The 60,948-nt window shown below is 48.9% G+C and overlaps 3 protein-coding genes across 3 annotated transcripts; 2 read left to right on the plus strand and 1 right to left on the minus strand.

Moving 5' to 3' along the window:
• Positions 1-7,678: 7,678 nt before the first annotated feature.
• has3 (hyaluronan synthase 3) lies at positions 7,679-20,342 on the plus strand. The gene is made up of 3 exons (XM_070897056.1): positions 7,679-8,302; positions 14,457-14,558; positions 19,355-20,342. Exons 1-3 carry the CDS (start codon positions 7,679-7,681, stop codon positions 20,279-20,281), a joined length of 1,653 nt encoding a protein of 550 aa, XP_070753157.1. The 3' UTR covers positions 20,282-20,342.
• A 14,228-nt stretch (positions 20,343-34,570) lies between these two features.
• chtf8 (CTF8, chromosome transmission fidelity factor 8 homolog (S. cerevisiae)) lies at positions 34,571-37,369 on the minus strand. The gene is made up of 3 exons (XM_070898368.1): positions 37,303-37,369; positions 36,648-36,765; positions 34,571-35,135 (listed from the first exon to the last, which is right to left on the minus strand). The coding sequence occupies exons 1-3, from the start codon at positions 37,323-37,325 to the stop codon at positions 34,878-34,880; spliced, it is 399 nt and encodes a 132-aa protein (XP_070754469.1). The 5' UTR covers positions 37,326-37,369; the 3' UTR covers positions 34,571-34,877.
• A 32-nt stretch (positions 37,370-37,401) lies between these two features.
• utp4 (UTP4 small subunit processome component) lies at positions 37,402-60,007 on the plus strand. Its single transcript, XM_070898369.1, has 16 exons — positions 37,402-37,692; positions 38,149-38,340; positions 39,057-39,141; positions 40,021-40,110; positions 40,705-40,916; positions 41,098-41,269; positions 41,349-41,440; positions 42,351-42,447; positions 51,423-51,487; positions 54,109-54,231; positions 55,855-56,011; positions 57,204-57,310; positions 57,736-57,831; positions 58,451-58,636; positions 59,026-59,136; positions 59,738-60,007. The coding sequence occupies exons 1-16, from the start codon at positions 37,537-37,539 to the stop codon at positions 59,852-59,854; spliced, it is 2,058 nt and encodes a 685-aa protein (XP_070754470.1). The 5' UTR covers positions 37,402-37,536; the 3' UTR covers positions 59,855-60,007.
• The last annotated feature ends 941 nt before the right edge of the window (positions 60,008-60,948 follow it).

Below are 60,948 nucleotides of genomic sequence, written 5' to 3' on the forward strand. Positions count from 1 at the left end.
TTTCATCATCATAGGCAGTCCCTCGGAATCGAGGAAGATTTGCTTCCACTCCTAAAGTGAGTCCTTTGGTGTCTGAACAGTCCAATGCGAGAGCCACAGACCCTGTCACAGGTGGGACAGACATTCATCGGGGGAAGGGGGGGTGATGTGGGACTGATTTGCCGCACGCTCCTTCCGCTGCCTGAACCTGACCTCTTCATGCTCGCAGCGTTGAGATTCGAAGAGCTCAACGCCATCCCGGATGCACTTTCTCCACCTAGGGCGGTCTTCGGCCAGGGTCTCCCAGGTGTCAGTGGTGATGTCGCACTTTACCTTGTAACGTTTCCACTGCCTACCTTCGGCTCATTTACCATGAAGGAGCTCCACATAAAGCATTTGCTTAGGGAGCCTCGTGTCTGACATGCGAACTATGTGGCTTGCTCAACGAAGCGGATCGAATGTGGTCAGTATTTCAATCCTGGGGATGTTAGCCTGGGCGAGGACAATGATGTTGGTGCGCCTGTCCTCCCAGGGGATTTGCAGGATCTTGCGGAGACATCGTTGGTGATGTATCTCCAGCGACTTGAGGTGTCTTCTGTACATATTCCATGCCTCTGATCCAGGGCGGGTATTACTACAGCCCTGTAGACCATGAGTTGGTAGATTTGAGGGCCTGGTCTTCGAACACTCTTTTCCTCAGGTGGCCGAAGGCTGCACTGGAGGCGATGTTGAATCTCCGCATCAATGTCTGCCTTTGTTGATAAAAGGCTCCTGAGGTATGGGAAGTGGTCCATGTTGTCGAGGGCCACACCGTGAATCTTGATGACTGGGGGGCAATGCTGTGTGACGAGGACAGGCTGGTGGAGGACCTTTGTCTTAAGGATATTAAGCATAAAGCCCATGCTTTCATATGCCTCGGTGAATACATCAACTATATCCTGGAGTTCAGCCTCAGAATGTGCACAGACACAGGCGTCGTCTGCGTACTGCAGCCCAATGACAGAGGTTGAGGTGATCTTGGACCTGGCCTGGTGGCTGCATAGGTTAAATAGCTTCTCACTGGTTCTGTAGTTTAGTTCCACTCCAGCGGGGAGCTTGTTGACTGTAAGGTGGAGCATGGCAGTGAGGAAGATTGAGAAGAGGGTTGGAGCAATGACGCAGCCCTGTTTGACCCCGGTCCGGATGTGGATTGGGTCTGTAATGGAACCGCTAGTAAGGATCATGGCCTGCATGTCGTCGTGGAGCAGGCGAAGGATATTGACAAACTTTTGGGGGCAACCAAAGCAGAGGAGGATGCTCCATAAGCCCTCACAGTTGACAGTGTCAAAGGCCTTTGTAAGATCGAAAAAGGCCATGTATAAGGGCTGGAGCTGCTCCCTGAATTTTACCTGCAGTTGTCGCACTGAAAAGATCATGTCCGTTGTGCCCCGTAGGATACGAAATCCGCACTGTGATTCTGGGAGGAGCTCCTCGGCCACAGGGAGAAGATGGTTGAGGAGAACTCTAGCAACAACCTTCCCAGTGTGCCTTCTTAACCACCTTATCTACCTGGCCTGCTACCTTCAGGGATCTGTGGACATGCATTCCCAGGTCCATTTGTTACTCTACACTTGTGCCGTTTTTTGGATGAGACGTTAAACCGAGGCTCCATCTGCCCTCTCAGGTGGATGTTGTCATGTATTCAACCAGCATTGTTCTCACAGTGTAAGAAACTTGTGTTAACATGCGATGCGTCGTCCTATGGTGTCGGGTGTGCGTTGCAACATGTCAGTGCCAAGGGTCAGATTATACATGGGTTACAATTCTGGTTGAATACATGACAGACGTAAACGATCCCATGGTACTATTTCGAAGAAGAGCAGAGTTCTCCCGGGGATCCTGGCCAATATTTTTTCCTCAATCAACATAATTAAAACAGATCATCTGGTCATTATTATATTGCTGTTTGTGGGAGCTTGCTGTGCACAAATTGGCTGCTGTGTTTCCTACATTACAACAGTGACTACACTCCAAAAGTACTTCATTGGCTGTCAAGCGTTTTGGGACGTCCTGGGGTCGTGAAAGGCACTTTATAAATGCAAATCGTTCTTTCATTGTGTCTATGCTAGCTCTTTGGTTGAGCTATCCAATTTGTCCTACTCTCCTGCCCCTTTCCCATAGTCCTGCAAATTTTCCCTTTTCAAGTATTTATCCAATTCACTTTTGAAAGTTACTATTGAATCTGCTTCCACCGCCCTTTCAGGCAGCGTTCCAGATCACAACAACTCACTGCGTTAAAAAAAGCTTCCTCAATCACCAATTACTTTAAATGTGTGTCCTCTGGTTAGCAACTCTTCTGCTGCAGACCCTCTCCCCGTCCTCCCTCTCTCCTCTTTCTGGCTCAGCCCATTTCCCTCACTCTACCTCTGTCTCTCCCTTCTCAATCCATCCCTCTCCCCGTTCTTCTCTCTTGCTTTCTCCTCCTCCCATTCTATATCACTCTCCTTCATCTCTCTATCCCCTCATCTCTCATTCTTTCCCCCTCTCCCTCCACCTCCTTCTCTATCCCTCCCCTCTATCTCTCTCCCTCTCTATCGCTTCCCTCCCCCCCTCGCTCTCCTCTTTCCCTCTCTCCACCTCCTTCTCTATCCCTTCCCTCCCTCCCTTTCTATCCCTTCCCTCCCTCCTTCTCTATCCCTTCCCTCTCCTCCTTCCCTTTCTCCACCTCCTTCTGTATCCCTTCCCAACCTCCCTCTCTCCACCTCCTCCTATATCCCTCCCTCCCTAGCCCGTTCTTCCCTCCCTCCATATCACTTTCCTCCCTCTCTCCACCTCCTTCGCTATCCCTCCCCTCCCTCTCTCCGCCTCCTTCTCTATCCCTTCCCTCCCTCCCTCCCTCTCTATCCCTTCCCTCCCTCTCTCACTCTATCCCTTCCCTTCCTCTCTCCCTTCCCTCCTTCCCTCCCCCTCTCTCTCTATCCCTTCCCTCCCTCTCTCCACCTCCTTCCCTATCCCTCCCTCCCTCTCTATCTCTTCCCTCCCTCTTTCTATCCCTTCCCTCCCTCCACCTCCTCTCTCCATCCCTCCCTCCCTCTCCCCCTGCCGGTGACGTGCTCTGCTCTTTCTCGGATCTTTCTCTGATTCGAGCTTCGATCCTCCCCACTCGCCGCCGCGGGTTTAAGAGAAAAGTTGCTGCCGCTCCGCGCATTCGGAGGAGGATCGAGGCAGTGAGAGCGGAGCCCGGGGACCGCAGCCAGCCGCAAAGGTGAGACCGGGACCGGGACCTTGAGAGGGATTGGGACTGGGACCCAGCGCCCGACCCTGGGTTTGCGCTTCAGTTGCTGTGGATGGAGCAGGTCAGGTTCAGGTGCTGATCCAGGTTGGCTCCGGGTCCTCCGGTGAAAGGTTCCAGCCGCTTTTCTCCCAATTGACCGGGAGAATGAGCCCGATCTCCGGGAGAGGCGGCACCCGGGGGCGATCCTTTGTCCGGCTCCAGCCGCAGTCACACCGGCACTCATCGGGATCCCGTGTCCGCCGGGGAAATCCCAGCGCTTCCCGGGAAAAGAAATATAGTACACTGATAGAGAGGACAGTGATAGAGAGAGGGGGGGGGGGGGGGGGGTCAGTGATATATATATGAGAGACAAAGACACTGTACAATAGAGAGGACAATAATAGAGGACAGTGATATATATAGAGACAAAGACACTGTACAATACAGAGAGAGAGAAATACAGAGCAGTAATAGAGAGGGAGACAATATTCGAGAAAATAATCCGGGATAAAATTAATTGTCACTTCGAAAAATATGCGTTAATAAATGAAAGTCAGCACCGATTTGTTAAAGGCAGATCCTGTTTGACTAGCTTGATTTAATTGTTTGATGAAGTAACGGAGAGGGCTGATGAGGGTAGTGAGGTTGATGTTGTGTATATGGACTTTCAAAAAGCGTTTGACAAAGTGCCACATAATAGATTTGTTAGCAACATTAAAGACCATGGGATTAAAGGGACAGTGGCAGCATGGATACAGAATTGGGTAAGGGACAGAGAGCAAGGGTGAACGGTTGTTTTTCAGACTGGAGGGAAGTATACTGTGGTGCTCCTCAGAGGTAGGACCACTGCTCTTTTTGATATATATTAATGACCTGGACTTGTATATAATTTCAAAGTTTGGAGATGATATGAAACTTGGAAATGTAGTAAACAGTGAGGATACTAACAGACTTCAGGAGGACATAGACAGACTGGTGTACACAAATCTTTGAAGGTGTCTGGACAAGTTTGAGAAAGCCGTTCAGCATATAGGATCCTTGGCTTTATTAATAGAGACATAGAGTACAAAAACAAGTAAGTTATGCTAAATGTCAAGGTCTTGGCGAGCACACACAAGAGATTTATATCAAATATACAGCACAGGAACGCTCATGCATCCGTGGCCAGCAACTGCTGTCAGAAGTAAAGTGAGAGTAGTGTTCACAGTCTTGAGGTTGTTGAGTCCAGTAGGCTGTAAAGTGCTCAGTAGAAAGATGAGGTGCTGTTCCTTGAGCTTGCGTTGAGCTTCGTTGGAACAGTGTAGGGGACTAAGGAGTGAGATGGAGAATTAAAGTGGCATCAGAATCTTAAAGTCATGTTTGAGGACTGAATGGAGTTGTTCAGCCATCACCCAATGTGCTTTTAGTCTTGTTGATGTAGAGGAGACCATATTGTGAGGAGTGAACATATTGGGGTGGAGGACATACAAATAGATCACTGTCTCACCTAGAAGGAGTGTTTGAGACCCTGGATGGTGGGAAAGGACATATGTTGCATCACCTGCGCTTGCATGGGAAGATGCCGTGGGAAGGGGAGTGGGGTGATTGGACCAGGGTGTTATGGAGGGAATGGTCCCTTCTGAATGCTGAAAGTGGAAGATGTGTTTGGTGGCATCACGCAGGAGATGGTGGAAATGGCAGAGGATGATCTGTTGAACGTGGAAGGTAAGGACAAGGGGGACCCAATGTGATTCTGGGAGGGAGAAGGGGTGAGGGGAGACGTGCAGGAAATAGGATGAACTTGGCCAAAGGTTCTGCTAACCACAGCGTCTGGTGAGGGATGGAGGTGTAGAGGGACTGAATGTCCTGGTGTGGGATGGAGGTGTTTGGGGACTAAATGTCCTAGTGTGGGATGGAGGTGTAGAGGGACTGAATGTCCTGGTGTGGGATGGAGGTGCAGAGGGACTGAATGTCCTGGTGTGGGATGGAGGTGCAGAGGGACTGAATGTCCTGGTGTGGGATGGAGATGCAGAGGGACTGAATGTCCTGGTGAGGGATGGAGGTATTGAGGGACTGAATGTCCTGGTGAGGGATGGAGGTATTGAGGGACTGAATGTCCTGGTGAGGGATGGAGGTATTGAGGGACTGAATGTCCTGGTGAGGGATGGAGGTATTGAGGGACTGAATGTCCTGGTGAGGGATGGAGGTATTGAGGGACTGAATGTCCTGGTGAGGGATGGAGGTGCAGAGGGACTGAATGTCCTGGTGTGGGATGGAGGTGCAGAGGGACTGAATGTCCTGGTGTGGGATGGAGGTGTTGGGGGACTGAATGTCCTGGTGAGGAATGGAGATGCAGAGGGACTGAATGTCCTGGTGAGGGATGGAGGTATTGAGGGACTGAATGTCCTGGTGAGGGATGGAGGTATTGAGGGACTTAATGTCCTGGTGAGGGATGGAGATGCAGAGGGACTGAATGTCGTGGTGGGGAGATGATTTGGGTCAGGAAACTGGGAATAGGTAAAGTGGTGGAGGGTGTCAGATGCGTTGCAGATGTAGATGGGTAGGAACGGAACAACGGGAGGAAAAATGGGGGTGAGATGAGTAAATCGGTTTGGTGGGACAGGAGCTCGCAGCATTGAGCCCCGTGGACAGTCCTGTTTATGGATCTTGGGAGGAGATAGAAAATGTGAGACATTGTGGGTTTATTTTACAATCTCATCAGTCTTTGAAGACTGACTCGAGGTCTTTAAAACTGATCAGGAAGGCAAATGGTATCTTGGCCTTTATTGCAAAAGGGGTCGAGTATAAGAGCAGGGAAGTCTTGCTACAGCTATATAAGGTATTGGTGAGGCCATATCTGGAATACTGCATGCAGTTTTGGTTTCCATATTTACAAAAGGATACACTTGCTTTGGAGGCAGTTCAGAGAAGGTTCACAAGGTTGATTCTGGAGATGAGGGGTTGACTATACAGTATAAATGCACACGAGGCCCATACTTGAGAGAAGGTCACTCTGTGACCAATAACCTTTATTCACCAACACTGAAGTGATGAAGGTGGGTGGAGCTTCCCCTTTTATACCTGAAAGTCCAGGTTAGGAGTGTCTCCCACAAGTTCACCACCTAGTGGTCAATGTTCTCACAGTGTACAACTTAGGTCAGTGTATACATGGGTTACAATGACAGTTGAATACATGACAGTGGAGGTCAGTGATGAAGGTGTCTCTGCCCTTCTTGGGGACCACTACTCGATTCCCCCACAGAAAGCAGTCTGCCTGTATAGACATTTCATCTTTGCGCCGCTGGAACAACTTTATCTCTTCCTGCATTTCCACTGCATACTGGAAAGGTTGAGTCGGTTGGGCCTCTACTCATTGGAATTTAGAAGAATGAGAGGTGATCTTATCGAAATGTATAAGATTATGGGGGGTCTTGACAAGGTGGATGCAGAGAGGATGTTTCCACTGATAGGGGAGACTAGAACTAGAGGGCACGATCTTAGAATAAGGGGCTGCCCATTTAAAACTGAGATGAGGAGAAATTTCTTCTCTCAAGAGTTGTGGATCTGTGGAATTCGCTGCCTCAGAGCTGCGGAAGCTGGGACATTGAATAAATTTAAGACAGAAATAGAGTTTCTTAAATGATAAGGGGTTATGGAAAGTGGGCAGGGAAGTGGACCTGAGTCCATGATCAGATCAGCCATGATCATATTAAATGGCGGAGCAGGCTCGAGGGGCCGTATGGCCTACTCTTGCTCCTATTTCTTATGTTCTTATGATAGAGTGGATACAGAAAGAATGTTTCCACCTGTGGGGAAGAGCATAACTAAAGGCTATCAATATAAGAAAGTCACCAAGAAATGCAATAGCGAATTCAGAAACTTCTTTACCGAAAGAATGGTGAGAATGTGGAACTCGCTACCACAGGGAGTGGTTGAAGTGGATAGTATGGATGTATTTAAGAAGAAGCTAGATCAGCATATGAGGGAGGGGAATAGAGGGATATGCTGATAGTTAGATGAGGAAAGACAGGAGGAGGCTCGCGTGGAGCATAAATGCCAGCATGGACTGGTTGGGTCGAATGGCCTGTTTGTGTGCTGTATATCCGATGTAATCCCAAGTAAATCGGTTTGGTGAGGCAGGAACTGGCAGCATTGAGCCCCATGGATAGTCATGCTTGTGGATCTTGGGAGGAGATAGAAAGTGTGAGAGATTGTGGGTGTATTTTACAGTCTCGTCAGTTCCAAACTTCTACCGCTTTGTGTGTAGAGGTGATTCCTAATTCACTCCTGTAAGGACTGGCTCTAATTTTTAGACTCTGCCCCTTAGTCCTAGAATCCCCAACCAGCAGAAATAGTTTCTCTCTACCTTATCAGTCAGGAATGGTCTGCGCCTCCCTGACCATCGCACATTGATGCTGGATATTCCCTGGGTCCTGTCTGAGCTGATTTTCTTTGCCATTACAGAACATGTCCTGTGAGAGACTTTGCATCGCTCTGCGAATCGTAGCGAGCACCTTGTTTGCTGTGTCGGTGCTGGGGGCCATCACCTGCACCTATGTGAAGGGTTACCAGTTCGGTTACACGGAAAATTACCACCTGTCGTTCGGGCTGTACGGGGCCATCCTTGCCCTGCACCTCTTCACCCAGAGTATCTTCGCCTTCCTGGAGCACAGGAGGATGAGAAGGGAGAATCGGCCCCTGAAGTGTAACAAGTCGGTCGCTCTTTGCATTGCAGCTTTCCAGGAGGACCCCGATTACCTGAAGAAATGTCTGGTGTCGGTGAAGCGGATCGCCTATCCCAACCTCAAGGTGGTGATGGTCATTGATGGCAACAGCGAGGAGGACCTTTACATGATGGAGATCTTTAATGAGTTGATGGGCATGGAAAGCACCGGCTCCTACATCTGGAAGAACAACTTCCACGACCTGGGTCCTGGGGAGACGGACTGCAGCTTGGCCGAGGGCAGGAGCCGGGTGGAGGAGATGGTCACTCGCTCCAAGTTCTCCTGCATCATGCAGAAGTGGGGAGGGAAGCGGGAGGTGATGTTCACTGCGTTCGCCGCACTCGGGGATTCGGTGGATTATATCCAGGTAAAGCTGATGTGCCAGGACTCGGGCACTGTCCCCACAACCTCCCTGTAATACCCACAGGCAATGTTCAGGATTCTCTCCACCTCCTGTGGGAACAAGTGGGCATGAGGTGGGCAAAGTCTGACCCGGAAACCATGTGAAGCGGTGGATCGGATCCCGTGTTTATTACACTGGGAAATCTGCACCGAAATAACTCTGGCTCCAACATTAACCTCAAAACATTCTTGGTCAGGAGGCCATTCAATTCTCCCATGGCTGGTCTGTGATCTAACTCCATACATTCGCCTTTATACATATCCCTTAATACCTTTGCTAAACAAAAATCTATCAATCTCAGATTTTAAATTAACAATTGATCTACCACCCCTTGTGTGTAGAACTAGATTCCTAATTTCACTCCTGAAAGATCTGGCTCTAATTTTTAGACTCTTCTCTCTAATCCTAGAATCCCCAAGCAGCAGAAATAGTTTCTCTCTACCTTATCAGTTCCCCTTGAAAACTTTGATCAGATCACCCCTTAACCTTCTAAATTCTAGGGAATACCACCCTAGTTTGTGTAATCTCTCCTTGTAATTTAACCCTTGGAGTTCCCAGCCACTCAGCCTTCAACTTTAGCTAACAGTCTCTTATGAAGGACTTTATCAAATGCCTTCTGGAAGTCTATATACGTAACATCCATAGAGATTCCTCTGTCCACTACTTCAGTCACCTCTTACACAGGATTACATCACATATGACACAGAAACAGGACATTTGGCCCAACCAGTCCATACCGGCGTCAATGCTCCACTCGAGCTCCCCCCCCCCGCACTGTCTTCTCATCTAAATCTATCAGTGTAACCCTCTATTCCCTTCTCCCTCTGGGATACATCAGCAGTCCTGTAACACTGTGTGTTGTCAGAGCCCTGCTGCTGTTGCTGGGTTAGGAACATTTTATTACTGAGGCTGCATCTTTCACTACCCTTAGGGTCTGGGGGGGCAGCGTGCAACACAGAAACAGCCCATTTGGTCCAAACAGTCCATGCCGGCGTTTATGCTCCACTCAAGCCTCCTCCCATCTTTCCTCATCTAAATCTATTCACATAACCCTCTATTCCCTCATATGCTTGTCTAACCGCCCCTTAAATGCATTGATACTATTCACCTCAACCACTCCCTGTGGTAGCAAGTTCCTTATTGGATTTCTTGGTGACTATCTTATATTGATGGCCTCTAGTTATGCTCTTCCCAAGTGGAAACACACTCTGTCATCATCATCATACACAGTCCCTCGGAATCGAGGAAGACTTGCTTCCACTCCTAAAGTGAGTTCTTTGGTGGCTGAACAGTCCAATACGAGAGCCACAGACCCTATCGCAGATGGGACAGACATTCGTCGGGGGAAGTGGTGGGTGGGACTGATTTGCCACATGCTCCTTCCGTTGCCTGCGCCTGACCTCTTCACACTCTCGGCGTTGAGATTCGAAGAGCTCAACGCCCTCCCGAATGCACTTTCTCCACCTAGGGTGGTCTTCGGCCAGGGACTCCAGGTGTCAGTGGTGATGTCACACTTTACCAGGGAGGCTTTGAGGGTGTCCTTGTAATGTTTCCGCTGCCCACCTTTGGCTCGTTTGCCGTGAAGGAGCTCCACATAGAGCAATTGCTTAGGGAGCCTCGTGTCTGGCTTGCGAATTATGTGGCCTGCCCAGCGAAGCTGATCGAATGTGGTCAATGCTGGGAATGTTAGCCTGGACGAGGACACTAATGTTTGTGCATCTGTCCTCCCAGGGGATTTGCAGGATCTTGCGGAGACATTGTTGGTGATATATCTCGTGACTTGAGGTGTCTTCTGTACATTGTCCATGCCTCTGATCCATAAGGAGGGCGGGTATTACTACAGCCCTGTAAACCATGAGCTTAGTGGTATATTTGAGGGCCTGGTCTCCGAACACTCCTTTCCTCAGGCAGCACTGGAGGCGATGTTGAATCGCCGCATCAATGTCTGATTTGTTGATAAGAGGTTCCCGAGGTATGGGAAGTGGTCCACGTTGTCGATGGCCGCACCGTGAATCTTGATGACTGGGGGGCAATGCTGTGAGGATAGGCTGGTGGAGGACCTTTGTCTTACAGATGTTAAGCGTAAGGCCCATGCTTTCATATGCCTCGGTGAATACATCGACTATATCCTGGAGTTCAGCCTCAGAATGTGCGCAGTCACAGGCATCGTCCGCATACTGTAGTTCAACAACAGAGGTTGGGGTGATCTTGGATCTGGCCTGGAGGCGGCGTAGGTTAAACAGCTTCCCACTGGTTCTGTAGTTTAGTTCCACTCGTTATGCTCTTCCCCACAAGTGAAAACACTCTCCCTGTATCCACTCCATCAAAACCTTTCATAATTTTAAAGAGCTCTATTAGGCCATCCCTCAGTCTTATTTTTTTCAAGAGAAAAGAGACCCAACCTGTTCATTCTTTCCTGATATGTATACCCTCGCATTTCTAGTATCACCCTTGTAAATTTTCTCTGCACCCTCTCCAATGCCTCAATATCTTTTTTATAATATGGCGACCAGAACTGTTTGCAGTACTCTAAATGTGATCTAACCAAGGTTCGACAAAGGTTTATCATAACTTTCCTACTTTTCAATTCTATACCTCCTAGAAATAAACTTGTGCTTGATTTGTTTTATTACGGCCTTCCTAATCTGTCGGAACTTTTAGTGATGTGTATTTGTACTCCAAGATCCCTTTGTTCCTCTACCCCATCTAGACTCTCACCCTCCAAGAAATAAGTGACTTCCTTATTCTTTCGACCAAAATGTAATACCTCACATTTAACTGTGTTGAACTTCATTTGCCAATTACTTGCCCATTCTGCAAGTTTATTAATGACCTCCTGTAATTTGTTGCCGTCCTCCTCAGTATTGACTATCCCCCCAATTTGGTGTTGTCCACAAACTTAGAAATTGTGTTTCTGATTCCAAAGTCTGATATAAAAAATTAAATCATTTTCATCAGGCATGCTAGCTCTCTCTGATCAGCTGAAAATTTTCAAGGTGTTCAGTGATTCCATCCATTATTATAGACTCTAGTAATTTCCTGTCAACAGATGTTAGCCTAACTGGTCTATAATTCCCTAGTTTCACTCTCTCAACTTTCTTAGATAGCGGAGTGACATGCGCAATTTTCCAATCGAAGAGGATGGTTCCTGAATCTCGTGAACTTTGGAAGATTATAGTTCGGGCATCTGCAATATGCTCACCTACTTCTTTTAAAACCCTGGGATGGAAACCATCCGGCCCTGGGGACTTGTCACTCTTTGGTGCCATTATTTTATTCATTACTGTTATATTGCTTATGTTAATTTTGGTGAGTCCCCATCCCTGATTCAATATTAGTTTCCTTGGGATGTCCGGCATGCTATCCTCTTCCTCTGCTGTAAATACTGACATTATTCATTATTCAACATGTCTGCCACTTCTTTATTTTCATTGACAATATCTCTGTTATCAGTTTTTAAGGAGTCAATATTGCTCGTGACCAACTTTTTTCCTAATATAATCGTTAAAAAAAGGTGTTGTTTTTGATTCTCATACTCCCTTTTTGTAGCTCTAGCTGTTTTGTCACCTTTTGTTCTTTGTAGCTTTCACAGTTGCCAGGATCTGTGCTATTATTTGCATTTTTCGTTTAGTTTTTTTGAACACCTGCCACTGATCTTCTCTCAATTTACCATGAGCAGATTTGCCAGTTTACTCATCGCATGGAAGTCGGCCTTACCTAAATCTAGAATCTTAGTAGCTGTTTCGCGTTTCATTCTTTCAAACACAACATTGATCTCGGCCATAATATGATTGCTATTAAATAAATGTTCATGAACTGTTAGGCTGTTAACTAAATCTCATTCAAAGAATCTTAACTAGTGCCCCAAGTGTTGTACACCTGAAATGTGTATGTACAGCATGCAGCGTAAGAGTGTTTGTTTGATGGTGGGATTTATGCAGCAACAGCTGCCAATCCCTCCATATCTATGGGAATTTCTTTGGTGCTGAAAATCGAATCCACCCTGAAAATACTGGAATATCAATGTCCGGGCTCCGAACACTCAGCCATTCTCAATGCCAGTGTTATCCAACAGAAATCTCTCCTTCCTGCACTAACTCAGCAAGTAAAGCAGGGGTGTGGCAGAGCTTGGCTTTATTTGCACAGGAGGCCATTCAGGCCATGGCAGGAGCTGTGCGCAGTTATATGGGGACAGGCTGGTGGAAGTGGTGTTGCTGCACCATCTGCTGGTGGGATGTGGAATTACAGAACAACAGATACCAAATCCACTCCCTGGAACATAATGTGCCCATAATAAAACAGACAAAAATAAACAGCAGACAGGAGTCATTTAAATTTAAGGAAAGGTTATGAAAGTTCCGCATGTTTCCTTTGAAAGACTTGAGTTTATACTGTGTCCATCATTATAGGCAGTCCCTCGAATCGAGGATGACTTGCTTCCACGTCAAAAAGTTCACAGGTGTTTCAATGATGGACCTAAAATTCCAGGTCCGAACTAAATCTTGAAGGGTGGAAGATGCCTGTGGGTGGATTTTTTTAACGTGGGGTGACCGTTGCACACCAGCTACCAGAGCTAGGTCTTGGTCCATGGCAAGGATTAACCAAAACGATTGGAGACCAGCTCTGCTGCACGGACCTAGTGCGCACACATATGTGGACTGGTCCGTGCTGCCCCTGGGCCCTCGCCTCTCCTGGGCCCCAATCACGTCCCTCTACAATCTCTCGCCGCTCCTTCGCCCTGACCTTGCCGCTCCTGCTGTACCTGCCCGCGCTCCAATCATCGACCTGGACCTTGCTGACGTCCCTTTTCACTGCCGTTGCTCTCCTGCTCCAGCGCGTGCTGCTCCCTGGAGTGGTATGTTGCCACGCTGCTCCTTCTGCTCCCCGGCCTGCTCCGATGGTGCTCACAGGCCGAGGGCCGAGCATACCACCTCACCTCACTAGGTCCAGCACTTCACACAATCAGTTTAAGTGCAGCAAAGTGATCGAAGCACAAACGCTGCCGACACTGACCAACAGGTTAGACTGAGGAAGAAAAAGGGGAATAAAGAGATAAAGGAGCAGGACATGGGATCAGACACTACTCGTGTGGATGATAAACACCAGCACAGACCAGATGGGCCAAATGACCTGTTTCTGTTGTAATTTCTATGAAATTCTGTGTGAAAAACATCAGTTATCCTGTAGCTGTAAGGAGACCCGACGATCAGCAAAGACCCTCAACGGAAGACAGGTGGGGTTCAGGCTCGGGGGAACAGGTTATGGTACGGGTTTGGGGGGGGGGGGGAACTAACGGGACAAGCTTTGGGGCTCTGATCACCACCCATACCGCATCACCATCATGTGTGAACCCAGACTGAGAATGACGCCCGTCTATTCGGGGCATCAGCTGATCCCTGATCCTGTCCCCACACAACACACACACTTTGCACCAGGGCTCACTGGGCAGTGATCAGGAGCAGGAACTCTGGCTGATTCCCCCTCTCTGTCCAACCCAGGGGTCACTGGGCAGTGACCAGGAGCAGGAACCCTGGCTGATTTCTCCCCCCCCTCTCTAACCCAGGGATCACTGGGCAGTTATCAGGAGCAGGAACCCGGTCAGATTCCCCATCTCTCCAACCCAGGGGTCACTGGACAGTGATCAGGAGCAGGAACCCTGGCTGATTTCCCCTGTCTCTAACTTAGGGGTCACTGGACAGTGATTAGGAGCAGGAACCCGGACTGATTTCCCCTCTCTCTCTAACCCAGGGGTCACTGGACAGCGATCAGGAGCAGGAACCCTGGCTGATTTCCCCCTCTCCCTCTAACCCAGGGGTCACTGGACAGTGACCAGGAGCAGGAACCCTGGCTGATTTCCCCCTCTCCCTCTAACCCAGGGGTCACTGGGCAGTGATCAAGAGCACGAACCCAGACTGATTTCCCCCTCTCTCTAACCCAGGGGTCACTGAAGGCAGCCTGGGACTGGACGGTCAGTGTGGCTCAGGTACTGTATTTGTTCAGGTGCTCGGCACAATGGCCTGTTCAGGTAATGTCGCTCCGTTATAAATGGCCATCACTGTGCGAATCCTGTGCTTATAACCGAGCTGTAAATTACATTCCCTCTGGTGTTTCTCCGCAGGTGTGTGATTCAGACACAGTACTGGACCCGGCCTGCACGGCGGAGATGGTGAGAGTGTTGGACGGAGACCCCAGTGTAGGGGGAGTGGGCGGGGATGTACAGGTTGGTGGAGATTCCTGTTAATGTCTCATCTGCGACAGTCTGAGTCGATTACCTCTCTCCGACAGTGAGAAATATACAGAATCAAGCCAGAGACAAACTCCCTGAAAGTGGGGCCGTGCCGAGGGTCGGAGGGTGAAATATCCCGGGGGTGGCAGGGATTGGCTGACCCCGGGCCCCCACCCAGGCATTATTTAGACTGACCGACAGTAAGTGGCGTCGGGCTCTTTGGCTCCACCGTCCGCCTCCTGTAGTCGATCGGTTTGGTCGCACTTTCCAGCCAGGGTGGGAGAGGGCGGGGGGGGGGGGGGGGGGGGGGAATTTCCCGGTCACTGAGGAGTAGAACATGAATCAGTGGACAGACCCACCCTCGGATCTGGAGGGCTACTTCCCCTGGGCACCTGCAACCTCCTGCTCTGGACACTGATTTCAGCTACTTGACTTTCACTGTATCCTCATTTTCAAGCCTGACTCCAAGTTTTCTGTCTCTCAGTCCCCCCACCTCCTTCCCCCGGGCTCCCTCAGTTCCCGGGTTACCCTCGCTTCCCCCCCCCCCCACCCCTCTACTTCATTGAATATATTTAAGGCGGAGATAAGGGAGTAAAGGGTTATGGGGAGCAGGCAGGAAGTGGAGCTGAGTCCACGATCAGATCTGCCATGATCTTATTAAATGGCGGAGCAGGCTCCAGGGTCCAAATGGCCTGCTCCTGCTCCTATTTCTTATGTTCTTAGGTACTTCTCGGTTCCCCTCCTTCCCCGTGCTCTCTCGGTCTCCGGGTTCCCCTCAGTTCCTCGCCCCTCTCTGTCCCCCCGGCTTCCTCACCCCGCCTGTCCCCTTCCCCCCCTCAGGCTCCCTCGGTCCCCACTGCTTTGTCTCAGTATCTCTGTCCATGGCTTGTTAGGTGATTCATCTCTGGGTCAGTCTATTTAAAATACTTTCTCCTCCATTTCTCTGATTGTATTAGAAAGCCTGCTGGGAGACGGGTCTGAGCGAGATCTGGCTGCTCTCTCCAGAGCCCAGTGTCTTCAGTATTTTCTGTGCTTTGAAAAATATATTTAATCCCCGTTTCTCTCCCATTTCTCCCCAGTCCTCTCGCCACCTCACCCCATTGCTAACCTCCCGTTCTGAGATATCAGCTGGTCTCTAGCTCAGTGGGAATGCCATTGCCTGGGTCCACTCTTACCCATCCGATCATAGCCCGAGCATCTGCTGCAATGGTTTCTCTTCACGCTCCCAAACCGTTACCTATGGAGTCCCTCTAGTTCTATTCTTGGCCCCTCTTCGCAGATATATCACATGTATGCTGGCGGAACCCCCAGCACTACCTCTCCCCCAGCTCTCCCTCTCCCCCAGCTCTACCTCTCCACCACCTCTATTCACCAGCTCTACCTCTTTCCCAGCTCCCTCGACCCTCCGCTGTATCCATTTTGTTGGTCGGCTTGTCTGACATCCAATCCTGGATGAGCTACAATCTCCTCCAGCTAATCTCCTCAGTTTGGAAGACCAAAGTCACAAAGTGAAGACCACAAAGTGGAATTCCCTCCTTGTTTACAAATCACTCCATGACCTTGCCTCTCCCTATCTCTATAATCTTTTTCATGCTTAAAAACACCAAAAGATGTCTGCGCTCCTCAAATTCTGCCCGCTTGAACATCCCTCATTATAACTGCTCAACCATCGGTGCCGTGCCTTCAGCTGTTTGGGCCCTAAGCTCTGGAACTCCCTCCCTAAACCTCTCCACCTCGCTTTCCTCCTTTAAGACGCTCCTTAAAACCTACCTCATTAACTAAGCATTTGGTAATCTGCTTTAATTTCATCTTTTGTGGCTCGGTGTCAAATTTATCTGTTTTGTCTTGTAACACTGCTTGAAGCGTCTTGGGACGTTTTACTACGTTAAAGGCGCTATATAAATAAAAGTTAATATTTTTATTTTATTGGTAAACCTCTCCACCTCCCTCTCCTCTGTTAAGACCATTAAAAACTTTTTGACCTAGTTACCCTCCTAATATCTCCTCCATTGGCTCGATGTTTATTTTTTAAATGATTCAAGGTTAAAGGTGCTGAATCAAAGCAAAAATTGATGGAATGCTGGCCTTTATATCTAGAGGACTAGAATACAAGGGGGTAGAAGTTATTCTGCAGTTTACAAAACCCTGGTTAGACCACACCTGGAGCACTGAGAGCAGTTCTGCGCACCACACCGCAAGAAGGATATATTGGCCTTGGAGGAGTGCAGCGAAGGTTTACCAGAATTATACCCAGACTCCAAGGGTTAAATCACAAGCAGAGATTACATAAATTAGAGTTGTATTCCCTGCAATTTAGAAGGTTAAGGGGTGATTTGATCGAAGTTTTCAAGATATTAATTGGAATTGATAGGGTAGATAGAGAGAAATTATTCCCGCTGGTTGGGGATTCTAGGATTAGGAGGACATCGTCTAAAAGGATGGTAGAAGTTTGGAACACTCTCCCGCAAACAGCAGTTGATGCGAGATCAACTGTTAATTTTGAATCTCAGATTGACAGATTTTTGTTACCCAAAGGTATTATGGGATATGGGGCAATGACGGGTATATGGAGATAGGTCGCAGATGAGCCACGATCTCATTGAATGGTGTAACAGCCTCGAGGGGCTAAATGGCCTCCTCCTGTTCCTGTGTAACAGGCTCGAGGGGCTGAATGGCCTCCTCCTGTTCCTGTGTAACAGGCTCGAGGGGCTAAATGGCCTCCTCCTGTTCCTGTGTAACAGGCTCGAGGGGCTGAATGGCCTCCTCCTGTTCCTGTGTAACAGGCTCGAGGGGCTAAATGGCCTCCTCCTGTTCCTGTGTAACAGGCTCGAGGGGCTGAATGACCTACTCCTGTTCCTGTATAACAGGCTCGAGGGGCTGAATGGCCTCCTTCTGTTCCTGTATAACAGGCTCGAGGGGCTGAATGGCCTCCTTCTGTTCCTGTATAACAGGCTCGAGGGGCTGAATGGCCTACTCCTGTTCCGATATAACAGGCTTAAGGGGCTGAATGGACCTCTTCCTGTTCCTGTGTAACAGGCTCGAGGGGCTGAATGGCCTACTCCTGTATAACAGGCTCGAGGGGCTGAATGGCCTCCTCCTGTTCCTGTGTAACAGACTCGAGGGGCTGAATGGCCTCCTCCTATACCTCTGTTGTTGCGTCCTTGCTGTGCGTCTCTGGCCTTTTCTATCTTTGTTTCAGGTTTGCAGCAGCTGGAGGAAGTTGCTTCTACCCCATTGACCAGTCTCTCCCCTGCTGTCCCCATTGACCAGTCTCTCCCCTGCTGTCTCCATTAACCAGTCTCTCCCCTGCTGTTCCCATTACCCAGTCTCTCCCCTGTTGTCCCCATTAACCAGTCTCCCCCTGCAGTCCCCATTAGCCAGCCTGTCTCCATTAGCCAGTCGCTCCCCTGCTGTCCCCATTAACCAGTATCTCCCCTGGTTTTCCCATTAACCAGTCTCTCCCTGCTGTCTCCATTAACCAGTCTCCCCATTACCCAGTCTTGCCCCTGTTGTCCTGACAACAACAACTTGTATTTATATAGCGCCTTTAACATAATTAAAAGTCCCAAGGCGCTTCACAGGAGTATTATGAGACAAAAAATTTGACACCGAGCCACATAAGGAGAAGTTAGGGCAACGGACCAAAAGCTTGGTCAAAGAGGTAGATTTTAAGGAGCGTCTTAAAGGAGGAAAGAGAGGTAGAGAGGCGGAGGGGTTTAGGGAAGAAGTTCCAGAGCCAGGCTGCTGAAGGCACGGCCACCAATGGTTGAGCAGATTATAATCAGGGATTCTCAAGAGCGCAGACATCTCGGGGGGGGGGGGGGGGGGGAGGGAGGGGAGGAGGGGTTGGAGGAGATTACAGAGATAGGGAGGGGCGAGGCCATGGAGAGATTCGTAAACAAGGATGAGAATTTTGAAATCGAGGCCTTGCTTAACCAGAAGCCAATGTAAACATAGAAACAGAAAATAGGTGCAGGAGTAGGCCATTCGGCCCTTTGAGCCTGCACCACCATTCAGTAAGATCATGGCTGATCATTCCTTCATGACCCCTTTCCTGCTTTCTCTCCATACCCATTGATCCCTTTCACCGTAAGGGCCATATCTAACTCCCTCTTGAATATATCCAATGAACTGGCATCAACAATTCTCTGCGGTAGGGAATTCCACAGGTTAACAACTCTCTGAGTGAAAAAGTTTCTCCTCATCTCAGTCCTAAATGGCCTACCCCTTATCCTAAGACTGTGTCCCCTGGTTCTGGACTTCCCTAACATCGGGAACATTCTTCCCGCATCTAACCTGTCCAATCCCGTCAGAATCTTATATGTTTCTATGCGATCCCCTCGCATCCTTCTAAACTCCAGTGTGTAAAGGCCCAATTGATCCAGTCTCTCCTCATATGTCAGTCCGCCATCCCTGGAATCAGTCTGGTGAACCTTCGCTGTAGGTCAGCGAGCACAGGGTTGATGGGTGAGCGGGACTTGGTGTGAGTTAGGACACGGGCAGCCAAGTTTTGGCTTGATAGATGACTGTTAACCAGTCTCCCCCTTGTTGTCCCCATTCACCAGTCTGCCCCCTTCTGTCCCCATTAACCAGTCGCCCCCCTTCTGTCCCCATTAACCAGTCTCCCCCTTCTGTCCCCATTAACCAGTCGCCTCCCTTCTGTCCCCATTAACCAGTCTCCTGCTGTTGTCCCCATTAGCCAGTCTCCCTGCAATGTTGTGTGTTGTGCTCAGGGCCCTGCGAGCCTCAGCCGGTACAGTATAACTCTGCTCTCCTTTGCCTGTCCGCAGATCCTGAACCAGTATGACTCGTGGATCTCCTTCCTCAGCAGCGTGCGTTACTGGATGGCCTTTAACGTGGAGCGGGCCTGTCAGTCCTACTTCGGCTGTGTGCAGTGCATCAGTGGGCCGCTGGGCATGTACCGTAACCCGCTGCTGCGCATCTTCCTGCACGACTGGTACAGCCAGCAGTTCCTGGGCTCCAAGTGCAGCTTCGGAGACGACCGGCACCTCACCAACCGAGTGCTAGGCCTGGGCTTCAAGACCAAGTACACGGCCCGCTCCCGCTGCCTGACCGAAACCCCGAGCCGCTACGTCCGCTGGCTCAACCAGCAGACCCGCTGGAGCAAGTCCTACTTCCGCGAGTGGCTGTACGGCGCGCTCTGTTTCCACAAGCACCATCCCTGGATGACCTACGAGGCCGTGGTCAGCGGCTTCTTCCCCTTCTTCCTGACGGTCACCGTACTGCAGCTCTTCTACCGAGGCCGGCTGTGGAACATCCTGCTCTTCCTGCTGGCGGTGCAAGGAGTGGGGGTGCTGAAGGCTGGCTTCGCCTGCCTGCTCCGGGGCTCAGCACAAATGCTCTTCCTGTCCCTCTACTCGCTTCTCTACATGACCAGCCTGCTGCCAGCCAAACTCTTCGCCCTGCTCACCATAAACCGGCCTGGCTGGGGCACCTCGGGCCGCCGCAGGCTGGTGGTTAACCTGGTGGGCCTGTTGCCCGTCTCGGTCTGGTTCGCGGTGCTGGCCGGGGGTCTGGGCTACACCATCTACCGGGAGAGCCGGCAGCCGCTGCCCGACACCGAGCGGCCTTTCCTCATCATCGGCTCTGCCGTCTACGCCTGTTACTGGCTGCTGCTGCTCGCCCTCTACCTGGGCATCGTGGCCAAGCCCTGCAGCCGCAAGCAGCACTGTGACCTGGCCTTCCTGGAGGCCTGAGCCCCCGCCCACTTCCCCCCGCCCACTTCCCCTCGCCCACTCCCCACCCCGCCCACTTCCCCTCGCCTGCTCCCCCCGCCCACTCCCACCCAGCCTGCTGCCACCCACTCCCGCCCCAGGACTGCCAATTCCACCCTACCCCCCCCCCCCCCCCACTGTGGGACTGCCCACTCCCTCCACACCGCAATTGCCCGCTCATATTGCGACTGCCCACCCCGCCATCCAAACGCACAGCGGCCTAGGAACCGCCCACGCCCCCGGCAGTACCTGCGGGATCTGCTGCCCACCACCGCTCTCGCCACCAGCAGGCCCCCCGCTGCCTGGGCCCAGAGTCGGGTTTTATTCTAAATTAATAAACAAAAACTGTAAAAAGAAATTAAAGAGCCAACGGCATTGAGCAATATTTCTACAGCTGCGTCGGTGGGAGTTAGCACCCTCGGGTGGGGGGGTGTGGGTGAGAGTTAGCACTAGCACCCTAGGGTGGGATGTGGGTGTTAGCACCCTAAGATAGGGGTGTGGCTGAGTTATCACCCTAGGGTGGGGTCTGGGTGAGTTCGCATCCTACGGTGGGGCCTGGGTGAGTTAGCATCCTCGGGTAGGGTCTGGGTGAGTTAGCACCCTATGGTGGGGTCTGGGTGAGTTATCACCCTAGGGTGGGGTCTGGGTGAGTTAGCACCCTAGGGTGGGGTCTGGGTGAATTCGCATCCTACGGTGGGGCCTGGGTGAGTTAGCATCCTCGGGTAGGGTCTGGGTGAGTTAGCACCCTAGGGTGGGGTCTGGGTGAGTTAGCACCCTAGGGTGGGGGTGTGTATAGAGGGTTAGTATTGAACAGGTGCTGCTGTTCAGAGCTGGTTGCTGACACAGCTCCTAAACCTTTATGTTCAAGTCTATTTGCATATTAATGCGGAGCCTCAGCCTGGTTTTGCTGATGTCCCACAGGCTCTTGTACGGAGAGAAACTCCTCGTTCCTGGGGAAACGAGTCACTGACAGCAGCCTCATGTTTACAATATTGATCAGTTTTTCGAAAATGTAAATAATTTTATTTTTGTATGAATGTATTTGTCAGATTCTGTATTTAATTATCCACCTGCGCCTACCTTACTGCAGGTGGACAGATTTTAACTGAAAACATTGCACACATTCGCGGTGAGAGGCCCGGGTAAATATTTGTGTGGTTTACTTCTGGGTGACTGTTGGGGCGACGGTGATCGTATTCCTGCCCGAGGTTCGTAACCAAAACCTCTATTTATTTTTTACAATCACTTTGGGGTTTTTAATTCTTCTGATGTTTTTTTTATGAACTTTTATCAAAATAAAGATTTAATACCTGAAGCTTGCTGTCGGCGTGTCCAGTCCATGTGTTGGAATCATCAACGCGATCAACTCTGAACTGCTGCCAAAACAAAAGATGCTGGAAATATTATTCAGCGGGTCAGGCAGCATCTGTGGGGAAAGATGAAACGTTAACGCCAGAACTTCCTGTAGACTTGTGCCCTCCGAATCTTACAATCTACATTGTAGGACCCGCTTTACAGCGCGCAAGTCCCAGGAAATTATGGAGTAAATTGCTTACGCAACATCATAATTCCCTGGGACTTCTGCGCTTATCCACTATTTCCCTGAATAGTTAGAATCATGCCTCTCCCAAATCACATGGCTCTGGTTGGGGTGGAGTGTAAAATGTTGCAGTGCAGGGGGTGTCGCAGTTGTGTGAGAGACGGACTGGTCGGGCCAGATGCTCTTTACCTTTCCGCCATTGTTCATTGGTTTACATGTAACCTTCAGGGCTGCTGACCGAGGGCCGTGCGGCTCTTTGTCGGCCGGTGCGGACACGATGGGTCGAAATGGCCTCCTTCTTCGCCGTAGATTTCGATGTTTCTATAAAATGATACAGCACAGGAGGCCAGTCAGCCCAGCCTGCTTGTAACGGCTCTGAGAGAGCTATTCAATTAGTCCCACTTCCCTGCTCCTTCCCCACAACCCTGCAATTTTTCAACTTCAAGTATTTATCCAATTCCCCTTTGAAAGTTATTAATTGAATCTGCTTCCATTACCCTTTCAGGCAGCCAGTGGCAGGAGGGTTGGTAACCAGAGGGCACAGATTTAAGATGATTCCCTCTATTTACTCGATCAAAACCCTTCATGATTTTGAACACCTCGTCAAATCTCTTCTTAACCTTCTCTGCTCCAAGGAGAACAATCCCAGCTTCTCCAGTCTCTCCACATAACTGAAGTCTTTCCTCCCTGGAACCATTGTAGTAAATCTCCTCTGCACCCTCCCCAAGGCCTTAACATCTTTCCTAAAGTGTGGTGCCCAGAATTAGACACAATACTTCAGCTAGGGCCGAACTCGTGTTTATATACGTTTAACTTCTTTGCTTTTATACCGTATGCTTCTATTAATAAAGCTAAGGATCCCATATGATTTTTTAAACTGGGGATATGGTAGCATTTTGGTTATGTTACTGGCACGTTGGGCCCAAGTTTCCACATGATTTGCGCCTGATTTTTAGGAGCAACTGGTGGAGAACGGACTATCTTAGAAATCGCAATTCTCCACATTTTTTTTTCTGCAGTTCTAGTCAGGTAGAACAGTTCTACTTTGGAACAGAATTTTTTCTTCAAAAGGGGGCGTGTCCGGCCACTGACGCCTGATTTGAAAGTTTCCACAGTGAAAACGTACTCCAAACTAAAGTAGAATGGAGCAAGTGAAGATTTTTGTAGAACTGAAAAAACCTATTCTACACATTAAAAAATCAGGCGCAGGTTACAAATTAGGCGTCCAGAACGAGGTGGGGGGGGGAGGGGAAGGGAAGTCATTAAATTCTATAATAAATCCTTATTTATACTTATACAAATATTATACAAATAAATCCAACCTGAATAAACATTTATAAGCAAAGAAAAGATTAAATAAACCACTTACCAATAACTTGCTCACCGATTCTCAGTTTCGGTTCCACCAGGACCACTCGGTTCCAGACCTCATTACAGCCTTGGTCCAAACATGGGAAAAAGAACTCCATTCCAGAGGTGAGGTGAGAGTGACTGCCCTTTACATCAAGGCAGCATTTGACTAAGTGTGGCATCAAGGAGCCCGAGTAAAACTGAAGTCAATGGGAATCAGTGGGAAAACTCTCCACTGGCTGGAGTCATACCTAGCACAAAGGAAGATGGTTGTGGTTGTTGGAGACCAATCATCTCAGCCCTAGGACATCGCTGCAGGAATTCCTCAGGTCAGTGTCCTAGGCCCAACCATCTTCAGCCTCTTCATCAATGACCTTCCCTCCATCATAAAGTCAGATGTGCGGATGTTCGCTGATGATTGCACAGTGTTCAGTTCCATTCGCACCTCATCAGATAATGAAGTAGTCCGTGTCCGCATGGAGCAAGACCAGGACAACATTCAGGCTTGGGCTGATAAGTGGCAAGTAACATTCGCGCCACACAAGAGCCAAGCAATGACCATCTCCAACAAGCAATGACCATCTCCAACAAGCGAGAGTTTAACCACCTCTCCTTGACATCTAACGATATTGCCATCGCTGAATCGCCCACCATCAACATCCTAGGGGTCACCATTGACCAGAAACTTAACTGGGCTAGCCACATAAATACTGTGGCAACAAGAGCAGTTCAGAGGCTGGGTATTCTTCGGCGAGTGTCTCACCTCCTGACCCCAAAGCCTTTCTAACATCTACAAGGCACAAGTCAGGAGTATGATGGAATATCCTCCACTTGCCTGGTGAGTGCAGCTCCAACAACACTCGAGAAGCTTGATACCATCCAGGACAAAGCAGCCTGCTTGATTGGCACCCCATCCACCATCTTCAACATTCACTCCCTCCACCACCAGCGCACCGTGGCTGCAGTCTGTACCATCTACAAGATGCACTGCAGCAACTCGCCAAGGCTTCTTCAACAGCACCTCCCAAACCCGCGACTTCTACCACCTAGAAGGACAAGGGCAGCAGGTGCTTGGGAACACCACCACCTCCACGTTCCCCTCCAAGTCACACACCATCCTGACTTGGAACTAAATTAGGAGCAGGAGTATGACGTACGGCCCCTCGAGCCTGCTCCGCCATTCAATAAGATCAAGGTTGATCATCAACCTCAACTGCACTTTCCCACCCGATCTCCATATCCCCACTTTGACCAAGCTTTTGGTCATCTGCCCTAATTTCTCATTATCTGGCTTGGTGTCAAATTTTTGTCTTATAACACTCCTGTGAAATGCCTTGGGACGTTTTACTATGTTAAAGGTGCTATATAAATACAAGCTGTTGCTGTTAAATGGCCGATTCTTTATCCTGAGACTATACTCCCAGCTCGAGACTCTCCAGCCAGGGGATACCGCTCATCATCTACTCTGTCAATCCCCTTCAGAATGTTATCTGTTTCAATGAGATCACTTCTCATTCTTCTCAACTCCAGAGAGTATAGGCCCAATCTACTCAATCCCTCTTGCTAGGACAACTTTCCCATCCCAGCAATCAATTTTTCTATCCCTTAGCCAATTTCATATCCATGTAGCCACGTTAATCTGATGGGCTTCAATTTTGCTAACAAGTCTATTATGTCGTGGTTTTCCGAATGCTTTTAGCAAGTCCATATACACATCAAGATTATCTGGCTATCTCGTTTCACAATGTGGCAACAAAAATAAGTCAACAAGTATGAATCACACATCCTGCAAGCTACATCCTGAACCTCAGCAGAAGCTAAACAGCACAGTCAGCTAAATTGTACCCCGACATGGACGTCACCATAACCCAGGTCGTGATTGGAGCGTGGGTAGGTACAGAAGGAGCGGCGAGGTCAGGGTGCAGGAGCGCCGAGAGATTGCAAAGAGATGTGATTGGGGCCAGGAGAAGAGTGACTTCGGGGCCCAGAAGAGGCGTGGGCCCAGGGGCAGCACGGGCCCAGCCCACACTGCGATATGTGCGCGCACTAGGTCCATGCAGCAGAGCTGGTCTCCAGTCGTCTTGGTTAACCCTTGCCACTAGACCAAGACCTAGCTCTGTCAAGACCAGGTGGTGGCTGGTGTGCAACAGTCACCACACATTAAAAAAATCCAAGCACAGGCATCTTCCACCCTTCAACATATAGTTCGGGACCTGGAATATTAGGTCCTTCATTGAAACATCTGTGAACTCATTGAACACATCCCTTTTTGGCGTGGAAGCAAATCATCTTCGATTCGAGGGACTGCCGAAGAAGATACACATCAACTGCACTATCCTCATTAATCCCCTCTGTTCCTTCAGCAAAGTTATCTATAACGGCCCAGATTTTGCGGGAGTGGGGCATCTCGCGGTGAGCCCCGTTAGTTTGACTTTTTCCCTCACTCTTCAGCTCGGCAATGTTTTGGCCTGTGAGTTGCTGGAATTGCGAGCTGATAAAGGTACGGCGAGGGCAACAGAGCATCTGGGACCTCGGTGAACGACCAACAGTGTCTCTTCTTAACCAATGAGATTTAAAGATTAAGAAAGAAACAGAGGAACGATGGAGAAGGAAATTGGGTGAATTAAGAGTCAAACCAGAAACAGAAAGACGAATAAAGAGGGAAAGAAAGATTGGATTGAGAAAAAAAAGAGAAAGGAGAAGTTTAAAAAAAATTAACATTTAAAAAATCTCTTAACAGTTTGGTGAGTGAGATATTTTAGGGCAAGTTCACGGCGTCACTGCTTTCTTTCACGCATTTTGCTCGAATGGTGGAGTAGGCTCAAAGGGCCGTATGGCCTACTCCTCATTCTTATGAAGTCCAAGGGCAGAACATGAGCTGATGGATGAAAAGGAAACCTTTAACCTTTCTTGTGCTATTTAACATTTGCTTGAAAAGCTTCACTTTAGAGTAGGCGAGATCTCGGGTTGTAAATCCACTCCCACTAAATTTAAATCAGTTTGGACAAGACTTTTTAATAAGATTTAATTTGCAGTGATGGAGCTGTTTAAGACTCTCCCTGGACTTCTTTCTATTGCATTAAATTGGAATATGATCGCGCTGAGCAGCAGGACTGGTTCTCAGTAATAAGTCTCTGGCTGCTGTTCAGGCACTGGATTTTGTCTAAAAAAAAGAAAGCCTTGCATTTATATAGCGCCTTTCACTACCACCGGACGTCCAACATGCTTCACAGTTAATGAAGTACTTGTTTTTGCAGTATAATCAATGTTGTAATGTAGGGAACACTATAGCCAATTTGCGCACATCAAGCTCCCACAACAGCAATGTGATAATCTGTTTAACTGATGCTGATTGAGGGATAAGTATTGTCCAGGGCAGCGGGAATAACGCCCCTGCTCTTCTTCAAAATAGTACCACAGAATCTTTTACGTCCACCTGAGAGAGCAGACGGGACCTCAGCTTAATGTCTTATTCGAAAATTGGCACCTCCAACAGTGCAGCTCTCCCTCCGTACTGACTCTCCGACAGTACAGCACTCCTTCAGTACTGTCCATCTGACAGTGCAGCACTCTCTCAGTACTGCCCCTCCAACAGTGCAGCACTCCGACAGTACTGTTCCTCCAACAGTGCAGCACTCCCACGGTACTGCCCGCCCGCCAGTGCAGCGCTCCCTCAGTACTGCCCCTCTGACAGTGCAGCACTCCCTCATTACTGCCGCTCTGACAGTGCAGCGTTCCCTCAGTACTGCCCCTCTGACAGTGCAGCACTCCCTCAGTACTGCCCCTCTGACAGTGCAGCGCTCCCTCAGTACTGCCCCTCTGACAGTGCAGCACTCCCTCAGGACTGCCGCTCCGATAGTGCAGCGTTCCCTCAGTACTGCCGCTCCGACAGTGCAGTGTTCCCTCAGTACTGCCCCTCTGATAGTGCAGCACTCCCTCAGTACTGCGGCTTCGACAGTGCAGCGGAGCCATACGGCCCCTTGAGCCTGCTCCACCATTCAATAGGATCATGGCTGATCTTTGACCTCAACTCCACTTTCCCACCCGATTTCCATAGGCTGAAAAACGTTTTCGGCCGGCAGACACAATGGGTCGAATGGCCTCCTTCTGTGCCATAAATTTATGATTCTATCCCTTGATTCCCTTAGTCTAAATATCTATCTATCTCAGCCTTGAATATACTCAACAATTCAGCATTCACAGCCCTTTGGGGTAGATAATTCCAAAGATTCACAACCTTCTGAATGAAGAGATTCTTCCTCATCTCAGTCCTAAATGGCGGACCCCTTATCCTGAGACTATGCCTCCTAGTCTTAGACTCTCCAGCCCGGGGAAACAACCTCTTAGCATCTATCCTGTCAATCCCCCACAGCATCTTATATGTTTCAATGAGATCACCTTTCATTCTTCTAAACACGAGAGAGTATAGACCCAATCTACTCAGTCTCTCCTCATAGGGCAACCCTCTCATCCCAGGAATCAATCTAATGAATCTTTGTTGTACTGCCTCTAAGGCAAGTTTATTCTTCCTGAGATAAGGAGACCAAAACTGTGCAGTGCTCCAGCTGTGGTCTCACCAAAGCCCTGTACAATTGGAGCAAGACTAGCTTACTTTTGTACTCCAACCCCATTTCAATAAAGGCCAACTTGCAATTTGCCTTCCTAATTTCTTGCTGCACCTACATGCTAACTCTGTTTCCTGTAAGAGGACACCCAAATCTCTCTGAACACCAACATTTAATAGTTTCTCACCATTTAAAAAATATTCTGTTTTTCTATTCTTCCTACCAAAGTCAATAACCTCACATTTCCCCCATTATACTCCATCTGCCACATTCTTAGATGGAGTTAAGATATAGATCATGATCTCATTGAATGGCAGAACAGGCTCGAGGAATTGCCTCCTCAGTTACCATTGCGAATGTAATAAAATCTTCAACCACCACAACCCTTCAGGTCAAGGTCTGCTTTTAAAAGTTATCTTTATCCACAACTTTCAAAGAACTGGCACAGGAATGATGTCTTATGTGCTGTATCATCTTAAGATCATCTTAGCACAAGGAAATCAAAGGGAGATAGAGGATCAGGACATGATGCACCAGATACAGCGACCTGAAATGGCTGATTCACAGCACTGTTAATGCTGCCGTCTCATATCATGTGTAATGAAAGGTGAAGGAGAGTGTGTTTGTTTCTGCTGGATTTTGAGTAACTATTCCCTGATCCCCTCCGTAGTATTTTACAGGTCATTTTGTGTCGTGTCTGTGGCCGTTTTTTCCCATTTTGATTGTTCTGTTCCTTCTCAGATGCTGTTTATCTGAAAGACCTTTGATTTTAGAACATAAATTAGGAGCAGGGGTAAGCCATTCGGCCTCTCAAGCCTGCTCCGCCATTCAATGAGATCATGGCTGATCTTCGACCTCAACTGTACTATCCCCATAAATGTTGATTCCCTTAATATCCAAAAATCTATCGAACTCTGTCTTGAATATACTCCACAGCCCTCTAGGGTAGAGAATTTCAGAGATTCACCACACTCTGAGTGAAGAGGTTTCTCCTCATCTCAGTCCTAAATGTCCGACACCTTATTCTGAGATGCAGTAACTTGCAAGCACAGTGAGGTCAAAGATTGTTTTTTTGACAGAGGTGATGACAGCGGATTTGAAGGAGAGAGGGACCGTACCAAAGACTGTTAACAATGTCAGCTAACATGAGAGTCATAAAAGGAAGTTGGGTGGTCAGCAGTTTAGTGGGAATAAGGTTAAGGGAGGAGGAAGTGGGTCTCATGGACCAGATGAGTGTAGAGAGATCAAGAGGGGAGATCAGAGAAAAACTGGAGAAAGATGTGAGTTTAGGGCTAGGCCAGGGGGAAACCTCAGAGTTGGTTGGCCCGGTGGGCTAGGGGAAGGAAGGGAAGGGAAGGGGTCCGGTGGGCTAGGGGAAGGACCCAGTGGGCTAGGGGAAGGAAGGGGAGGGGTCCGGTGGGCTGGGGGAAGGGAAGGGGCCCGGTGGGTTTGGGGAATGGAAGGGGCCCGGTGGGCTTGGGGAATGGAAGGGGCCTGGTGGACTAGGGGGAGGAAGGGAAGGGAAGGGGTCCGGTGGACTAGGGGGAGGGAAGGAAGGGGGTCCGGTGGGCTCGGGGAAGGGGCCCAATGGGCTAGGGGGAGGGGCCCGGTGGGCTAGGGGGAGGGAAGGGAAGGAAGGGGTCCGGTGAGCTAGGGGAAGGGAAGGGGCCCAGTGGGCTAGAGGAAGGGAAGGAAGGGGTCCGGTGGGCTGGGGGAAGGGAAGGGGTCTGGTGGGCTAGGAAAAGGGAAGGGAAGGGGCCCCGTGGGCCTGTGGAAGGGAAGGGGTCCGGTGGGCTAGGGGGAGGGAGGAAGGGAAGGGAAGGGGTCCGGTGGGCTAGGGGAAGGGAAGGAAGGGGTCCAGTGGGCTGGGGGAAGGGAAGGGGCCCGGTGGGTTTGGGGAATGGAAGGGGCCCGGTGGGCTTGGGGAATGGAAGGGGCCAGGTGGGCTAGGGGGAGGAAGGGAAGGGAAGGGTCCGGTGGGCTAGGGGAAGGGAAGAAAGGGGTCCGGTGGGCTAGGGGAAGGGAAGGGGCCCGGTGTGCTAGGGGAAGGGGCCGATGGGCTAGGGGGAGGGAAGGGAAGGAAGGGGTCCAGTGGGCTAGGGGAAGGGAAGGGAAGGGGCCCGGTGGGCTAAAGGAAGGGAAGGAAGGGGTCCGGTGGGCTAGGGGAAGGGAAGGGGCCCGGTGGGTTTGGGGAATGGAAGGGGCCCGGTGGAGGAAGGGAAGGGGTCCGGTGGGCTAGGGGGAGGGAAGGAAGGGGTCCGGTGGGCTAGGGGAAGGGAAGAGGCCCGGTGTGCTAGGGGAAGGGGCCCAATGGGCTAGGGGGAGGGCCCCGATGGACTAGGGGGAGGGGCCCGGTGGGCTAGGGGGAGGGAAGGGGCCCGATGGGCTAGGGGAAGGGAAGGGGTCTGGTGGGCTAGGAAAAGGGAAGGGAAGAGGCCCCGTGGGCCTGTGAAAGGGAAGGGGTCCGGTGGGCTAGGGGAAGGGGCCCGGTGGGCTAGGAGGAGGGAAGGGGCCCGATGGGGTAGGGGAGGGGCCCGGTGGGCTAGGGGAAGGGAAGGGGTCTGGTGGGCTAGGAAAAGGGAAGGGAAGGGGCCCCGTGGGCTAGGGGAAGGGAAGGGAAGGGGTCCGATGGGCTAGGGAAAGGGAAGGGGTCCGGTGGGCTAGGGAAAGGGCCTGGTGGGCTAGGGGAAGGGAAGGGAAGGGTCCTGGTGGGCTAGGGGAAGGAAGCGAAGTGGAAGAGCAGCTGATCGGATTTCCTACCAAAATGTATCACTTTGCATTTTCTATGTTAAATTTAATCCGCCACGTGATCGCCCGTTCCACCAGCCTGTCCATGTCTTCTTGGAATCTGTCACTATCCTCCTCACTGTTCACTATACTTACACGTTTTATGTGGATGGGAGGAAAAGCAATGTGTGAGGACACAAAAAATCTGCAAAAGGGCATAGACAGACTAAGTGAGTGGGCAAAAATTTGGCAGATGAAGACTTTGGCAAAAAAAAAATCAAAGAGCTAGTTATTATTTAAATGGAGAAAGATTGCAAAGTGGGACCTGGGGGTACTTGTGCATGAAACACAAAAGGTTAGTATGAAGGTACAGCAAGTGATCAGTAAGGCCAATGGTATCTTGGCCTTTATTGCAAAGGGGATGGAGTATAAAAGCAGGGATGTCTTGATACAGTAATACTGGGAATTGATGAGGCCACACCTGGAATATTGTGTGCAGTTTTGGTTTCCATATTTACGAAAGGTTATACTTGCTTTGGAGACAGTTCAGAGAAGGTTCACAAGGTTGATTCCAGGGTTGAGGGGGTTGACTTATGAGGAAAGGTTGAGTAGATTGGGCCTCTACTCATTGGAATTCAGAAGAATGAGAGGTGATCTTACTGAAATGTATAAGATTATGAGGGAGCTTGACAAGGTGGATGCATAGAGGATGTTTCCACTGATAGGGGAGACTAGAACTAGAGGGCATGATCTTAGAATAAGGGGCCGCCCATTTAAAACAGAAACGAGGAGAAATTTCTTCTCTGAGGGTTGTAAATCTGTGGAATTCGCTGCCTCAGAGAGCTGTGGAAACTGGGACATTGAATAAAGTTAAGACAGAAATATAATTCTTAAACGATAAGGGGATAAGGGGTTATGGGGAGCGGGCGGGGAAGTGCAGTTGAGTCCATGATCGGGTCAGCCATGGCGGAGCAGGCTCGAGGGGCCATATGGCCTACTCCTGTTCCTATTTCTTATGTTCTTATGTCATCTGAAAATTTCGAAATTGTGCCCTGTATACCCAAGTCCAACTCATTGATATACATCAAGAAAAGCAGTGGTCCTAGTACCAATCCCTGGTCTGATTCCTCTCTATCTGTAGGAAATTAATAAGAACAGAAGAAATAGGAGCAGGAGTAGGACCTTTGAGCCTGCTCCGACATTTAATATCATGGCTGATTTTCTACTTTAGCTCCACCATCCCGCCCTATCCACATATCTTTCTAGTCAGTTAGTATCCAAAAATCAATCAATTTCTGTCTTAAATATACACAACGACTGAGCATCCACAGTTCTCTGGGGTAGAGAATTCCAAAAGATTCACAGCCCCGAATGAAGAAATTTCTCCTCAGCTCAGTCCTAAATGGCCACCCCTTATTCTGAGACTGTGACTCCTAGTTCCAGACTCCCCTGCCAGGGGAAGCATCCTCCCAGCATCTACCCTGTCAACCCACCCCCTTATACCGATTTAGTTTGGTTGTTCAGATACAAGACCCTAGTTTCAGACTTAATTAAATCACTCTCAAAATTCTATCATATTATGATCACTCTTCCCATGAGGCACCTTTACTACAAGGTTACTAATTAAGCCTCACATTGCACAATACTAGATCTAAAATTGCCTGTTCTCTAGCTGATTCCTTGACATATTGATCTAGAAAACTATCTTGAACTTGTTCTCTACACTATTACTACAAATTTGGTTTGCCCAGTCTATATGAAAATGGAAGACCTCCATGATTACTGTATTACCCGTGCTACATGCACCTCTAAATTTTGTGATTTAGCCTCTGCCTGACATTACAACTACTGATAGAGCACCTATAAACTACTCCCACAAGAGTTTTCTTCCCCTTGTTGTTTCTTAGCTCCACCCAAATTGATTCTACATCTTGATTTTCTGAAAAATGTTATGAAATTGCCCGAATTCTGAAATTCAAAACCCCTTCCCTAAACCCTAAACCCTTTCTTCTTTCTTACAACAGTGACTACACTCCAAAAGTACTTAATTGGCTGTAAAGTGCTTTGCGAAGACTAGTGGTCATAAAAGGCGCTATTTAAATCCAAGTCTTTCTTTCTTTTTCTCCATTCTTAAAATCCTTAAAACCCATATTTTCAGCCAAACTAATGGCCAATTGTGGCTCAATGTTTGTTCATTTTGTTTTTCCCTCTGAATTGCCGACATTTGTTCGTCTGTATTAAAGTTGGATTAGAAATGCAGATAATTTGAAACGTGACACATGGTAAGTGTAGCCTGTTGAGTGTGCAAAACAAAACTTGCATCAAAACTGAGTTTATTTCCTTCAATATAAAAAGTATGTCCCGATCATGCTCACCCCCCCCACCCTGCTCTGAAACTATTTTGCCGAGGCTACACAGACAGGGTCAGGATTTACACACTGCTTCTCAATCTCATCGAAACCCATTGGGGAAATTGGGATCAAAAAACAAATATTTCATCCCGAGAATGAAAAACGTTTATTTCTCTGCCGTGTCAATTCATTCTACAAAGCACAAAATACTGGAGATGCTGGAAATCTGAAACAGAAAATGGTGGAGACACTCAGCAGGTCAGGCAGTGTTTGTGGAGAGGGAGAAATGCTGGTGTTTCAGGTTAGCCCTTCCCGCAATTGTAGGGAAAACTTTTGAAATTACTGAGTTCTCGAGTCGTATTCTCTCCCTCTGGATGGCCCAGGACAGGTTACAGTGTGGAGCAGACACATAGAAAATAGGTGCAGGAGTAGGCCATTCAGCCCTTCTAGCCTGCACCGCCATTCAATGAGTTCATGGCTGAACATGAAACTTCAGTACCCCATTCCTGCTTTCTCGCCATACCCTTGATCCCCCGAGTAGTAAGGACTTCATCTAACTCCCTTTTGAATATATTTAGTGAATTGGCCTCAACTACTTTCTGTGGTAGAGAATTCCACAGGTTCACCACTCTCTGGGTGAAGAAGTTTCTCCTCATCTCGGTCCTAAATGGCTTACCCCTTATCCTCAGACTGTGTCCCCTGGTTCTGGACTTCCCCAACATTGGGAACATTCTTCCTGCATCCAACCTGTCCAAACCCGTCAGAATTTTAAACGTTTCTATGAGGTCCCCTCTCATTCTTCTGAACTCCAGTGAATACAAGCCCAGTTGATCCAGTCTTTCTTGATAGGTCAGTCCCACCATCCCGGGAATCAGTCTGGTGAATCTTCGCTGCACTCCCTCAATAGCAAGAATGTCCTTCCTCAGGTTAGGAGACCAAAACTGTACACAATACACCAGATGTGGCCTCACCAAGGCCCTGTACAACTGTAGCAACACCTCCTTGCCCCTGTACTCAAATTTCCTCGCTATGAAGGCCAACATGCCATTTGCTTTCTTAACCGCCTGCTGTACCTGCATGCCAACCTTCAATGACTGATGTACCATGACACCCAGGTCTCTTTGCACCTCCCCTTTTCCTAATCTGTCACCATTCATATAATAGTCTGTCTCTCTGTTTTTACCACCAAAGTGGATAACCTCACATTTATCCACATTATACTTCATCTGCCATGCATTTGCCCACTCACCTAACCTATCCAAGTCACTCTGCAGCCTCATAGCATCCTCCTCGCAGCTCACACTGCCACCCAACTTAGTGTCATCCGCAAATTTGGAGATACTACATTTAATCCCCTCGTCTAAATCATTAATGTACAATGTAAACAGCTGGGGCCCCAGCACAGAACCTTGCGGTACCCCACTAGTCACTGCCTGCCATTCTGAAAAGTCCCCATTTACATGGCCCAGGTTAGTGTGGAGCAGACCCCCCCCCTATTATACACGGCCCAGGTCAGCACAGGTTAGTGTGGAGCCACAGTAATGGGAGGTTTGGTTAGTTATTTTGCTGCAATCAGTAAATTATTCCTAAAAAGATTTCCCCACCCTGAATGTCTCCAATTCCCCAAAACCCCAATGTCTTGCTCTCCTTTGAATATAGTTTGTGAAAAGGTGAGACTGACAAAAGGAAATACTTACTATTTGTATACAATTAAAAATTACCAGCTTGTAATCAAATCTGTTTTAAACACAGGTTTATCTTTTAAGGATCCATTTTTCTCAACGGTAACGTTCCAGAAGAAAATGCTGCAAAGATTCTGTGATTGTCACAAACAGACGTGGGCAAGCAGACAAACTGCACCATTTAACATCCCGTATTCAGTCAGTTGATGTCACGCAGATCTGCTGCTCGTGAAGAGTCCCGACAGGACAAACACCCATCGTGGAGTCTCGGCCCAGCCCCACCGCGGAGCCACAGTTCCACCGTGGAGTCCCGGTCCCACCACGGAGCCGGAGCCACAGCTCCACCGTGGAGCCCCGGCCCCATTACACCTTCTTGGGCACATTAGTAATAATGGGCTTTGGACGGGTTTTGAAGATTATTTTTTTCTTGATGAGCGCAGTGATCAGGTAGCAGGTTGAAGTGCTCGCTTCACTCGCTCCTTGCTCAGGTCCCTCGGTTTCCATCGGGCTCTCGGCTCCGGCCTTTGTGGCGGTCTGTTTTACCAGCACTGCAAATGGCCTCTCCAGGTGGCTGACTTTACCATACAGGATGTGGTGGCCAATTATCAGTATTGGGACTCCCTGGGGATGGGGAAAGAGCAAATTAAATGCACCACAGAGATTTCTCAATCCAGAAAATGGAAGGACAAAACAATCTTATTGATTACCAAAATCGAGTAGAGATATTCTGGCCAGTAACAGATGTAGGATCGAACCTCAAACCAACAAACAGGAGCACCCTGGACTAATGGCCAAATGCAGCCAGGTATGGTACCGAGCTACGCACACCTGGCAGGGATAGTGACTCGGACATGCATTAGCTGATCAACGAGAGCGTGGATTAGTGACGGGTAGACCATGTACGACTAATCTAGCTGAGGTCTTCAGCAGGAAGAGACAAAGGGGCAGACAGAGAGTGGACAAAATTATAGTAAATGGAGTTCAATGTGGGGAAGTGTGAGGTCATCCACTTCAGATTGAGAACAACAAATCAAAATATTTTCTTAATGTCGAGAAACTAAGAGCTGTGGAGCAAAGGGATTTAGGGATCCATGTCCAGAAATTATTAAAAAGGCTAATGGAATGTTGGCCTTTACCTAAGGGGGCTGGAAGTGATGCTTCAGTTGTACAGAGCCTTGGTCAGACCCCTTCTGGATACTGCATTCAGTTCTGGGCACCGCACCTCAGGGATGATATATCGCCTTGGAGGGGATGCAGAGCAGATTTTCCAGAATGATACCGGGGCTAAAAGGATTAAATTACGAGAACAGGTTGCACAGACTGGGCCTGTATTTCCTTGAGTATAGAAGATTAAGGGGTGATCCAATTGTTTAAGATGATTGAAGGAGTTGATTGGATAGATCGAGACTATTCCCTCTAGTGGGGGGAGTCCAGAACAAGGAGGCATAACCTTAAAATTGGAGTCAGGCTGCTCAGGGGTAATGTCAGAAAGCACTTCTTCACAGAAAAGGTATTGGAAATCTGGAACTCTCTGCCCCAAAAGCTGTTGAGGCTGGGGGTCAACTGAAATGTTCAAGACTAAGATGGACAAATTCTTGTTGGGTGAGCTAACACAGTTCAGACCCACACATGGAGAATAGCCAATTGATGAGTTGCCAGATACCTAGGTGAGCAGCAGAGAGAGAGAGAGGGTGTAATGAGAATGTAGAGATTACAAGAGGAGCAATGAGTGGAGAAATTGTGGTGTGTTGAGGGGTGGGGAGGGCAGTGTATTGAGGGGCGAGGAGGGCGGCGTGCTGAGGGGTGGGAGGGGCAGTGTGTTGAGGGGCAGGAGGGGCAGTGTGTTGAGGGGCGGTGTGTTGAGGGGGAGGGGTGTGTTGAGGGGGGGATGGGGATGGGGATGGGGAGGGCGGTGTATTGAGGGGGGGATGGGGAGTGCGGTGTGTTGAGGGGGGGATGGGGAGGGCGGTGTGTTGAGTTGAGGGGGGGGGGTGTGTTGAGGGGGGGGGGTGTGTTGAGGGGGGGGTGTGTTGAGGGGGGGGTATGTTGAGGGGGGGGGTTATGTTGACGGGTGAGGAGGGTGGTGTGTTGAGGGGGGGAATGGGGAGGGCGGTGTGTTGCGGGCTCTTTTACCTCTTTCGTGTAGTGCAGGTCTCCCATCAGGTTTCCAGCCAGGCCTGAGTGGTGCCGAGACTCGATCTCTCCCTGCAGCTCCATCATTACCCATTCTGGGGTTGAGCCGTCCCCTGGTCTGAAAGTAGAGAATACATCAAACTGCAGCACAGCAAGCTGAGGGTCACTGAGGCACAACATCTGATGGAAACCACTAAAAATTACTAGGTCTGAAGAAAAATGTGTAATTTCCCCCATTCTCTCTATCGGTCTATCTATCTATCTGTCTCGCTCACACACACTCTCTCTCTCTCTCTGTCATCCTCCATCTCTCACACGGTCCTGGGGCCAATATTTATCCCTCAATCAACATTATAAAAACAGATTATCTGGTCACGATCACATTGTTGTTTGTGGGCTCAAATTGGCAAACCCTACATTACAGCACTGACTACATTGTACATTCATTGGCTGCAAAGCGCTTTGAGACGTGCGATGGCGGTGAAAGGCGCTATGTAAATGCCGGTGAAAGGCGCTATGTAGGTGGCGGTGAAAGGCGCTATGTAAATGCCGGAGGCGGTGAAAGGCGCTATGTAAATGCCGGAGGCGGTGAAAGGCGCTATGTAAATGCCGGAGGCGGTGAAAGGCGCTATGTAAATGCCGCGCTATCTCTCACCCTCTCACAATTATTTGAACCATGTTTTTATCACGCAGCCGGTTTTCAGTTTTCCCGCCTACCGTCACTTCCGTTGACCCGCGGAGCTGCAGCGTCAGCTTCCGGGTGAAGGGTCAGACCTCGCGGACCGCGCGGAGAAAAAAACGAAACCCGGAGCCCGGCCCCCGACCCGAGCCGAGAGCCTCGGGCCCCCAGAGACAGACCCTGAGGCCTGACCCTGAGGCCGGGCCCATCATGGGCGAGTTCCAGGTGCACCGGGTGCGGTTCTTCGCCTTTGTGCCGGCGGCGATCCGCTGCCTGGCCTACAGCGGCCGGGGGCGCCTGGCGCTGGCGCGGTGCAACGGCTCGGTGGAGATCTTCAACCCGGCCAGCAACTTCAACCAGGAAAAGGTAAACCCGCGGCCCCGGCCCCGGCCCCGGCCCAGCACACACAGCTCACATCCTCCCGCAGTGCTGAGGGAGCGCCGCACTGTCGGAGGGACAGTACTGAGGGAGTGCCGCACTGTCGGAGGGGCTGTCTTTCATTTGAGATATTAAACCGAGGTCTGGTCTTCCTTCTCGGGTGGATGTAAAAGATCGCTTGGCACTATTCGAAGAAGAGCAGGGAGTTCTGGCCAATATCCTTTAATCAACATCATTAAAAACATGATTTGGTCATTCATCAATTTTCTGTTTGTGGGATCTTGCTGTCTGTAAATTGACTGCTGCATTTCCCTTGTTCTTTCTTTCTGGATTATGTACTGGTGTCCTGGACTGGAGCTTGAATAATGGAGTAAAGCTGATGTGGGTGCATGAGCTGGATACTCACAGCACACTATCGATTAACTGAACCTTTCCTGTTTACAGGTGATTCCTGGGGATGACAAGAGGTTAATTGAAGCAATCAGCTGGGTTGGTCAGGATCGCCTTCTGAGTGTGGGATTGAATGGAGAAATCATCGAGTTTGACCTGCAGAGACTCTGTCCCAAGTACAGACTGGATGCTTTCGGAGGCCCTCTCTGGTGCATGAGCTGTAACTGCGAGGAGACTCATCTGGCGGTTAGTACAGGGTGATCCATGCACAGGTTAAAGACTGTGCAGTTAAAAAAAATCTAAACTGGACTATAAACGTATTGGGATATCCGAGGATACAGCTCTTACTTTGTGGGACATAATTTTTCTTCTGATTTAATTTGTGCTGTACCTGCCCTGGGAGTGTTTGATGGGACAGTGTAGAGGGAGCTTTACTCTGTATCTAACCCGTGCTGTACTTGCCCTGGGAATGTTTGATGGGACAGTGTAGAGGGAGCTTTACTCTGTATCTAACCCGTGCTGTACTTGCCCTGGGAATGTTTGATGGGACAGTGTAGAGGGAGCTTTACTCTGTATCTAACCCGTGCTGTACCTGCCCTGGGACTGTTTGATGGGACAGTGTCGAGGGAGCTTTACTCTGTATCTAACCCATGCTGTACCTGCCCTGTGAGTGTTTGATGGGACAGTGTCGAGGGAGCTTTACTCTGTATCTAACCCTTGCTGTACGTTCCCTGGGAGTGTTTGATAAGGAGGAAAACATATTTTATATCTGAATAAATTTCTTGAAACATCAATTTTAAAGTGAATTTGAGTCTGAGTGAAGAGTTTTCTTTCTCTTCAAAACTCTCACCCACTGTGAGTGTGAAGTGAAGAGTTTTATTTTAATACGATTGCTGCATCTTACTGTGTTTCTGGCCTGGGTCTGTGTGCACTGGTTGCTGAAGGTTCTCTGTTATCTGCAGGTCGGCTGTGAAGATGGCTCAGTCAAGCTGTTTGAGATTGTTCCAGAAAAACTTCAGTTTGAGAGAAATCTGGATCGTCAAAAAGGTGTGTGTTTTTTAATGGATAAAAGGATAAAGCTATTATATCTGGATTCCTGAGTCCAGTATCGCACTCTGACCAGAGGCTGTGACCCTCACTGAGACGGGACGGGAGGGGCTCTGTCTCTGTCTCTGCAACCCAGCACAAGAGGAGCTACCTGACATTGCCATTGGAATGTGTGTTTGGGGGTGGGGGGGAGGTGTCTGAGTTTCACAGTGAAGAGCACAGGAATAGAGACGGCACTTTGGAAAGTGTGACTGGACTTCAGGAGATTATAGACAGAGTGGTGAAATGGGCAAACACATGGCAGTTGAAATTTAACCCAGAGAAATGTACAATGAAGCATTTTTGAAGAAAGAATGAGAGTCAATATTAACTAAATGATACAATTTTAAAAGGGAGTGCAGGAACAGGTACCTGAGGTGTATGTACACAAATCTGGAAGGTGGCAGGACAAGTTGAGAAGGCTGCTAAAAACATATGGAATCCTTTATCAATAGACAACAGAGTGCCAAAGCAAGGACTTTATCAAACTCAAGAAAGATTTGAAACTGTTTCCAGTGGCAGGAGGGTCAGTAACCAGAGGTCGCAGATTTAAGATAGTTGGCAAAAGAGCCATAGGGGAGGTGAGAATTTTTTTAATGCAACAAGTTGTTGTGATCTGGAACGCGCTGCCTGAAACGGTAGTGGAAGAAGATTCAATAGTAACTTTCAAAAGGGAATTGGATACATACTGGGAGGGGAAAATTTGCAGGGCTATGGGGAAAGAGCGGGGAGTGGGACTAATTGTATAGATGTTTGAAAGAACCAACACTGCCTCTCTCTGTACTATAAGATTCTATGAATTGACAGCAGGAACATGATGGGCTTCTCTCTCTTTGGCAGGTCGTGTGCTCTCTCTGGCCTGGCACAAGTCGGGCACAATGATTGCGACAGGGTCACTGGATGTTATCCGAGTTTTTGATGTGAAGTCTGGTAAGTCAGTGTGTTTATGATTGTTACCGGGGTAAAGTCTGGTTGGCATGATTTGATGTCCTTTGGCGAGGAGGTGAGTGAATGTTACAAGCTGCTCCTGGTGTCCGAATGCGTCTAGTCGATGTTCCGTGTGAACTGCTCAGTGGGGTAGAACTTGGGCAATCCTGCCAGATAGGGAACCCGCTACTCAACGTGGGCAGCTGCCCCCTGGTGTATCCCACCTGTGGGGCTCAGCCTTTGTTGATATAAGTGAGCAGTGTGAAGCAGTTTGGATGCTGCCCTTTCAGCTCGGAGGCCTGAGTTTGAATCCATTTCAGTAGATGAGCCTTCTCTCTCTGCCTGATGTCGAGGTTCTGTGAAAATTTGTGTGAGGCACTCTTGAACCATCTCAGAGTCACCGAGAGCAAAATTAAAAAAGACGTTTCTAAAAAGATTTGAAGCTCTCGATTGTTTGACCCGCCGTTCTTTGTTCTGGACCTGAGTCAGTTTTTCTGTCTGTGGCGTTTAGCTGAATCCCAGCTCCTCCTGATTGCCCCATTCACATGTGTTCATCACCCTCCCTCTCACTCTCACTCTCTCTCTCTCTTTCTCCAGGTCACTGCACACGCCGTATTCATGTGGATCGTGGTGATACGACTTCGCACAATCGTGAATGTGTGGTGTGGAGCCTCGGGTTCCTGAGTGATTACACCATCGTGAGCGCAGATTCGGCGGGGAAAGTGCAGTTCTGGGATTGGAAGACAGGAACTCTGCTGAAAACACACCCAGTCACCAAGTGTGATGTGCTGTCACTGGCAGTGAACGAGGTGAATGAGATGGGCTCATTGAGTTCACACATCTCTTGTCACTGGTCCAATCACACCCCACTCATTGTCACACTCAGCTATAATGCTCTGTCGCACACCCACTCGCTGTCGGGCTCTGTCGCACACCCACTCGCTGTCGGGCTCTGTCGCACACTCTGCTGATGCGGATTTTGCTCTGCAGGCCGAGGACAGCATTGCAGTCGGGACATCCGAGGGAACCGTCGTCCAATTCCAGCTGCTTGCAGTAAAGTCAGGAGCTGCCAACACCCAGTGGGTTCGTACAAAGACCTTCAAGCACCATTCCCACGATGTGAGGGCCGTCGTTCACTCCAAGTCTGCCCTGGTCTCAGGTGGTGAGTGGATCAGATCTGTTTCTGTGGTAGGTTAGCGCTGAGTTGGAACGTTCCTGAATTCTTTCTTTTCCTGGACCAGGTGTGGACACCCAGCTGGTCATTCGTCCCCTGATGGACAGAGTGGAAACCAAGTCGTATGAAGCTGCTCTCCGCAAGGTCCTCTTCCCACATGTAAGTGCTAGCTGCAGCCAACAGCTGTGGCCTCAGTCTGTCTGCACCCAATTATTCTTCAACACAGAAACCAAGGAGTGATATTCTGACTTGGACTTTGGGCTGAGGGACTTGTGTGCAAAGGCAGTCGTAGTCTGCAGATGGTTTGCACATGGGGATTGGAACACTAGTAAGAAGCCTGTGTTTAATGTACTGTACAATGCGTCTGCATATGGAGAGTCGGTGTGAAGTACAGAGCGCTATAGCAGGGACAACCTGGTGTGTTGGAGGCAAATCTGCTCCGGTTTCAGTTCCCAGAGCAGCTCGAGTTGTGGCAATTGGGCCGTTCGGGAGCCACGGGTAAGGGATTCTGTTCAGGTGCAGCATGTTGTGAATAAACGGAGCGTTTATTGACATCAGTGTGTCAGCCAATGAGTTAAGACAGGGCGGGACTTACGGCGTTTATTCAACAAACAGCAAAGCAAATAAAGTCTATTTACATGGAGTCTCGATGAACTGCGGCAAACTGATCTCGTGACTGAAAACTACAGCAACGTCTCCTGATTAAAAGCGTGGTGATTTGTGCAGTGTGGAGGATAGTTACAGAATACAAATGATATGTGCATAATCAATTGCAGTCGCTGACAGCGGTGCAAACGCCAGGCCTGATCCCGGGTGGGGAGAGAGGAATTGCCCTCCAATCATTTCCATTCTGGCCGGGAGCAGAAATTGGTGAAATTAGTTGAGGAAGGGTTAAAATCTGGGAAGTAGTTGAATGATTGCTGTTAAAGGAGAGTTTCCAGCCAGTGAACAGGTCGGTCGGTCAGCTCACCCTCCTATCTGAAATAATGCAAGCTGTACGTGAGAGGTGGGGTGAGACATGAAAGAGAGGCGAATTAATCTTGAAATCAATCCTTTGACCTCTCCACAGCGAAGCCTGGTGTGTTGCAGCCGGAAGGCAAATCTGCTGCTGTTTCAGTTCCCACAGCAGCTTGAGTTGTGGCGATTGGGCAGCTCGGGAGCCACAGGTAAGGGATCACGTTCAGGTACAGCACGCTATGAATAAAGGGCCTCCGAAAAAAAATGCAGATTTTAATTTGCTGTCGGCGCACTTAACTAAGAAGGTTTGGAAACACAATACCTGTGTGAAGTGAGGGGAAGCCGAGGCAGTGAGCACGATAAACACAGGCACATCACGCACTTTGGGCATGGTGTGGCCCAGAGTCCCAGTGAGACCGGGCACACTATAGCCCAGTGCTGCTGTGTGGATTATGGTCTCGGTGAGACCTGGAACGCTACTGCTCAGACACTATTTGTTGAAAACTGGTTGTTCTCTTCCCCTCTTACTTGCCAAAATAAAATGATATATCTCAGTTTAAAAAAAAAAAGAGATGTTCATTTTTTAGTGCAGACTGTGGTGCGGGCAATGGTGGTGGCCACACTGACTTCTCCCACGACCCTTCGAGAAGATTAAAATAGAGCGTATCTTATCCTTCTAATCATCCCACCTCAGATCTCCCACCACCTCTCCCGGAGGCACTGCTCAATGCCGAGCTTACGGCTCACACCCCACGTAGACAATTAGGCCCATACAGGAGAGCCTGGTCTCCAGTCATCTCGGACCCCCTTGCCACTGGACCAAGATCTTGCTCTGCTAAGCCCGTGTGGTAGCCGGTGTGCAACGACCACCCCACGTTAAAAGAACTCGCGCACAGGCATTTTCCACCCTTCAAAAATTAGTTCCTGTATTGGACTGTACAGTCACCTGAGAATTCATTTCTGGAGTGAAAGCAAGTCTTCCTCGATTTTGAGGGACTGCCTATGATGATGATGTTTGTGAAGGTGCAGCCAGTGACAATGTTCTGGGGGAGGTGGGGTCTAAGAGGCTTAGCGACTAGAATCATGGAATGTACAAATCAGGAGGAGGCCATTCGGCCCATCGTGCTTGTGTTGGATCTTTGAAGGAGCTCTCCAATTAGTCCCACTTCTCTGCCCTTTCCCCGTAGCCCTGCAAGTTTTTTTCTTTTCAAGTAGTTATCCAATTCCCTTTTATAAAATCATTATTGATGCTGCTTCAACCACTCTGTAAGAGAAGGGATAACCAACTAAGGGATGATATCAAATTCAAAACAAGGGCATACAATGTGGCCAAGACCAGTGGGAGGCCAGAGGATTGGGAAACTTAAAAGCCAACAAAGGACGACTAAAAAAAAATAATAGAGAGAAGAAGAGGGATTATGAAAGTAAACGAACAAGAAATATAAAAACAGATAGTTAGAGTTTGTACAGGTACATAAATAAAAAAAAGAGTGGTTAAAATAAATGTTGGTCCCCTAGAGGATGAGACTAGGGAATTAATAATGGGATACAGGGAAATGGTAGAAACGAACAAATATTTTTTGTCAGTCTTCACGGTAGAAGAGACTAAAAACATCCCAATAGTGGATAATCAAGGGGCTATAGGGAGGGAGGAACTTAATACAATCACTATCACTAAAGATGTAGTACTTGGTAAAATAATGGGACTAAAGGTGGACAAGTCCCCTGGACCTGATGGCTTACATCCTAGGCTCTTAAAAGAAATGTGAGAAGAATGAGAGATGATCTTATCGAAACGTATAAGATTATGAGGGTGCTTGACAAGGTGGATGCAGAGAGAATGTTTCCACAGATAGCGGAGACTAGAACTAGAGGGCACGGTCTTAGAATAAGGGGCCGTCCATTTAAAACTGAGATGAGGAGAAACTTCTCTGAGGGTTGTAAATCTGGAATTCGCTGCCTCAAAGAGCTGTGGAAGCTAGGTCATTGAATATATTTAAGACAGAAATACAGTTTCTTAAACGAAAAGGGGTTATGGGGAGCAGGCAGGGAAGTGGAGCTGAGTCCATGATCAGATCAGTCATGATCTTATTGAATGGTGGAGCAGGCTCGAGGGGCCATATGGCCTACTCCTGCTCCTATTTCTTATGTTCTTAAGTTAAGTGGCTGCAGAGATAGTGGATGCATTGATTATAATCTATCAACATTCCCTGGATTCGGGGGAGGTCCCAGCAGATTGGAAAACTGCAAATGTAACGCCCCTATTTTTTTTTTAAAAAGGAGGCAGACAGAAAGCAGGAAACTATAGACCAGTTAGCCTAACATCTGTCATTGGGAAAATGCTGCAGTCCATTATTAAGGAAGTAGTAGCAGGACATTTGGAAAAGCATAATTCAATCAAGCAGAGTCAGCTTGGTTTTATGAAAGGAAAATCATGTTTGATAAATTTGCTGGAATTCTTTGAGGATGTAACATGCAGGGTGGCTAAGGGGGAACCAGTGGATGTGGTGTATTTGGACTTCTAGAAGGCATTCGATAAGATGTCACATAAAAGGTTACTGCACAAGATAAAAGTTCATGGGGTTGGGGGTAATATATTAGCAAGGATAGAGGATTGGTTAACGAATAGAAAACAGAGTGTCGGAATAAATGGGTCATTTTCCACAGTAACTACTGGAGTGCCACAGGGATCGGTGCTGGGGCCTCAACTATTTACAATCTGTATTAATGACTTGGATGAAGGGACCAAGTGAAATATAGCCAAGTTTGCTGATGATACCCAAAGATGGGTGGGAAAGCAAATTGTAAGGAGGACACAAAAAATCTGCAAAGTGATATAGACAGGCTAAGTGAATGGGCAAAAATTTGGCAGATGGAATATACTGTGGGAAAATGTGAGGTTATCCACTTTGGCAGATTAAATAGAAAAGCAAATTATAATTTTAACGGAGAAAAGTTTTCAAAGTGCTGCAGTACAAAGGGACCTGAGGGTCCTTGTGCATGAAACACAAAATGTTTGTATGCAGGTACATCAAATAATCAGGAAGGCAAATGGAATGTTGGCCTTTATTACAAGAGGCATAGAGTATAGGAGCAGGAGTAAGCCATTAGGCCCCTCGAGCCTGCTCCGCCACTTAATAAGATCATGGACTCCGCTCCACTTCCCTGCCCGCTCCCTATAACCCTTTATTCACTTATCTCTCAAAAATCTGTCCATCTCAGCCTTAAATATATTCAATGACCCAGCCTCCACAGCTCTCTGGAGCAGAGAATTCCATAGATTTACAACCCTCAGAGTGAAGAAATTCTTCCTCGTCTCAATTTTATTTTGAGACTATACCCCCTGGTGTTAGTTTCCCCTATGGGTGGAAATATCCTCCCTGCATCCACCTTGTCGAGCCCCCTCATTATCTTAATATCTTTCGATAAGACCATCTCTCATTCTTCTGAACTCCAATGAGTATAGGCTCAACCTATCTTCATAAGTCAACCCTCTCATCTCCGGAATCAACCGAGTGAACCTTCTCTGAACAGCCTCCAATGCAAGTATATCCTTCCTTAACTATGGAGACCAAAACTGTACGCAGTACTCTAGGTGTGGCTTCGCCAATATCCTGTACAGTTGTAGCAGGACTTCTCTGCTTTTATACTCTATCCCCCTTGCAATAAAGGCCAACATTCTATTTGCCTTCTTGATCACTTGCTGCAACTTGATTGATAGTTGCTGCAGTCCGCAGCTTTCTTTTCATTTTCAACCACACAGCTGATTTTAGTATCATCTGCAAACTTCTTAATCATACCCCCTATATTCGAGTCTAGATCATTGATGTGTACCACAAAAAGCAAGGGACCTATTACTGAGCCCTGCGGAACCCCACTTGAAACAACCTTCCAGTCACAAAAATACCCATCGACCATTACCCTTTGCTTCCTGCCTCTGAGCCAATTTTGGATCCAACTTTCCATTTTTCCCTGGATCCCATGGGCTTTTACTTTCATGACCAGTCTGCCATTTGGGCCCTTATCAAAAGCTTTGCTAAAATCCATATACACTACATCATAGGCACTGCCCTCATCGACACTCCTGGTTACCTCCTTGAAAAATTCAATCAACTTAGTTAGATATGACCTTTCCTTAACAAATCCTGTTGACCCTAATTAATCTGTGTCTTTCAAAATGAAGATTTCCCTGTCTTCAGGATTTTTTCAATAATTTTCCCACCATTGAGGTTAGGCTGACTGGCCTGTAATTACTCAGTCTATCCTTTCTCCCTTCTTAAATAAAGGTACCACATTAACAGTCCTCTGGCATCACATCGGAAGCCAGAGAGGATTGGAAACTGATGGTCAAAGCCTCTGCTATTTCCTCTTTTTTGCTTCTTTTAGTAGCCTGGGATACATTTCATCCGGCCTGGGACATAACCACTTTCAAAGCTGCTAAACCCCTTAATACCTCCTCTCACTGTTTATTTCATCTAATATTTCACACTCCTCCTCCTCGATAGCAGTGTCTGCATCGCCCCTCTCTTTTGTGAAAACAGACACAAAGTATTCATTAAGAACCATATCCACATCTCCCGCCTCCACACACACATTACCTTCATGGTCTCCAATAGGCCCTACCCTTTTCTTTAGTTATCCTCTTGCTCTTAATATATTTATAAAACATCTTTGGGTTTTCCTTGATTTTACTTGCCAAGAATTTTTCATGCTCTCTCTTTGCTTTCCTAATATCCTTTTTAATTTCACCCCTGCACTTTCTATATACCTCTAGAGATTCTGCAATATTTAGCCCTCGGTATCTGTCATAAGCTTTCCTTTTTTTCTTTATCCTATCCTGTATGACCCTAGACATCCTGGGGGCTCTAGATTTGTTAGTTCCTTCCTTTTTCTTTAAGTGCACATATTTGGCTTGAACCCTACGGATCTCCTCCTTGAATGCCTCCCACTGCTCTGGCACTGATTTACCTTCAAGTAGTTGTTTCCAGTCCACTATGGCTAAATCACCTTTCAGCTTAGCAAAGTTGGCTTTCCCCCAATTTAGAACTATTATTCCTGGTCTATACTTATCCTTTTCCATAACTACCTTAAATCTAACTGAATTATGGTCACTAGCACCTAAATGCTCTCCCACTGATACCCCTCTAAATCCAAAACCGCCCCCTCCCGTGTTGGGCTTGCTACATACTGGCTATAAAAGTTCTCGTGAATGCATTTTAGGAATTCCGCACCCTCTATAGCCTTCACACTACGTTTGTCCTAGTTAATTTTAGGATAGTTGAAATCCCCTATTACTGCCCTATAGTTTTTACACTTCTCAGAAATTTGCCTACCTATTTGCTCTTCTATCTCCTTCTCACTGTTTGGGGGTCTATAGTACACAATGAGCAGTGTGAATGCCCCTTTTTTGTTTTTCAGTTCGACCCATATGGTCTTGTTTGTTGATCTCTCTTAACATATCATCCCTCCTCACAGCTGTAATAGTTTCTTTAATCAATACCACGGCCCCCCCTTCCCTTTTTACCCCCCTTCCCCTTTTTACCCCCCCTTCCCCTTTTTACCCCCCCTTCCCCTTTTTACCCCCCCTTCCCCTTTTTACCCCCCTTCCCCTTTTTACCCCCCCTTCCCCTTTTTACCCCCCCTTCCCCTTTTAACCCCCCCCTTCCCCTTTTTACCCCCCTCTATCCTGTCTGAAAATCCTTTAACCAGAAATGTTGAGCTGCCATACTTGCCCCTCTTTTAGCCATGTCTCTGTAATAGCTATATCATACTCCCAAGTGCCTACCTGTGCTCTCAGCTCACCTGCCTTATTCCCTATACTCCTTGCATTGAAGTATATACCATTTAGTACAACTAGACCTCCTTGTTGACTACTTTCTAGTCCTTGTTTCCTCCGTCCTTCACATTCACTTTCTCCATTTCTGCTTTCCAATTCCAGCTTTACTTTACTCCCTACTGAATCAATTCTCGGGTTCCCATCCCCCTGCCAAGCTAGTTTAAACCCTCCCCAACAGCACTAGCAACCCCCACCGTGAGGATATTGGTCCCGGCTTTGTTGAGATGCAACTTGCCCGGCTTGTACAAATCCCACCTCCCCCAGAAGCGGTCCCAATGCCTCAGGAATCTAAAGCCTTCCTTCCTCCTGCACCATCTCTCCAGCCACGCATTCATCTGCTCTATCCTCTTTCTGTACTCACTAGCTCGTGGCACCAGGAATAATCTGGTGCTGACTACCTTTGAGGTCCTGCATTTTAATCTCTCTCCTAGCTCCCTAAACTCTGCCTGCAGGACCTCATCTCTCTTTCTACCTATGTCATTGGTACCGATATGGACCACGGCCACTGGCTGTTTCCCCCCCCCCCCAACCGCTCGGTGACATCCTTGACCCTGGTACCAGGGAGACCATCTTGGAGTCACGTCTGCGGCCGCAGAAACGCCTCTCTGTCCCCCCCCCCGACTATTGAATTCCCTATCACTATAGCTCTTCCATTCTTCTTCTGCCCCCACCCCCCACCCCTCACCCCCCACTCCAGTTCAGCTGAGCCACCCGTGGTGCCGTGGACTTGGCTCTGGCTGCACTCCCCAAAGGCACCAACCGGTACTCAAGAGAATACCGGTTGGAGAGCGAGATGGACTCGAGACTCCTGCACTACCTGCCTAGGCTACCTCTTCTGTCTGGCAGTCATCCACTTCCTCTCTGCCTGCACACTCTTAAGCTGCGGGGTGACCACCTCTAGAAACGTGCTATCCACGTAGCTCTCAGTCACCTGGATGCACCGCAGTGACTCCAGCCTCTGCTCAAGCTCCAAAACGCGGAGCTCGAGTTGGTGCAGCTGGAGATACCTCCTGCACACATGGTCGTCCAGGATTTCCCACATGCCACAGGATGTGCAATCCACGGGTCTGAGCTGCCCTGCCATCCCTCGAATTGACTCGGAACTATCGAATAGAAATAAACCTTAGCAAAACACACCCAGCTGCTACTCAGCAAACAGCTGGTTTAATTAATTAGGTTTTTTAGATAATAAATATCACTTATCTATTTAATTGTGGCTCCTAACTTACACCAATGTCCAGGGTTTAAAAAAAAAGAGAAATATTCACCGGCCAATTGCTTACCTGCTTGGCTGTGACGTCGCACTTCGATTTAGAATCGTTTAACTTTTTGTCTCTTACCCACGCAGGATGGCTCCTCCCAAACACCGGCTCTCCCGCTCTGTGCCGCTCCTTTAGTAGCTTCGCGCCCGGTCAGCTCTCGTGATACTTGCCCGCTTCTCTCGAACACCCAAAATAGCAAAGGACCCACAGTCTGGGTTTGAAATGTTTTACTCAGCGAGTTGTTGTGATTTGGAATGTGCTACCTGAAATGGCGGAGGAAGCAGATTCAATAATAACTTTCAAAAGGGAATTGGATAAATACTTGAAAAGAAAAAAATTGCAGGACCACGTACCATTTAGTTTATATTGCCCCTCATTCTTCCTACCAAAATGCATCACTTTACACTACTCTGCGTTAAATTGCAACTGCCATGTGTTTGCCCATTTCACCAGTCTGTGTATGTTCTTCTGAAGTCTGTTACTATCCTGTATATGCTGTATTTCTGAGTTTCTGCAAACTTTAAAATGATGCCTGTATTCCGAAGTCCAGGTTGTTGATATATATCGAAAAGAGCAGTGGTCCTAATACTGACCCCTGGGGAGAGCCATTGTGTACTTCTCTCTACTCTGGAAAAATAACCATTCATTACTATTCTCTGTCCCTTAGCCAATTTTGTAGCTGTGCTGCCACTATCCTTTTAATCCCATGGGCTTTAATTTTGCTAACAAACCTATTATGTGATACTTTTATTAAACACTTTTTGAAAGTCCGTATACACAACATGAACCACACAACCCTCATCACCCCTCTCCGTAACTTTATCAAAGAATTCAATCAAGTTAGTCAAACACAACTTGTTGACATTTGACTTTCATTTATTAACCCATAATTTTCCAAGTGCCAATTAATCTTGTCCCAGACTGTTGTTTCTAAAAGTTTCCTCACCACTGACATTCAGCTGACTGGCCTGTAATTGCCAGGTTTATCCCCCTCCTTTTTTGAACAGTGGTGTAACACTTGCAGTCCTCTGGTACCACCCCCATATCCATTGTGGCCAGAGCCTCTGCAATTTCCACCCTTGCTTCCCTCAGTAACCTAGGATGCATCCCATCCGGACCGGGCAACTTTTCTTCTACTTTGAGTATGGACAATCTTTTTATCCTATCCAATATTGCTATACTACCTCCTCCTACATTGGCAGCATCCTCTTCTCTAGTGATGCAAAGTACTCATTTAATACCTCAACAATGCCCTCTGCCTCCACAATATCTACTTTGGTCCTTAATTATACGCACCCTTCCTTTGACTACCCATTTATATGTTTATAAAAGATTTTTCAGTTCCCTTTTATGTTGGCCGCTAATCTATTCTCGTACTCCCTTTTTGTCCTTCTGTGCTGTTATTTCTATCATTTTTTGTGAAGTTTGACATCCATAAACTGACTCAAATTTAGTAACTGGATTGTCCTGTTTAAACTTCATTGGCCTCGTTAGTGAATAATTCCTCAACTAGAACTTCAAGATCTATTAGAATGAGCAACGTGAGAGATGTGCAAAATATTATCAACTGGGATTTAACACGATTGCAAACCGTCAGCACAGTTACTAACTGAGGGCAGAGATTCTTTCACAACATGACCCTAGCTTCCATCCACCTCCTGGGTTTGAGCCCAGAGCCTGTACAATCTACACCTTCCTGCACCCCATTGGAGTGTACCGCGCAGCCTTGTGTTAAACCCATGTTTCTATTATCATAGAATGGTTACAGCACAGAAGGAGGCCATTCGGCCCGTCGAGCCCGTGCCAGCTCTCTGCAAGAGCACTTCAGCTAGTCCCACTCCCCCAGAACCCCATATACATTTGTCTCTTTCTTGGCAATGTCTCTGCTCATTAAAGGTACTTAAGCTTTTGCTGCTGTTATTTCCGACTTGTGATGTCAAGTCTGTCCCCAACCAGATCTGGTTTGAATACTTCCCATTGTTTGTGAACTTAGGGTATTTGCCAATTTTCCTTTCCAGTTTATCCAGACTAGTTTTCTTTTTATCTGTATGATATATAGTGACATTTCTTCCCCACTCTGTCTCAGGGACTCCTGGGGATGTTCTGCCCATCAGCAAGAAACCGGAGAAACTGCTGCAGTTAAAGTCCAAGGTATGTGCGAGGAACGGGAAGCTTTAGGCTCGGACATTAGCAATGGAAGTTCTGAACTTTGACTAGCGAGCCCTGAGTCTGTAAAGTATCTCTGTGACCCCCAGACAGCCATAGCTCATTTCCATTATGGTGACTCATTTTTGCTCTTGAGCTGAAGTGAGCCCAGCTTGCTCTCTTTGGGAGAGTTGCCCCTGGGCTCTGGGAGTTGCACCTGGGCTCTGTGCAAGTTGCCCCCGGGCTCTGGGACTTAATAGATTCATAGAAATTTACAGCACAGAAGGAGACCATTTCGGCCCATTGTGTCCGCGCAGACCAACCAAGAGGTATCCAGCCTAATCCCACTTTCCAGCTCTTAGTCCGTAGCCCTGTAGGTTACGGCACTTTAATTGCACATCCAAGTATTTTTTAAATGTGGTGAGTGTTTCTGCCTGTACCACCCTTTCAGGCAGTTCCAGAACCCCATTACCCTCTGGGTGAAGAAAATTTCCCTCATATCTCCTCTTAAACCCCCCCCCCCAGTTACTTTAAATCTATGCCCCCTGGTTGTTGACCCCTCTGCCAAGGGAAACAGGTCCTTCCTATCCACTCTATCCAGGCCCCTCATAATTTTATACACCTCAATCAGGCTCCCCTCAGCCTCCTCTGTTCCAAAGAAAACAGACCCAGCATCTCCAATCTTTTCTCATAGCCAGTCCAGGCAACATTCTTGTAAATCTCTTCTGCACCCTTTCCAGTGCAATCACATATTTCCTGTAATGTGGTGACCAGAACTGCACACAGTACTCCAGCTGCAGCCTAACCAGTGTTTTATACAGTTCAGGCTTGCTCTTGTATTCCATGCCTCGACTAATAAAGGCAAGTATTCCATATGCCTTCTTAACCACCTTATCTACCTGGCCTGCTACCTTTAGGGATCTGTGGACCTGCATTCCAAGGTCCCTTTATTCCTCTGCACTTTTCAGTGTTGTACCATTTAATGTGTATTCCCTACCTTGTTAGATCTTCCCAAATGCATTACCTCACACGTTCCAGATTGAATTCCATTTGCTACTGTTCTGCCCACCTGACCAGTACATTGATATCTTCCTGCAATCCGCAGCTTTCTTCTTCACCATCAACCACACAGCCTATTTTAGTGTCATCTGCAAACTTCTTAATTCTACCCCCAACATTCAAGACCAAGTCATTGATATATACCACAAAAAGCAAGGGACCCAGCACTGAGCCCTGCGGAACCCCACTGGATACAACCATCACAAAAACACCCATCAACCATTACCCTTTGCTTCTTGCCTCTGAGCCAATTTTGGGTCCAACTTGCCACTTTGCCCTGGATCCCATTGGCTTTTACTTTCGTGACCAATCTGCCATTTGGGACCTTGTCAAAAGCTTTGCTAAAATCCATATACACTACATCATCTGCACTGCTCTTATCGACCCTCCTGGTTACCTCCTCTCAAAATTCAATCAAGTAAATCAGACATGACCTTCCCCTGACAAATCCATGCTGCCTGTCCTTGATTAATCCGTGTCTGCCCCTGGGCCCGGGCTCTGAGAGTTGCCCCTGGGCCCTTGGTTAAGAAGATAAGAAATAGGAACAGGAGTAGGTAATTTTGCCTCGCGAGCCTGCTCTGCCATTCAGTAAGATTAAGGCTAATCTGATCATGGACTCGGCTCCACTTCCCTGCCCGCTCCCCATAACCCTTTGCTCCCTTATCGCTCAAAAATCTGTCTATCTCCGCCTTAAATATCTTCAATGACCCAGCCTCCACAGCTCTCTGGGGCAGAGAATTCTACAGATTTACAGCCCTCAGAGAAGAAATTCCTCTTCATCTCAGTTTTAAGGGCGGCCCCTTATTCTGAGATAACTACGTCCCCTAGTTTTAGTTTCCCCTATGAGTGGAAATATCCTCTCTGCATCCACCTTGTCGAGCCCCCTCATTATCTTACATGTTTCGATAAGATCACCTCTCATTCTTCTGAACTCCAATGAGTAGGCCCAACCTATTAACCTATCTTCATAAGTCAACCCCCTCATCTCCGAAATCAACCGTGTGAACCTTCTCTGAACAGCCTCCAATGCAAGTATATCCTTCCTTAAATACGGAGACCAAAACTGTACGCAGTACTCTAGGTGTGGCCTCACCAATACCGTGTACAGTCGCAGCAGGACTTCTGTGCTTTTATACTCCATCCCACTTGCAATAAAGGCCAACATCCATTTGCCTTCCTGATTACTTGCTGTACCTGCATACTAACCTTTTGTGTTTCATGCACAAGAACCCCTAGGTCCCTCTGTACTGCAGCACTTTGCAATTTTTCTCCATTTAAATTATAATTCGCTTTTCTATTTTTTTTCTGCCAAAGTGGATAACCTCACATTTTCCCACATTATACTCCGTCTGCCAAATTTTTGCCCACTCACTTAGCCTGTCTATATCCCGTTGCAGATTTTTTATGTCCTTCTCACAATTTGCTTTCCCACCCATCTTTGTATCATCAGCAAACTTGGCTACATTACACTCGGTCCCTTCGGTTCTGTGCGAGGTGCTCCTGGGAGCCGGGTTCTAAGTCTGTGTTGGTGCTGATCTTCGTTCTGTCTTGTCATTTCCCTTGTGTAGGGTTGTGATCACATACGGTGCTGTGCACTCTCTCCGTGTGGAACCTGGATTGCATTCTCGACCATCTACAGAGTTCGCCTATATCGGTTACAGTACGAGAATGACTCCATCGCTGTTAATGCGGTAGGTCAGCTGTGACAGTGTTAGATGGGAATCGCGTGGGAGGCGGTAGCAGGTGTTGAGTTGTGTTGACTTCTTGTGATTTGGTTTGAATGATGAGTGGGGAGGCGGGGTGATTATGTGTGGGGGGGGGGGAGAAAGAGTGTGTCTGACTGGCGGGTGGGGGTGTTTGATACGGGGAATGGGGATGGGTGGGCTAGTCTGCAGTGGCGGGGCCAGTCTGCGTGCAGGTGGGATGCCGAGTGTCCGTGGGCTCCCGGGTGGGTTGCTGTGTGTCCGTGGGGTCCCAGGTGGGTTGCTGTGTGTCCGTGGGATCCCGGGTGGGTTGCTGTGTGTCCGTGGAGTCACGGGTGGGTTGCTGTGTGTCCGTGGGGTCCCTGGTGGGTTGCTGTGTGTCCGTGGAGTCCCGGGTGGGTTGCTGTGTGTCCGGGCGGGGGGTTCCCCGGGTGGGTTGCTGTGTGTCCGTGGAGTCTCGGGTGGGTTGCTGTGTGTCCGGGCGGGGGGTTCCCCGGGTGGGTTGCTGTGTGTCCGTGGAGTCCCGGGTGGGTTGCTGTGTGTCCGGGCGGGGGGTTCCCCGGGTGGGTTGCTGTGTGTCCGTGGAGTACCGGGTGGGTTGCTGTGTGTCCGTGGGGTCCCTGGTGGGTTGCTGTGTGTCCGTGGAGTCCCGGGTGGGTTGCTGTGTGTCCGGGCGGGGGGTTCCCCGGGTGGGTTGCTGTGTGTCCGTGGAGTCCCGGGTGGGTTGCTGTGTGTCCGGGCTGGGGGGTTCCCCGGGTGGGTTGCTGTGTGTCCGTGGGGTCCCGGGTGGGTTGCTCTGTGTCCGTGGGGTCCCGGGTGGGTTGCTGTGTGTCCGGGCGGGGGGGTTCCCCGGGTGGGTTGCTGTGTGTCCGTGGGGTCCCGGGTGGGTTGCTGTGTGTCCGTGGGGTCCCAGGTGGGTTGCTGTGTGTCCGTGGAGTCCCGGGTGGGTTGCTGTGTGTCCGTGGGGTCCCGGGTGGGTTGCTGTGTGTCCGTGGAGTCCCGGGTGGGTTGCTGTGTGTCCGTGGGGTCCCGGGTGGGTTGCTGTGTGTCCGTGGAGTCCCGGGTGGGTTGCTGTGTGTCCGGGCGGGGGGGTTCCCCGGGTGGGTTGCTGTGTGTCCGTGGGGTCCCGGGTGGGTTGCTGTGTGTCCGTGGGGTCCCGGGTGGGTTGCTGTGTGTCCGTGGGGTCCCGGGTGGGTTTCTGTGTGTTCGTGGGGTCCCGGGTGGGTTTCTGTGTGTCCGGGGGGGGTTCCTGGGTGGGTTGCTGTGTGTCCATGGGGTCCCAGGTGGGTTTCTGTGTGTCCGTGGAGTCCTGTATGGGTTTCTGTATGTCCGAGGGGGGTGTCCTGGATGGGTTATGTGTCCCTGGTGGGGGGGGGGGGGTTCCTGGGTGGGTTGCTGTGTGTCTGTGGAGTCCTGTGTGGGTTTCTGTGTGTCCGAGGGGGGTGTCCCGGGTGGGTTGTTATGTGTCACTGGTGTGGGGGGGGGCGGGGGTTCCTGGGTGGGTTGCTGTGTGTCCGTGGGATCCCGGGTGGGCTCTATGTGTCCGTGGGGTCCTGGGTGGGCTGGACTTATGTCACTGATTTCCGACTGTGTACCCTTTCCCTCCCGCAGGTCTCGCGGATTGTGAAGTCTCTGCAGGCGGCTCATCAGTTGCTATTTTCTGCCGATTCAACCAGGCTGTTTGTTGCCTCCGATCATAGCTGTGTTCAGGTCGTGGATCTGGTGACGCCCGGCTCCAAACGCGCACACTCTCTTGCACCCAAATCTGGTGAGCCTTCCTCAGAAATGCCGCTAACCATTTGGGTTCCTGGCAAGCTCCACCGCCTTTAGCCTGGTGCTCAACTATAAAAACAGTGACGTCCAGACAGCTGACTGGGACACAAGATATTGTTCTCTTTTGGTGTTAAACCTTTGGCCACTAATGTCTGGAGCATTAGAAACATAGAAAATAGGTGCCAGGAGTAGGCCATTCGGCCCTTCGAGCCTGCACCGCCATTCAATGAGTTCATGGCTGAACATGCAACTTCTGTACCCCATTCCTGCTTTCTCGCCATACCCCTTGATCCCCCTCGTAGTAAGGACTACATCTAACTCCTTTTTGAATATATTTAGTGAATTGGCCTCAACAACTTTGGTAGAGAATTCCACAGGTTCACATTCCCCTCAAAACTGTTGCTGCGGTGTGTAATTCTGCGATTATTGGGATTGACCATCCAACGGAGGGAATGTTCAGTGATTTCCTTCCCCCTCCGCCCTGTCGTGAAGGTGCTGACTCCCACTGGAGTACAGTTCCTGAAGGTGCTGACTCTCCCTGGGGTACAGTTCCTGAAGGTGCTGACTCTCCCTGGGGTACAGTTCCTGAAGGTGCTGACTCTCCCTGGGGTACAGTTCCTGAAGGTGCTGACTCTCCCTGGGGTACGGTTCCTGAAGGTGCTGACTCTCACTGGAAAAAGTTCACTAAATCAGGTTGTGACACTTATCTATTATAATATCTGTTTTTATCTGTTTGGGGGCTGGGAGCACATGGTCCGGACTGAGTGGGAGTTGCACCGACCAATGGGCGATCAGGGCAAGCCTGGCCTCTCAACCAATCAGGACAGGGAGTGATGGCGTGAATTTTGAAAGTTTGGTTGGCACTGGGTCTGCTCCAATGAGGAGTTGGCAGTGGATATAGTGGGGACAATGGGCAGGGCTTCCACGGGCATTGCTGCGGAGCCGAGAGGAGGGGGAGGGAGGGAGGACATTGATTCTCTAGACGAAGAAGATGATAATCTAAACAAGTACTATTGCAATAAATATACTAATTTGACCACACATTTTTGCTAGTTGTGTAATAAACAAATCCTGGTCTGTTTTCAAACCATTCTTGCTTTGATGGACGATTCAGTGCCTGTTCCGGGAGGTTTTATTTAGTTTGTTTTTTGCTGAATAGCGCTCACGGTCTGTTCCCTTTCCTGTAGTGTCCCTCGAGTCCGTCTGTCTGTTGGCAGCGAGTGCTGATGGCAACTGGCTGGCAGCTGCGAGTTACAGCTGTGAAATCAACATCTATAACCTCGAGCGGTTAAAGGTAGGGGCCGGAAACCAGAAACTTCAGGTTGACACCCGGGTATGGGGGTGACCGAGGAGGGGGCGGGAGGCAGGGAGGGATGGGGGCAGTGTTGGTGGGCGGGGCCAGGGGAGGGGGATGGGGTGATGTGGGGGAGGGGTGGGTGTGGTGTTAGTGGGGTGGGGGGGGGAAGAGGGGGGGGGCAGTGTCAGCAGAGGGGAGGTATCGGGGGGGGTGGTGTTTGGGGGGAGGGGGCGATGTCCGGGGTGGGGCCGAGATGGGGATGGGGGTGTTTTGGAGGAGGGGTGACGTCGGGCGTGGCCGAGGGAGGGATAGGGGTGTTGGAGGGGCGGCGGAGGAGAGATATTGGGGGGAGGGGCGGTTTAGGGAGTGCTGTCGGTGAGGCCTGTGTTTCTGAGCACTGATGGATTCTTTCTTCCTTCTAGCATCACTGCACCGTTCCGGTCTATAATCATCTCCCCACTGCAATGGCCATTAATCCACAGAACAACAACCTGATCACCGTCCATGCAGATCACCAGGTACTGTAGCCGATTGAGATCACTCCACCTGCTCGTCAGCATCATGAAATAGCCTGATCGGTGAACCTTGCTGTCAGGCTCTCTTTTACTGTGGGGTTAGTGGAAGATTCCTGTTAGCAAATGGGGTTAAAGGGACAGTGGCAACAAAGTTGGCTAAGGGACAGAAAGCATAGAGTAGTGGGGGACAGTTGTTTTTCAGACTGGAGGGAAGTATACACTGGTGGTTCCAGGAGTCGGTGTTGGGACCGTTCCTTTTTTGATATATATTGACCTAGAATTGGATATACCGGGCATAATTTCAAAGATATGAAACTCGGAAATGTAGTCAACAGTGTGGAGGATAGTAACTGACGTCAGGAGGACGTAGACAAACTGGTGTAATGGACAGACACATGCAGGTGAAATTTAACGACGAGAAGTGTGAAGTGATACATTTTGAAAGACAGAATGAGGGGATGCAATATAAACTAAATGGTACAATTTTAAAGGGGGTGCAGGAACAGAGAAACCTCGGGGTGTACGTATACAAATCTTTGAAGTCGAGAAGGCTGTTAAAAAGCTTGCGGAGTCCTTGTAAGGAAGTTATGCTAATTTATAAAACATACTTTTGTCTTCTCAGATTTTTGAGTTTAGCATCAGTCAGAAAAAGTACACTGAATGGAGCCGGGCGTTGCAGCGACAGGGATTGCACCCACTCTGGGTCGAACGGGACACGCCTGTCACGCATGTGACCTTTAATCCTAAAGTGCCCACACAGATTATCATTCATGATGCTTACATGTTCTGCATCATTGACCAGTCGTTGGTAAGTCTCCTGGCCATTATATCCAGGCCCGCTGACCTGTCCTCCCACCCCCTCCCGGCCTCACTGACCTGGCACCCATCCCACAGCCTCACTGACCCATCCTCCCCCACCCCCCCCAACATGGCCTCGCTGACCCGTTGTCGTGTTCTCCCTCCCCAACTCAACGGAATTTATATTCTAGTCATGATTCCTCTTGGACCGCCTTACTCCTCCTGCGTTCTTGTCTTAAGGCGCTGGTCTCCATTGCTTATCATCTCCCCCACCTGCCTTCTCCCGCCCGCTGTGAGGAGGACAGATTACTCTATAATTATCTGCGTTTTTTGCAATTGTTGATAATTTCACTTTTGTCTGTTGCATTTTTCTCCAGACTAATTCTCAATTCCTTCCAGCGCCTGCCGACTGAGCAATCGCTGCTCAATAACCAGATGACCCTGAGAGTCCTGTCCATAAAGGCTCGCAAGGCCCAGGAGCACGCATTCAAAATCTGCAGGAAATTCAAGGTGAGATCTGAGGGACTCGTAGAATGTTTTAGCACAGGAACAGGCCATTCCGCCTGTCTGGTCTGAGCTGGTATTGTCCTCCACATGAGCCACTCGGTCTAATTCACTCTCCTCACTCCCCATACCCTTTACTATCCTACCCAGTTTAATCCCACTCTCCCTTTAATCCTCTCCATGATTCAGATGCCCATTATTTAATTCCCCGGACTTTGTCCGGGGGTAGAGTTGGGGACTAAGTCCGGACTGTGTCCCGGGGGGATGGGGGAGAGTCGGGGATGAGCCCCGGACTGTCTCCCAGGGGGCGGGGGAAGTTGGGGACTGTGTCCCGGTAGGGGGGGTGGGGGGAATCGGGGACTGTGTCCAGGGGTGGGGGCAAGTCGTGGACTGAGCCCTGGACTGTGTCCTGGTGGGGGAGGAATGGGGGTGGGAGACTGAGCCCGGACTGTGTCCCGTGGCCAGAGGTTGAGCACTTGGTATTTATCTTGTGTCTTGTTTTCCAATGACGGGGGTTTATTGGTATGCAGTGAGATTTCTTCCTGTACAATCTGTAGTTGTATTCTGGATCCGGTCAGTTTCCCTAAACCCTCCTTTTTCTATGCAGCCTCTGCTCTACGTGGAGATGCTGTTGGATGGCTGTCTTGTGGTGGTGGAGCGCCCTGTGATGGAGATCAATGCACAGCTGCCTGCACCGGTCCGACAGAAGAAATTTGCCACGTAAATGGGTCCTGGGTCTGAGTTACTGCCAGTTCCCACCATCGCTCCTCTTCCTTCACCATCTTTCAAATTACCCACTGAACTGTCCTTGAAACGTTGCGTTGGGGTTACGAACTTGTAATATTTTTTAATAAAATAAATGCTATGTCAAACTCCAGCCATGGCCATTGTCCAGCACTGGCTCACTGATTGTCACTTTCAACAAATGGTCTGAATCAAATGTCATCTACTTGGCCTTTCCCTCCCTATCGCAGAACCCACCTCCAGCCCCACTGGTACTTTGAATCGACCCCCATTGACCTTTCACCTCTACAGTGGAATCTTCCCCAAGTAACCTGCAGGATTATTGGATGTCGTGCTCCTGCTCCTCCTTGCACAATTCACCAGTTCCATCATTTTACAATAAGCCAATAGGAAATGGATATTGCACGGCTAACCAGTTTAATGCGTGCGACGCAGGATGGCAGCGGACTGTTCGGTATGACTGCTGTGCCTGGTTAGCCCTCTGCAGCACCTGTGTTAAAGGTGCGATATAAATCTTAAGTTATTTTAGCTTTCATTCAGACCATTCCATAGCAGCACTGTGCAGTGGAAGGAGAAGGGTTGGTGGAGACCAAAGGCAGGGCCAGAGAGGTCGGCTTTGAGAAGGCCTTTGAAGTAGGGGAGAGGAGTAATGAGATGGGGGGATTCCGGGTGACGAGGTGGGGGGGGGGAGTTTGGGATAGTGAGGTGGGGGTCGGAGTAACGAGATTGGGGGAATTCAGGATAATGAGGGGGGGGGTTGAGGTATCGAGGTAGGGGGATTTGGGGTATCGAGGTGGGGGGGGAGGTTCATGATGAGTGCTTGCTTGTGGGGCCAATGCGCTTGATTCTCTGGCCAAAGGCGTGGTGGGGGTTGCAACAGACGGGATGTTCTGCAACATGGGGCTGGAGATGGGTGCTGTAATAGGGAGGCAAAGGCATGTAGATGAGCATAAAGTTTTTGATTTCAATGCATTAGCTAATGGGGAGCCAATAAAGGGGAGGAACCTCGAGCAACATTGATCTCGACAATGGAGTTTTGGACATGCTGCAATCTGAAGGGCGGAAATTCAGAGG

Source organism: Pristiophorus japonicus, chromosome 13 (assembly GCF_044704955.1).
Source record: "Pristiophorus japonicus isolate sPriJap1 chromosome 13, sPriJap1.hap1, whole genome shotgun sequence".
Classification (NCBI taxonomy): domain Eukaryota; kingdom Metazoa; phylum Chordata; class Chondrichthyes; family Pristiophoridae; genus Pristiophorus; species Pristiophorus japonicus.

Excerpts from the sequence above, each read along its gene's own strand:
- has3 (XM_070897056.1), top strand. The coding sequence starts at position 7,679 with ATGTCCTGTGAGAGACTTTGCATCGCTCTGCGAATCGTAGCGAGCACC. Across the intron at positions 8,303-14,456 it reads ATTCGGTGGATTATATCCAG|GTGTGTGATTCAGACACAGT; the intron begins GTAAAGCTGATG and ends GTTTCTCCGCAG. Across the intron at positions 14,559-19,354 it reads GAGTGGGCGGGGATGTACAG|ATCCTGAACCAGTATGACTC; the intron begins GTTGGTGGAGAT and ends GCCTGTCCGCAG.
- chtf8 (XM_070898368.1), bottom strand. The coding sequence starts at position 37,325 with ATGGTTCAAATAATTGTGAGAGG. Across the intron at positions 36,766-37,302 it reads GTTCAAATAATTGTGAGAGG|ACCAGGGGACGGCTCAACCC; the intron begins GTGAGAGATAGC and ends CTCTACTTTCAG. Across the intron at positions 35,136-36,647 it reads ACCTGCACTACACGAAAGAG|GGAGTCCCAATACTGATAAT; the intron begins GTAAAAGAGCCC and ends CCCCATCCCCAG.
- utp4 (XM_070898369.1), top strand. The coding sequence starts at position 37,537 with ATGGGCGAGTTCCAGGTGCACCGGGTGCGGTTCTTCGCCTTTGTGCCG. Across the intron at positions 41,270-41,348 it reads GTCTGCCCTGGTCTCAGGTG|GTGTGGACACCCAGCTGGTC; the intron begins GTGAGTGGATCA and ends TTCCTGGACCAG. Across the intron at positions 57,311-57,735 it reads ATAACCTCGAGCGGTTAAAG|CATCACTGCACCGTTCCGGT; the intron begins GTAGGGGCCGGA and ends TCTTCCTTCTAG.